General features: G+C 34.6%; 4 protein-coding genes across 5 annotated transcripts; 2 read left to right on the plus strand and 2 right to left on the minus strand.

Moving 5' to 3' along the window:
- The first annotated feature begins 22,611 nt into the window (after nucleotides 1–22,611).
- On the plus strand, nucleotides 22,612–26,439 carry LOC107888890 (rRNA-processing protein EFG1). 2 transcript variants are annotated; one of them, XM_016813149.2, is made up of 8 exons: nucleotides 22,612–22,942; nucleotides 23,054–23,183; nucleotides 23,286–23,413; nucleotides 23,695–23,833; nucleotides 24,179–24,290; nucleotides 24,863–24,917; nucleotides 25,025–25,309; nucleotides 26,188–26,439. In XM_016813149.2, exons 1-8 carry the CDS (start codon nucleotides 22,793–22,795, stop codon nucleotides 26,191–26,193), a joined length of 1,005 nt encoding a protein of 334 aa, XP_016668638.1. In that variant the 5' UTR covers nucleotides 22,612–22,792; the 3' UTR covers nucleotides 26,194–26,439. The 2 variants fall into 2 exon arrangements, with proteins under 2 accessions (XP_016668638.1, XP_016668637.1); XM_016813148.2 differs by having other exon boundaries at nucleotides 25,025–26,439.
- A 679-nt stretch (nucleotides 26,440–27,118) lies between these two features.
- On the plus strand, nucleotides 27,119–29,332 carry LOC107888889 (pentatricopeptide repeat-containing protein At4g02750). Its single transcript, XM_016813147.2, has one exon. It carries the CDS (start codon nucleotides 27,327–27,329, stop codon nucleotides 29,274–29,276), a length of 1,950 nt encoding a protein of 649 aa, XP_016668636.1. The 5' UTR covers nucleotides 27,119–27,326; the 3' UTR covers nucleotides 29,277–29,332.
- A 2,443-nt stretch (nucleotides 29,333–31,775) lies between these two features.
- LOC107888888 (stAR-related lipid transfer protein 7, mitochondrial) lies at nucleotides 31,776–36,752 on the minus strand. Its single transcript, XM_016813145.2, has 6 exons — nucleotides 36,112–36,752; nucleotides 34,466–34,631; nucleotides 33,563–33,739; nucleotides 33,357–33,440; nucleotides 32,426–32,507; nucleotides 31,776–32,332 (listed from the first exon to the last, which is right to left on the minus strand). The coding sequence occupies exons 1-6, from the start codon at nucleotides 36,510–36,512 to the stop codon at nucleotides 31,899–31,901; spliced, it is 1,344 nt and encodes a 447-aa protein (XP_016668634.1). The 5' UTR covers nucleotides 36,513–36,752; the 3' UTR covers nucleotides 31,776–31,898.
- A 2,066-nt stretch (nucleotides 36,753–38,818) lies between these two features.
- LOC107888887 (ureidoglycolate hydrolase) lies at nucleotides 38,819–45,262 on the minus strand. The gene is made up of 12 exons (XM_016813144.2): nucleotides 44,916–45,262; nucleotides 44,733–44,818; nucleotides 44,074–44,148; nucleotides 43,237–43,365; nucleotides 42,947–43,033; nucleotides 42,425–42,627; nucleotides 42,241–42,343; nucleotides 41,789–41,880; nucleotides 41,599–41,661; nucleotides 40,764–41,004; nucleotides 39,751–39,791; nucleotides 38,819–39,153 (listed from the first exon to the last, which is right to left on the minus strand). The coding sequence occupies exons 1-12, from the start codon at nucleotides 45,126–45,128 to the stop codon at nucleotides 39,056–39,058; spliced, it is 1,431 nt and encodes a 476-aa protein (XP_016668633.1). The 5' UTR covers nucleotides 45,129–45,262; the 3' UTR covers nucleotides 38,819–39,055.
- Between the last annotated feature and the right edge of the window lie 26,827 nt (nucleotides 45,263–72,089).

Consider the following 72,089-nt stretch of genomic DNA (forward strand, 5'->3'; position numbering starts at 1 on the left):
GGATTACTGCTCCTGCACCGTAGACAAGAGAGAAAGTTATTTCTCCTGTCACAGTGTAGGGTGTAGTTCGTAAAACCCATAAAATTTTAGGCAATTCTTCCCACCAAGTGCTCTTAGCTTCACCAAATTTTTTATTAAAGGTTGTTTAGAATTTTTTTTATTTATGGCTTCTACTTGCCCATTGATCTGTGGCATTTTTGCTGATCTTTGAGCTGCATCTATTCGGAGGTTAGCACTAAATGTTTTCAATTTTCCCCGAAACTACGTGTAGTTCGTGATGATCGTGTGAGGTATCCCAAACCTACAAATAATCAATTTCCAAATGAAAGACTCTATCTGCTTTTTTGTAATGATTGCTAAAGCTTTAGCTTCAATTCATTTGGTGAAGTAGTCTACATCCACTACATCTTCTGGTTGTCCCTGGCGTTTCTATGGTAGAAATCACACGTGTGAGCTAACAGATGGGTGTTTTCTTGGACTATAGGCCAGTTGTACCCTTTTTAAAGATTTTTTGTGCGAGTAATTTTCCTCCTAAGTAATCACCACAAATTCCCTCATAGATCTCTCTCATAACGGACTCCACTTTAGATGGCAATAGACACTGCAATAGTGGATGCGAAAACCTTTTTCCATATAGTACACCCTTCAAAATGGTGTATTTATCATACGCCCCAGGGAAGGTTTGAGGCTTATACACCCTTGAATACTATGGAACTTACATCCTCAGCCAAGTTAAGAGCCTCAACATCTTGCCTAAGACACCCCCAATGAGGAGCACAGGGAGAAGGGTAAATTTGAGGGATCGATGTGCTTTCCACGACGATATGGGGCATAAGACTGAGGATTGTTTCACATTGAAAGATGTCATAGAGGAAGCAGTCCAAAACGGCAAGCTCATAGAATACGTGAATTAGAGTGGTTCGCGACAGGGTCAGAGTTCGCGCGGTGACCCCAAGGGCAAGCAAAAGGTTTGAGGAACCATCCATGTGATCATAGGAATAGACGACGAATGGCCAGATTCCAACACAAAAAGAAGGGCACACATTAGAAGTGTGATGTCAGTTAGTGCTCCCAAGAGGTCGCACCAATAGGAAAAATATGAGTATCGAGTTTGATGGTGTTGGCAACAGTTGTCGGTTTTGAGTCAAAAGAATACTTGTTGATAATGGAAGTGTAGTGGAAGTGTTATCTTGGGAAGCATACCGAAAAATGGGATTAAAAGAACAAGCATTATCCAGAGTTGGTCTGTTGTATGGTTTTACAAACCACCTAGTCGAGGTGAAATGCTCAATCACCTTGCCAGTCACCTTGGGGGATGGTAAGCACACTACCACAGAGTATGTTCAGTTCATTTTGGTGGACCACTCAATGCCATACAACACCATTTTTAGAAGACCAATAATGAGAATGGTGAGAATGGTTGTCGCAATATTCTACATGAAAATTAAGTTCCTGACAAAGACTAGGATTGGATTCCTACGATTTGATTAGCACATTGTGAGGCAGTGCCATGTGTTATCTGTCAAACAAGCGAAAGAACCTGCAGTTGAAGAGCAGAGTTTGAAAAAGGCTGAGTTAGCAAGTCAAGCTCTGGATTTTGATAGTCTTAACGTAAGAAATGAGCACAAGAGCAAAAAACCCGAAGCTGCGAAACATACTGAGACCCTGCAGCTACTTTGCGATAATGAATAGAGAATCGTCAAAATTTCTTCAACATTGAAAGATGAAAAGAAGAACATATTGGTCAGATGTTTAAGGAGAAACGCAGATGTTTTTGCCTGGTTCGTAGTGGGCATGTCGAGCGTAGATCCTCAAGTGATTATACTCAAGCTGAATGTCCTTCAGAGGCATGGGTCAGAAACCCAGATCTTTTCTAGGGCTCGGGTCTGTGGCTACTGATGTCTAATAATCTAGTCCCCCACAGTGGGCCTAAGGGGTTTTATAAAGTGGCACTCCTTAGGTCCATCGTGTCAAACCTAAATGCAGCTTGCTAGGTACACTGTGAGCTGTGATACACAATGGTTGTGTTGCCACGTGCATGTGCAGGTATCGAGTGTGCGTATCTGACCCTATGGCCCACTGGTCATCCAAGTTTTTTCTGTTTAGGGTCGCCGCATGAAATCTTTTTATATAATCTTAAAGGGACTCACCTTTCTTTTCCTTCACCAATATTAGGTCCATAGGCGTATTCATGATTGTCCTATGGGCTTTGAATTTGCCTAAGAACATTTGACCCAACTATGAGAAGTTTCGGACCGTACCTTGTAGAAGAGAGAGGTACCAGTCCTTCGTACTTTTTTTGAGTGTTGTAGAAAAACCTTTACATTTTGCTGCATTCGATGCTCCCACCATGTTCATATAGTCATTGTACTACATCAGGTGAGCTCGCAGGTGCCCTCGTCCCTCAAAACATATCTTTTGAGACCTTGAAGTTGCATGGTAAGCTTACTCTTGCGATCTTAATGGCTAGTGGGTTATTGGAATAGAATAACCAGTCCATGTCTTGTGATTTAAGGTGTAACGCCCGTATGTCTCTTTGCAGCTCATCCATCTTTCTTTGCCATTATTTTGTTGGGGTTTCGTCATGTGTATTTATGTTGTTTTGGGAATCGGAGTTGTTAGCATGCATCTTTCTTCACAACTCCTTATTTTGTTCAACAATATCTCTTCCTAAGTTGTCATCTGTTCCCTTATGAACTTCATTTGTTCCTAGATGGCCAAGAACTATTAGGGGGTGCCTCTTGGTTGAAAAGAAGTGGCATGTAACACCCCTTACTCGTGTCCAACGCTGGGATGGATACAGGGCATTACCAGACTAAAACATAAAATACATACAAAATCAAGCCATAAAATTTCTTTTGAATACAAAACTATATATACACATGCAACACGTCCCTATTACGGGCTACAAGGCCCAAAGCATACATCAAGGGTGGTTTAGGACTAAACTGTAAACTTTAAAAAAAATTACATATAACAGGGTCACCCACTCGTGTGGACACAAGAAAACGCCCGTGTGCTTAGAAAATTTTTCATATAACAGGGTCACACACCCGTGTGGACACAAGGACAAGCCTGTGTGCCCTTGACATGCCCGTGTCTCCAGGCTGTGTAACTCTCTATTTATGACGTCAGCATCAATTTAGGATCACACGGCCAAGTCATACGCCCGTGTGCTAGGCCATGTAGAGACTTTAATTTTTCACATTTAAGGTGCAGACTTTACACGGCCTAGGCACATGCCTATGTCCCGAAGCTTTGTTCTCCACACTGCTGAGACACACGGTCGTGTCTCTGCCCGTTTGTTTACTACCATGCATACTGACTTGTACAACTAGGGTGCAGGGGACACACGGTTGGACGACATGCCCATGGGGCTGACCATGTGTCACACACGACCTAGATACATGCCCGTGTATCTACCCGTGTGGTCAACTTTGAGGATATTTTCTAAGCTCTCTTGTCACCCCTAACAACTCCTACACGCACTCATATGTCAATGGTGATTATCATGGCATAAAAGGGTTACTTAGACATCCATAACTTTAACTCATGCATGATAAATTCATATCAAGTATACCCAATTGAGACTCCATGGCTTGTTAAGTTCATGCAATCCATTTCTTTACCTTTATAAATATAGTGACCATGCCAATTGACATCATTTATCCATCAAGCATAAATTCCACATTTTACAACCATTATTTACAACCAATTTGGCACACACCACAAGGGTAATAACACATCTCATGCATGTATCAATATTTAGGGATTTCAACCCAATAATCAATATGAGCCATATTTCATGGCCAGATACAAAATGGAATAATATACCAAAATGAGTCATCATTTTGGCTGAAAAATATGACACATATAACAAAATACTAAGTCCCCTATACATGCCATAATCAAATGTAATAAACCAATTATACCCCAAAAGATTTGTTGATAGTATGACTCGAGCTCCGACGTTCGCGATCCTCAAGCTAACTTGACGATGTTAAAAGAAAAAAGGATAAGAGAGAGCTAAGCATATAGCTTAGTAAGTTGTGTGCAAATAATAAACAACATAGGTCATGAAACTCATAGAATAAACATGCTATCAATTACCACCACATTATCATATTACACATAATGAACATATTGAGAATTGATAATAAATGTCTTTGAACATTATGCTTATCTTACTCTTTCATACCCATACCAAATGTCCCAACCTAAATCAAGTCCAATACTCATGAGGTTTACGTACATGCCTATACCATACCTTCTTACTCATTCTAGCCCACTTCTTAATCATAATCTTGAATGGCCCTTCGAATTACCCAGAATACTAAAGGAAGCTCGGAATCATAATACATCAAATAGAATGCCAAAGTCATGTCCCCGACATGGTCTTACATGGGCCTACATATCGATGCCATATCCTAAATATGGTCTTATACGAAGTCTCATGTTGGTGTCAATGCCATATCCCAGACATGGTCTTACATGGGACCTCATATCGATGCATGTCCTAGACATGATCTTACACGAAATCTCATATCAGTGTCATATCCCAGATATGGTCTTACATGAAATCACATACCGATGTTGATGCCATATCATAAATATGGTCTTACACTGGCACACATATCAACACTGATGCCATGTACAGAACATGGTCTTACACTGGCTCTCATCTCAAATGTCGATGCCATGTCCCAAACATGGTCTCACAAAGGATCTCATTAATCGTTGTGTCATGATATCCGAATCTTAAGCATTCCTCAGGGTCACTCAAGACTTCCGAGATATAAAGCTATCACCAAACTTTCATTGAATCGTCACAAGCCAATTTTATTAGGGCATACATACATATATCATAGAATATCAATTACTAAACGGATAATAATGGAATTGTTGAATTACTTACACAGAACTTACCTTGGTGCAAAATGTGACAATTTGAGATTTAATCCACAACCTTGCTTTTTCCTCGGTCAAGGTCTATTCCTCGTCCCTCTTGATCTAGAATAGCATATTTAAATTGGCACTATTCAATTCAGTCCAAAAATCACACTATGGTAATATTACAATTTTACCCTTAAAGTTTTACAAAATTATGAAATTACCCCTAAGCTCATAAAATGAAAAGTACCTTATTTTTCTCATTATTCAAGCCTAGTCGAATCATTTTCTCTCTTATATCAATGCATATTTTTCATTTATTCACACATTTACACAATTTACAACTTTTACAATTAGGTCATTTTTATCAATTCCACCAAAAACCACATTGTAAAAGTTGTTTATCACACATCAAACTTCCATATTCTTCTATTAGACATCAAAGCACAAGCATGTCATTCATGGGTATATTTTTGAACATGAACCCTAGCTTAAATTAAGGGTAGAAATAGCTAAATCGAGCTACGAGGATTTCAAAAATATAAAGAACATTAATAACGGGCTAGGATACACTTACTTTTGAGCTTGAAGATGAAAGAAACCCTAGCTATGGCTTCTTGTGATATTCGGCCAAGGAGGATGAAGATGGACATAATTTTTTACTATTTTTCCCTTTTCATTCTTTTAATAACCAATGGACCAAAATGCCCTTCCATTGAAACCTTGATATTTTATCCCTCCTATGTCCATTTTTGTCCATAATGACATATAATGGTATAATTACTAAATAAGGACTTCAAATTTCAAATCCCATCACATTTAAGCCCCATTAATCAACTAGAACACATGCTTTTCACTTATTGCAATTTAGTCCTAATAACTCAATTGGACACCTTATTGGTAAAAATTTTCATTGATATTTTACCACAGTTATTAAATCACACAGTAGACCTTAAAACTTTATCGATAGGAATATTTCTACTTCAGATTTGTGGTTTCAAAACCACTTTTCTGTTTAGCCCCTAATTTGGGATGTTACATGGCAGCACCTGGCTGATATAGAGGTTCAAATCCAAAAGAATGAAAGCTCACAGATAAATCGCATTGTCAAAGTTTTTCGGTTTGTCGGTGAACCATCTGACAAACAATTTTGTTTTGTCGTGCTAGGCACCAAAACCTGACGCTCCGGCCTGTCTTGATGATGAATTGATAGGGGGATTTTTACTCGGGTGAGCCATTTGTTTCCAAAAATGAAGAAATTTAATCAAACTCGAAAAAATATGATGATCGAAAGTCTATCCACACTCACCACACCAATTTTTGAGTAATATTTTTCTCGTTTCTTATTGATATAAATGTTGGGGTATTTATACAAACGATTAGAAGTACTATTACAACTCATAGTAGGGCTCCACTACTTTGTATGGATTCTATTACCTTCGAAGTTGACACTCTATGTCTTTAGTATTCTTTCTCTACGAATTATAAGCTTCATAGATACGTGTTTACGGAGTACGCAATCCTTTTGGCTCTGGTGACTGATATCCCAATCGAGCTCTGTACCTGTTGGACACGTGTATGGGTGGCCTATGGGGCACGTGGTCTTTTTTATGCACTCTTTGGGTGCATGTGAGCTAAGGTCGTGTGTAACACCCTTAACCTATATCTGTCACCAGAACAGGGTTAAGGAGCATTACCGGAGTTACAAAATAAATACAATTAATTCATGTCAATTACTATTCAAATCAGAAACCAGTCATATTTAATCATATTGTCCCTTAAATGGACCTTCAAGGCCCAATTTATACATTCGAAACAAGTCGGGACCAAATCGGGAACTCAAAGAATTTTTCGTGAAATTTTAAAATTTTTCTTAGGTGTAGGGGACACACGCTCGTGTGGCTAGGCCATGTGGCTCACAAGGCCAACTGACATGCTCGTGTCCCAGACTATATGTTCATTCGATGTGAGGCATACGATTGTGTCCTAGCCTGTGTCCATACCTGTGTAACTCTCTGACTTGAGTCACATGGCCAACCACATGCCTGTCTGTTAGGCCGTGTAAACAAATTTAATTTTCAATAATTAAGTGCATGGGTCACACGACCAAGTCACACGCCCATGTGTTAGGCCGGGTGACACACACGGTTGAGGCACAACTCGTGTCTCTGTCCTTGTGAGTAATTCAATGCATTCTATTTCTCAAATTTTAAGATGCAGGGGACACACGGCCAAACTACACGCCCGTGCGCATGGCCGTGTATCACATCGTTTAGACAAAATAATGCAATTTCCAAGCATTATTTCTCACCCAAATTGCCTTCCACCCACAAAAACACTTAGATATGTTCACCAACCAATTCAAACCATTCAAATCAAGCCAAATTCATGTATTAAGTATGACATAATATCACCTATATGCATATTGGACTTAATGTGTTAGCACAATTTAGCCATCAATATAATGATATGCTTTGCATCACTTAACCATTTCAAACACATACCAAGCATGACAAAGCTACATACAAATATATATATTTACTTTAACATATAACTATTATAAGCCATTCCAATGGCTAGTTCCAACCAAAATATTTCTTCTTCAAGCTTAACTTAGCTTATACATGCCATTATACCAAAAGTTAGCTTACTTTATATACCGAGGAGTCCAAGGGATAGTGTGATGTGTCTCTGACCAAGTTCCAACCTTAACGAGCATCCGAATACTATAAAATAGAGGAATTAAAATAGAGTAAGCATATTATACTTAGTAAGTTCACATAATAGAAAACAAAATTACCAATCATTTACATTTAAGATAAGCATACAAAATTTATCCAAAGAAATTTGGCAATTTGCTTAAACACAAATAATCTCTAGAAACTTGTTAGTCATTTATTACATGTAAACTTTCATATACATATTGTTTTCATATCATATTTCCATATAACATGTGCATTTCCATGACAAATCATCTTAAGCTCAGTTTAACCATGTCAGAACTTTGCCCTTTGAATTTATTTGAAATATCGATGGATACACATATAGTACACTCGAAGTGTACAAAACTGTAATTCGTCAACTCATATTCAGGGGCACCTATTAGGGCACATAATCAGGAAGCACTCTCTCGAGCCATATAACAAGAAGCTCATGTGAGTCATGTAACAAGAAGCTTATCCGGACTATAACAGGAAACTCATAAGAGTTTAAAACAGGAACCTCATTGAGCTTAATAGGTAACTTCGAGGAATTATTATCAAGGAGCTCCGGATGGCCATATATCAGGAAGTTTAAAAGAGCCATATCAGGAAGCTCACAAAGAGCCTATGTCAGGACAATCATAAAGAGTTGCGGTATGTCCACAATACATGCAGAATCAATACCGATCATATAACAGAACGCTTACAAAAAGCAGTGGTATATCTGCAACACATGCAGGATCAATACTGATAAGGATGCTTGTATGAACCATGTAATAGGAAGCTCAAGAGGGCTTATAACAGGATGCTGTTTCGAGCTATGGTGTGTCTGCAACATATGCAATATCACAACCAATACGGGAAATCCTGTATCCATCAAATTTCATGTATTCAAACGAGACTTATTACTTATCGGGTATTATCAGACATATAATCAATCTCATACTTGATACATTTATACAATTCATATATATAACATTCAATTTAAACATATTAATATACATAATTTAGTTACACGAACTTACCTCGTCACTTGCTCATATATGATTTTCTACTAATCCAACATTTTTTCTTTTCCTTAATCTAACTCCTTATTTGATCTTTCTAGATCTATATAAATGAATTTAACATCAATTTAACACATTTCACACTCAATTTAATCTAATTTACATCTTATGCAAAAATACCATTTACTTTTGATTAATTCTAATTTCATCCATAGGCTCGAAAAATAAAATTCATGCAATTTAATCCTTATTCCAAGCCTAGCCAAAATTTTCATATAACATTTACAACCCATGTAATTCATAAAATTCAAAAATTTTCCATGAATTTTACATCTTTACAATTTAGTCCCTAAATCACAATTTCATCAAAATTCACTTTACAAAAGTTGTTTATCTATCAACAACCTTTCATTTTCTATTATAAATTTCAAAATTTCAGTATACTCATCCATGAAAAACTTTTATTACTTTGATAATTTTAAAAATTAATCCCCAAAATAGGTAGATCCTATACTACGATCTCAAAAATATAAAAATTACCAAAACTGGACAAGAATTCATACCTAATTGAACCAAAACAACTTGCTTGAGCTCACTTTCTCTTAGCTAGGGTTTCCATGTATTTTTAAATTGGGGATAAAGATGAAATAGATGATATTAGTTTATTATCATCTTTAATTATTTCCATTTCCAATTTAGTCATTTTCTTTTTCTAATTTTTCATGGATGATTCATCATAAATATCTACTAACTCCATTTAATGGTATAATTACCATATAAGGACCTCAAGTTTAAAATTCCATAGTTATTTACTAACTATAGCTACTAGGACTCAACTTTTGCATTTTATTCAATTTGTTCCTTTCTATAATTAAATATGAAATCGGTAAAATTTTCTTATCGAAATTTTCATATGTCTTTCCTATCATAATGCAGACCATGCAATAATATTAAAATAAATTTTCTTTCTAAGTCAGATTTGTGGTCCCAAAACCACTATTCTGATTTCACTGAAAACAGGTTGTTACAACTCTCCCCCTTTAAAAAATTTTCGTCCTAAAAAATCTTACCAATAAAGAGATTCGGATATTGATTTCTCATTGATTCCTCAAGTTCCCAGGTAGCTTCCTCTATCTCATGTCATTGCCAAAGAACTTTTACTGAAGCTACCTTTTTATTTCTCAATACTTTTGTCTCACGTGCTAGTATTTTGATCAGTTCTTCAGTATAAGTCATGTTAGGCTGAATCTCAACTTCTTTTGGGGATATAACATGTGAAGGATCTGATCAATACCGTCGCAACATAGACACGTGAAAAACATTATGAATTTTGTCAAGTTCTGGTGGTAACGCTAATCAGTATGCAACAGGTTTGATTCTTTCAGTGATCTCATAGGCTCCAATGAACCATAGACTCAATTTTCCTTTACGAGCAAACCGAAGAACTTTCTTCCAATGTGAGACTTTCAAAAATACCTTATCACCAACTTGAAATTCTATCTCTTTTCGTTTAAGATCAACATAAGATTTTTGATGATCAGAGGGTACTTTCAAACTATCTCTCATCACTTTCACTTTTTCTTCAGTCTCACGGATTAGATCAACTCCAAGTATCTTTTTCTCACTGACCTCTGTCCAATACAGTGGAGTTCTACATTTACGACCATACAGAGCCTCGTACGGTGCGATTTTAATGCTTGACTGATAGCTATTATTGTATGCAAATTCAACTAAAGGCAGATACTTTTCCCAGTTATCTTCAAAGTCTAGTACACAGCACTGAAGTATATCTTCTAAAATCTGTATCACAGGTTGGGATTGTCCATCAATCTGAGGATGGAATGCGATACTTAAATTGAACTGTGTACCCAGAGCTTCTTGCAACTTATTCCAAAATCAGGATGTAAACCAGGGATCCTTATCTGAAATAATGGAAACTGACACTCCATGCAGTCTGACAATCTTAGAAACATATAATTCAGCTAATCTTTCCAAGGAGAAATGCATACGTACCGAAATAAACTGTGCAGACTTCGTTAAATGATCAAAAATTACCCAAATGACATATTTCTTTTTCAGGGATAGGGGTAATCCTGATTCAAAGTCTATGGTAACTCTTTCTCATTTCCATTCCGGTATTGTTACTGGCTGTAACAATCCTGAAAGCACCTGATGTTCAGCTTTAATTTGCTGAAAAATCAAATATTTAGACACAAATTCAGAAATATCACGTTTTACTCCTGGCCACCAATGCATCTTTTTCAAATCATTGTACATTTTGTTACTCCCCAGATGAACAGACATAGTACCATTATGAGCTTCATTCAAAATCTTTTGTACAAGGTATGCATTCCTCGGTACACATATTTTGCCTCTGAATAACAGGTAATCATCAGACCCAATCTGAAATTCTGAATCAGAAATTGACTCACATTGTACCCGTTTAGCTTGTAACTCATCATCATTTTTTTGAGCTTCACAAATTTGCTGCAGAAACGTCGGTTTGACTTTTAACTCAACTAGGATTGAACCATCTTTAGATAATGACAATCGGGTATTCATTACTCGCAAAGCAAACAAAGATTTTCTACTCAGAGCATTTGTAACCACATTGGCTTTTCCCAGATGATAATCAATAATCAGATCATAATATTTTAATAACTCAAGCCATCTACACTGTCTCAGATTCAAGTCTTTTTGTGATATCAGATACTTCAAACTTTTATGATCGGTGAATATGTGACACTTTTCACCAAATAGATAGTGTTGCCAAATTTTCAATGCAAACACAATGGGTGCTAATTCTAGATCATGTATCGGTAATTCTTTTCATGTGGTTTTAGCTGTCTAGAAGTATAGGCTATTACTTTACCTTCTTGCATCCAGACAAAGCCTAAACCATTCAATGACGCATCACTATAAATTACAAATTCTTTACCTGATTCAGGTTGAACTAATACAAGTGCTTTGTCAACAAGGCTTTTAATCTATCAAAACTTTACTGGCATTTATCAGACCACTCAAAATTCACATCATTTTGTAACAAACGTGTCATGGGAGAAGCTATCATCAAGAACCCTTTTATAAACCTCCGATAATATCCAGCTAATCTCAGAAAACTTCTAACTTTAGGCACATATTTTGGTGGTTTCCAGTTAACAGTTGCTGAAATTTTATTCGAGTCTACCCTGATGCCTTCAACAGATACTATATGCCCAAGAAAATTAACTTCTCAAAGCCAAAATTCACATTTACTAAATTTGGCATACAATTATTTATCACGCAGCGTTTGCAGAAGAATTCTTAAATGATCAACATGTTCATTTTTATCTTGGGAGTATATTAGAATATCATCAACAAATACGGTAATCCATGAATACCGCAGGTGCATTAGTCAAACCAAACGGCATTACAAGAAACTCATAGTGCCCGTACCTAGTTCTGAAGGCTATCTTTATCACATCTGAACCTTTCACCCGTAGCTGATAGTAACCGAAATGAAGATCAATCTTTGAAAACACAGTAGCATCTTTCAACTGATTGAACAAGTCATCAATACGAGGCAATGGATACTTATTCTTAACAGTGACTTTGTTGAGCAGCTGGTAATCAATGCATAATCTCAACGACACATCTTTCTTTTTAACAAACAAAACTGGCGCACCATAAGATGAAGAACTAGGTCGAGCAAAACCACTGTCAGTCAATTCTTGCAACTGTGCTTTCAACTCCTTTAATTCAGTAGGAGTCATTCTGTAACGTGCTATAGGTATAGGTTTTGTTCTAGGAACAAGATCTATGGAAAATTCTACCTCTCTGACCGGTGGTAATCCGGGTAATTCCTCTTGAAACACGTTAGGAGATTAACAAACAGCCGGTACTGACTTAATCTTTGGTTCAGATACTTTAGTATCCAACTCAGATACTTTAGTATCCAACACATATGCAAGATAAGCATTGTATTGACCCAAAATTCACGGGCACTAGAAAAGTGAGTTATAGGGCCTCTATATTAGTAAATCGAGTCATAAATAATTATTGGAAGTAATTATGAGTTTATTCGAGTGCTTAATTAGGATTTAACTAAGTAAAATTAGCTTAATTTAGTGTAAATAGTAAAAAGGACTAAATTAAATAAAGGGTAAAAGTTTAATTATAGATTAAAAGAAAATAAAAAAGGACTAAAAGGGCAATTATATAAATTGAGGCAGTTTATCGTGAAGAAAATATAAGATTTTTATGTTTAATATATTATTATATTATTATATAATAAAAATATTTTATGTTTTAATCATTATATTATATTATATTATATATATAAACTAAAGAAACAAAAGAAAGGAAATAGAAACTGAATAGGGGATGAAACAGAAAGAAAAGAAAAAAAAGAAAAGAAAAGAATAAATTTAGGGTTTTCAAGGTTCAATTTCAAATTGGTAAGTCAAATTAAGTCATTTTTTTGAAATTTTTGAGTTTTTATGAAACTAGAACAAAATACTATTAAGTATGTGCTGAAATTTTGGAAGATGTTAGATTTTTAGACATTAAATTTTATTGAGTAAAAGTGTGAATTGGGGATTGAATTAATAGAATTTCTAACTAGAAGTGGGAGATAAATTAAATCGTAGAATAAGTTACAAAATTTTGTATAATAGGGACTAAATGTAAAGAAATTCAAAATTATGATTTTTATGCTGAAACTTTATTGTTAAGTTTAAGTTTAGTTAAAATTTAAGTAGAAATAAGGTATAAATTGAGGTAGAAAAATGGATGAATTAGTTAGGACCAAATTGAAATTAAAGTAGAAATTGAATAGAAATTCAAGTATTTAATGTGAATTAATGTTGTATTAATCAGTGCAAATTATTATTATTTTCGTAACTAATAAAGAACCCGAGGCATTGGCATCGAAAGGAAAGGAGAAAGCTATCGAGGACTAAACGAGAGATTTACGGTTTGTATTACTATAATTTAAATTTAGTTATTATTTATTTTTGAATTTAAATTTATGTGTATGATAAGTGAAATATAAAGTAAGTATTATTATTAAGTTGAAAGAAATTCAATTGAATGATAAATGTATGTGTGGAATTGAATTGAATATTGACTTGAAAATGGAAAAGTGAATTTTGAATTGAAATGTGAATTTGAGGACCCTATTAACTAGTCGGGCTGAGTCAGATATAGTTAGCATGCCATAGGATTGGAAGTGTTCAGGGATACTTCGACCTCGAGTCGATGAGACACTGGATGTCACTTTATTGCTTCGAACTATCCGATAAGGCACTGGATGAAATTCTGGTGTGTTGGTTGGATCCGTGTATCCACCAATGTCCAAATCTTGTTAATAGGGATAAACGATGTGAAAAAGAAAAATTGAATAGAAATGAAAAATTGATGTATATAAGTGATATGTGATGAAATTGAGAAATAAGAATGAAATGGATAAGTCAAAGGTTTCAAAGGTTATTAGTACCTAATTGTTTATGATATTTGGTTGTTATGTGGTTAAATTGAATTGTTATTGATATGGAATGAAAGTAGTGTATAAATTACAGTAATATGTGTTCATGTATTATATGATTGATTATGTGAAAATTTATTTGGTTATTTATAATTTGAATTATAGTAATACCAATGAGTATAAAATACTCAGCATACGGTTGTTTCCGTGCGCAGATCAATAGGTGTTCAGAGTCTTAGTTCAGCATCCAGGCGATCCCGACTCTAGTACAAAACTCGGCGATGTATTCTTCTTTTGGTAAAAGTGGCATGTACATAGGTGTTATTTTAATCACTTTAAAATGTTATATAATTTTTGTTGTAAAGAATGGTATTTGGCATTTTGGTGTTTAAACTAATGAAATGGTATGAAAATTTACATGATATGCATAATATAAATTTAGAATGGACGAATGATATTCTAATTTAATTTTTAATGGTAACATAAATGTTCATTGTAACGCCCCAAATTTCTTTAATTTTGGCTTTTGTAATTGTTGAGCATGGAAATAACTGAACAACTGGGTCTGTGTTATTTTTGGCTTTAAACGTGTTGGTTTAAGTAGTTATGTGCTCTGGGGTGTGCTTGGGAGGTCTTAAATTCAAGTTTTAACTTGGGCTAAATTTTGGGTTTTTATTTGAATAAAGCTTGACTTTAGGTCAGTGGGCTTATAAGGAATTGTTGGTAAAAACCTAACAGAATGGGTATGCTGATCTAGTGGTTAAGTGGCAAGGGATTACGCTTAGGGTTTGGAGTTCGATTCCTTGCAGTGGCGATGGGATTATTTTTGCTGCAAGTTTTGGCTAAGAGTTGGGCTTTATCAGAAATCTGAATTGGGGTTTAGGGATAATTAGGGCTTATTCCCTTCTTTTTAACAAAAGTTCTTGCTCTCTGCTGTTTTCTTTTCCCCAAAACCCCTTATTGTCAAAATGTCTTTTTCCTTATTCCCTTCATTTTTCTTCTTTTTCGATAAGCTTAGGCGTATCACTAGCGGTTCTGTCGATTTGGTAAGTATCGCTTTATCAAGTTTTGTGATTTTCTTTGGAGATCATTTAAGAGGGTTTTTGTTTGCTGTTTAGGGGATATTTAAGGCTCTGTAGATCAGTAATCGAGTTTTAAACACAAGGAAGCACCGTTCTTCATTGAAGGTAAGTAGATCTCTCTTTTGGGATTTGACAGCTCTTAAGGAGGTCTATTTAAGTGAATGATTTGGGCTCGGTATTATCAATCTTAGGCTTTGAAGTGCTCGTGGTTGGATTAGCAGTGAAAATGAATCAGGTGTGTACTCTGATCGCGTAGAAAACGAGTTTCGGCGAAAGCCAAAAAATGGCCTGTCGACGCCACACGGGCGTGTGGTTTGCCCGTGTGGTAGTCTGCATCGCGAGACACGAGCGTGTCACACGGGCGCTACAGACACGGAGGTGTGAGGCTGGCAAGGCCGTGTGCAAGGCACAGGCTCGACCAATTGGGCCATGTAGACCGTACAGGCGTGTGGACCACACGAGTGAACCACACAGGCGTGTGAGACTTTGGGCCAGGCTGTGTGATCCATACAGGCAGGGCACACAGGCGTGTGAGCCCAATTTGTTTGAAATGTTCTGTAAGGTTGCACGGGTCACCTAAGTCAACTGTGACCTGACTGTAGGGGCGGTAAGCGTTACTTAAACCCTATACTCTGATTGATTATTGAATTGTATGCAAAAGCATGTTATTATAAGCACGTGTATCTGTCTGATTCCGTATATCTGTTCTGCCGTGATTTTGATAAGATCTGATATCTGTATATAAGCATGTCATGATATGTATGTTGCATTGCATTGGGTTGGGATTGTTGTGAAGAGAAGGAAGTCTGAGAGGCGATTAGCCTGCTATCTGGAAGGAACGCTGCATATATCTATTATGTACTGTTTTACGGTACGTTGTGGTGTGTAAGGTTGGATGGGTTGATTATATCCCCATACTTGGTGTGTAGGGTTAGGTGTGTCGATTCTATCCCTACATGTTGTGTTGGGTTGGTCGGAGATGGTGTGCAGGGTTGGTGGGCATGTTTTCTGATATCTGATTTGTTATGCTTGCGATACCTGTATAGCTAAGGTCGAACTGTCTGTATTCTGTTATCTGTTTGTGTGCATGCTGTTTGTGGGGATGTACACACTGAGTTTGCGAAAACTCACCCCTTTGTTTATTTGTCTGTCAGGAAATCCTCAGCAGTAGGTGGATCGGTGCGACGAAGGGCTCGATGGTGACCACTATTGGACATTTATGGATTTTTTAGTAACATTCTGTTTTGTCTACTTTATTCTAAATATTTATTTTTGGGATTAAAACATCTTTGAACTTGAACTATTTTTAAGTTATTCTGGGATTTTAAAATATTAAGCTATTGATTAATGAATTTATGATATTTAGCTTCTGTGATAATGAAATGTGTTCACCTAATAATCGGATCAGAGATTTCACGACTTAAGTAATGATAATGAACTGAATGATTTTTAACTTGCTAAGATTTTCTAAAAACACTCTCATGTGACGCCGCTAGATTCGACATAACGTCTAAGCCAGGTTTGGGGTGTTACATTCATAGAGTAAATTATCAAATTTTTGTTATAAGTATGATTTTAATACAGTTAAACATGAAATTGCATTAGTTGAAATATTGGTTTTGGATTGGTCCTGGTTTGAAATTATAGGGAAGGTTAGATATTTATAAAAGGGTTATGTTGAGTTTTTTTTATAGAAAAGAGTTAATTAGCAAAAGTTTTTTTATGAATTTATGATTATATTATAATATGTTCGATAATTATTTGAATATTAATCGTAAAATTGTCTGATTGTCCGGTAATGCCTCGTAACCCTATTCTGGCAACAGTTTAGGGTTAGGGGGTGTTACAAGCATCATACCCTTTCCTGATATAATTTTGTATTGACACAACTGATATCACATTAGACATCCCATCCAATTTATCAGATTCAATACAGAGCAATTCACCATTCTGACATTTTAATACAATAAATTTCTGCTTACAATTTACCACTTCATCATGCTGAGTTACCAGTCCATACCTAGAATCACATCAAATTCATTAAATGACAGTAATATCAAATTATCCGAAAAAAAATCCTGTATAATTGCGGACATTTCTTGCAAATTTTATCCACCATCACATACTGGCCCATGAGGTTTGATAATTTGACCACGAATTCAGTGGATTCAACAGATAAATTTTTAATAAATGTTAAATTCATGCAAATGTATGAATGTGTTGAACCAAGATCAATTAAAGCAGTAATATCAGTATGAAGAAGAGAAAATGTACCAGTAATAACATCAAGTGCAGAGGTATCCTCACGTGCACGAATAGCATATGTTCTTACTGGTGCTCGTGCTTCAGATTTAGCAGTTGAATCTTTTGTTGTACCTCGGCTACCACTGATATTGTCGGGGTTACGAGGTGGTCTACCTCTCGAGGCAGGGTTGCTCGGCCTTAAAGTCTGAACAGTATCTTTTTCAATCCTTTCCGGGCAATCTTTGAGATAGTGGTCAAGAGAACCACATCTAAAACAGGCTTCGCTTCTCATGCAGCACTCACCAAAATGAAATTTATTATAATGCTTGCATTTAGGTTTAGGATTTTCGACACTTCCAGAACTTGCTATTATGGGTCGGAGATCTCTGATTAGAGCGTTGAGCACTTCAGTCTCTTCCAAAGTACCCCACAGATGTGGTAGAACGATCATGATATTTCTTTGATTTCTTTGAAACTGACGGTTGTGACTTTCCCAGAAATCTTTTACTTGAAGTCCAGGCTTCCATCTCTGCCTGTCTCTTTTTTCTACTTAATTATTCAGATTTATGTGCTCGATCGACTAGTACCACAAATTCTTTTAATTCTAGGATTGCAACTAATAACTTGATGTCTTCATTTAATCCCTCTTCAAACCTTTTACACATGGCAACTTCAGTCGGGATACACGTTCTAGCATATTTTCTCAATCTAACAAATTCTCGTTCATATTTAGATACTGTCATATTCCCCTGTTTAAGCTCTAAAAATTCTTTCATTTTCTAATCCAAAAATATCTGACTAATATATTTCTTTTTGAATTCAGTTTGGAAAAATTCCCAAGTAACCTATTCTTTTGGCACAACAGAAATTAAAGTATTCCACCACTGATAAGCTGATTCTTTTAACTAGGATACAACACACTTCAGACATTCAACTGGTGTACATGACAATTCATCTAAAACTCAGATAGTGTTTTCTAGCCAGAATTTAGCCTTTTTAGGATCATCTTCGGCTGTTGCTATAAATTCTTCTACCCCATATTTACATATTTTATCTACAGGAGGCTTACTAGTTCTAACAAGTTCTGTACCTTGTGGGATATCAGGAACCGGTTGAGAGACAAGAGGGGGTGGAGGTTGTTGCACAGCCAACTTTGTTCTTAAATATTCAGTGAACCATTCGTTCATCATTTGAAAGAAGGATTCTTTAACCTCCTCACCTCAACCCTCAGGTACGGGCTTCTACTACTGGAAGCAACTCTTTGAACTAAAGCTTTGAGCATTGCTCTCAGCTTCCTCGGATTCAGCTCGGTTAGACGACATTACTATATGAAAAACATGTTTAAAATGGTTAGGAGCACTACCAAAAATTATATAATGGAATGTATAGCTAAACTTGTACTTGCTATGTTAGTCCGAGAATCGGCTAAACCGTAACATTGATCCCAATAAACATAACACCCCTAACCCATATCTATCTTCGGAATAGGGTTAAGAAGCATTATCGGAGTTACAGAACAAATACAATTAATTCATGTCAATTATTATTCATATCAGAAACCAACCATATTTAATCCTATTGTCCTTTACATGGATCCTCGAGGCCCAAGTTATACATTTGAAACAAGTCGAGACTAAATTGGGAACTCAGAGAATTTTTCACGAAATTTCAAAAATTTTCTTATGTATAGGGGACATACGCCCGTGTGGCTAGGCCGTGTGGCTCAAACGGCCAAGTGACATGCCTGTGTCACAGATCATGTGTGCATTCGATGTGAGGTACACGGCCATGTCCTAGCCCGTGTCCACACCCATGTAACTCTCTGACTTGGGTCACACGGCTAACCACACGCTCGTGTGTTAGGCCGTGTGAACAAATTTAATTTTCAATAATTAAGTGCAGGGGTCACATGGCAAAGTCACACGCCCATGTGCTAGGCTGTGTGACACACACGGCTGAGAGACACACCCGTGTCTCTCCCCATGTGAGCAATTCGATGCATTCTGTTTCTAAAATTTTAAGATGCAGAGGACACATGGCCAAACTACACGCCCGTGCGCATGGCCGTGTATCACACACGACTAACACACACGCCTGTGTCTCTACCCGTGTAGACAAAATAAGGTCATTTCCAAGCCTTATTTCTCACCTAAATTGCCTTCCACCTACAAAAACACTTAGATACATTCATCAACCAATTCAAACCATTCAAATCAAGCAAAATTCATCTATTAAGTATAACATAATATCGCCTATATGCATATTGGACTTAATGTGTTAACTTAATTTAACCATCAATATAACGATATGTTTTGCATCACTTAACCATTTCAAACACATACCAAGCATGATAAAGCTACACACAAATATATATTTTAATTCAACATATAACTATTACAAGCCATTCCAATGACTAGTTCCAACCAAAATATTTCTTTTTTATCCTTAACTTAGCTTATACATGCCATTATACCAAAATTTAGCTTACTTTATATACCGAGAAGTCCAAGGGATAGTGTGATGTATCTCCGACCAAGTTCCTACCTTTACGAGCTTTCGAGTACTATAAAATAGAGGAAGTAAAACAGAGTAAGCATATTATGCTTAGTAAGTTCGTATAATAGAAAATTAACTTACCAATCATTTACAATTAAGATAAGTATACAAAATTCATCCAAATAAATTTGGCAATTTGCCGAAACACATATAATCTCAAGAAACTTGTTAGTCATGTATTACATGTAAACATCAAGAATTAAGGATGAGCTCATCATATAATAACTTTCATATACATATGTTTTTCATATCATATTTCCATATAACATGTGCATTTCCATGACAAATCATCTTAAGCTCAATTTAACCATGTTAGAACTTTCCCCGTTGAATTTATTTGAAATATCGATGGATGCACATGTAGTACACTCGAAATGTGCAAAAATGTAATCCATCAACTCATATTCAAGGGTACCCATTAGTGCACATAATCAGGAAGCACTCTCTCGAGCCATATAGCAGGAAACTCATGTAAGCAATGTAACATGAAGCTTATCCGGGCTATAATAGAAAACTCATAAGAGTTTAAAACAGGAACCTCATTGAGCTTAACAGGTAACTCCAAAGAGTTATTATTAGGGAGCTCCGGATGACCATATATCAGGAAGTTCAAGCGAGTCATATCAGGAAGCTCACAAAGAACCTATGTCAGGACGCTCATAAAGAGCTGTGGTATGTCCACAATACATGCAGGATCAATACCAATCTTATAACAGGACGTTTACAAAGAGCTGTGGTATATCTGCAACACATGCAGGATCAATACCGATCGGAATGCTCGTATGAATGTAACAGGAAGCTTGAGAGGGCTTATAAGAGGATGCTCTTTCGAGCTATGGTGTATCTGCAACATATGCAAGATTACAACCAATACGGGAAATCCTATATCTATCGAATTTCATTTATTCAAACGGGACTTATTACTTATCGAGTAGTATCAAACATATAATCAATCTCATACTTCAGACATTTATGCAATTCATATATATAACATTCAATTCAAACATATTAATATACATAATTTAGTTACACGAACTTACCTCGTCACTTGCTCATATATAATTTTCTACTAATTCGATACTTTTTTTTCCTCAATCTAACTTCTTATTTGATCTTTCCAGATCTATATGAACGAATTTAATATCAATTTAACACATTTCACACTCAATTTACTCTAATTTACATCTTAGGCAAAAATACTATTTTGCCCCTATACTTTTGATTAATTCCAATTTCATCTCTAGGCTCGGAAAATGAAATTCATGCAATTTAATCCTTATTCCAAGCCTAGCCAAAATTTTCATATAACATTTACAGCCCATGTAATTCTTAAAATTAAAAAATTTTCCATGAATTTTACTTCTTTACAATTTAGTCCCTAAATCACAATTTCATCAAAATTTACTTTATAAAAGTTGTTTATCTATCAAAAACCTTTTATTTTCTACCATAAATTTCAAAATTTCAGCATACTCATCCATGGAAAACTTTTAATACTTTGATAACTTTACAAATTAATCCCCAAAATAGGTAGATTAGGTTACTACGATCTTGGAAATATAAAAATTACTAAAAACGGGACAAGAATTCATACCTAATTGAACCAAAACAAGTTGCTTGAGCTCACTTTCTCTTAGCTAGGGTTTCCATGTATTTTTAATTTGGGGATGAAGATAAAATAGATGATATTAGTTTATTATCATCTTTAATTATTTCTATTTCCAATTTAGTCATTTTCTTTTTCTAATTTTCCAATGGATGATTCATCATAAATATCTACTAACTCCATTTAATGGTCTAATTATCATATAAGGACATCAAGTTTTAAATTCCATAGCTATTTACTACTTATAGCTACTAGAACTTAACTTTCGTATTTTATGCAATTTAATCCTTTCTATAATTAAATATGAAATCGGTGAAATTTTCTTATTGAAATTTTCATACGTTTTTCCTATCATAATGCAGACCATGCAATAATAATAAAATAAATTTTCTTTTTGACCTGGATTTGTGGACCCGAAATCACTGTTCCGATTTCAACGAAAGCAACCTGTTACACCGTGGCCTTCCCTGGATTCCTACGAGCTCGATTTGCAACCCGTGCTCATGAACTCCTTTTGTGAGGCGTGTCTGTGAGCTCTCCTTGCGAGCTATATTTGTAAACCCGCCTTGCTATCCTCTTATGATTCTCCTTACACTTAGTGTTTGAGTGGGATTTATTGGGGTTATAGGTCGAAAATCCAGATCCTTTCTACGGCTCAGGTCGGTGGCTACTGATGTATAACAAAACATTATAACAGTATTATAAATTAAAGACAATACGTTTGTTTAAAATTATATTTTATTATAAAGAATTACTATATGATTAATAATTACGTAAATTTTGATGAGTCGTTAATAATATGACGACAATATGATATGGTAAGTTAATATTATTATGTTAGATGAAATTTTAAGTTAAATTATACAACTAATCTCTATAAATTTTTTTTCTCCTTTCTCTTCTTTTTATTTAATTGTCTTCATCGTCTTCTCTCTTTTTTATTTTTCTACTTTATTTTCATTATTACGCAAAATCAAAGGGCAATGAGATAATATTCCAAGAATCATTCTTTGGCAATTCACATACGTACTAATACCATTCCACACTATTTCTACAACAAAATCCAGTATACTCAGAAATAAAAGAAAAATAAATAAATTCACTCTACAATTTGAACTTAATATTAGTAATATGCTACGCCATATTATTGTTACACCAGTTTACCCTATGGTTAAAAACAAACAACGGGAAACCTCAAGGTCGTCAGTCGTCATCTCTTTAGCGAAAGTAACAAAAAAAAAATGGCACATGGTGGCTACGGTAAGCGGCGCGTGGGGGAGGGCAAGCGCGTAGGGAGGCGATCAAAAGGACCTGGCCTAGACAAGAAACTAAAGCCTAAAGCCGTTTCTCTTAAGAACCAGATACGCTCCATTGAACGCATGCTACGAAAGGTATTCTTTATTCTTCATTCTTCATCTCAAATTTTTTTAATAAAAATTTTAATTTTCATTTAAGGGTTTTTAAGCTGTGCGATGAATTTCTCTGCTTTGCGTCTATTTAAGGATCTTCCTCCTGAAGTTAGAGAAGCTCAAGAGACGAAATTAGAAGGGCTTAAGAAACAAGAAGAAATACATACTCGACTTGCTGTGGAACGAAAGCTATTCTTGCGTGATCGGAAGATTAAGTTTTTTGGTACAATCAAATAGTTACCATTATCTGTTCTTAGTTGTTGTCATGATTTGTTCACATTTGGAATGAATATCCATTCATAATTTACTTGAATTGTTATTGAAGAAAGAAGAAAGATTGAAAGGCGAATAAGGCGGTTGGAGAAGCAGCAACGGATTTCGCCAGGTCAGGCACAAGACATGGAGATTGCTGAACAGCTGTCTAAATTAAAAGAGGATCTTGAATATGTTAGGGTAAAGCTTGTAGCGTATTTAGTTCTCTTTGAATTTGCATTCTTGTTGATGAAAATTAGATGAGAGGAGTGTACTATGTTTCTTGAACTCTTTGTTTTTTGCTTGAGTATCAGTGTCCAGCATCTATGTTTGATACAAATTCAAACATGGGTATCGGATTATGATCATCTTGTGTTGGGGTAAATAGGGTGTTTGTTATTTAACTTACTATTGCAACTTGAATTCAGCATATGTGCTAAATTATGAGAGGCTAAAATTTAGTATTTTATTTTGAAATACAGTTTTTCCCCAAGACTGAGAAATATGTATCCTTATTTACGGGAGGTGATGGTTCGGACCTAATTGATAAGAGAAATAGATTGCGGAAGCAGATAAAAGCCAACTTAGTTGCTGCTGCTGCAAGCGGAAAAGATTTGGAAGGTACAGTCTTTCTTCACCATAGCAATATAATATTATATGAAGTGATTTATTTTACTTGATTGCATGGTATGATGTAGTTAGCTTTTTTAGAATAAAGGCATTCTCGTTCTTGATTGAGCTGGAACTCACATATGGCGAAGAAAACTCTTCTAATTGAATTCTGCATAGTAACAGGACTTTGTTGAATCTTTTTGAGCGTGTTTGTAGCTCAAAACTATGTATTAAGTCATGGATGTATCATGTGTTTTTGTATCGGGTGTTGTTTTACCTGCTTATGTTGTTCTTATTGACTTCTATTGTCATACTCAAAAGAATGATGTCTTCCATTTGGACTTCCCTTAACAGAGACAGGGAGTGAGGATGATGGGCTGTTGGATTTGAGTGATGATGATTTCTTTTTGACTGGAAGCTCGAGTGAGGAAGCTGATGCAGATGATGAATGGACAGAAAGTACAAGGTACGTATTGCATCTACGAGTTGAACTGCTTCATTGAACTTTGCTTCTTATCTTGATGGGAAGGGAAGCACGGACTTGGACACGACCTTGACAAAGTGTTTATGCTTCATAGATGGAAAGTCTTAGTTGATGGTATTTTTGCTCCTTTGTATTATTAGTACTGATATGACTTATATAACTGCCATTAGAACTTCGTTTTACATGAACGTTTACTCATGGTCACTGTGGACCTTTACTCTGGTTAGTAGAAGCAATAGGTTCTGTTTGTATTTAACTTCAGTCTTTCACTGCAAGTTTTTTGTAGCTATGTTACTTAAGACTCGGGTGTGTCTGATATGGTTATGTATATATTGTGTATTTTCCAAGTGTTTTTTTGTGTATTTGGAGGGTCCTTGGAGGGTTAAATGGACTCGTATCCGAAAGTGTGTTAGACATGAGTACTTCAAAAAATTTTGCAAATTAAAGGGTTGGAGTAACTTAGCTTTGTAGTTGGTTAGAGTTGGGAATCTTTATTCTACCTCTTTTGTTGCAAGGAAAAGTGCAGTTAAACATATTTTGCTATTTCTGTGCAGGGAGCGTGCTTCTGGCATAGCGGCGTCCGGCATGTCTAGCGATGAAAGGAATCAGGTTCAGAATCGAATAGAATTGTTGTGATTTTAAGAAAATAATTTATTTTTAACTGTTTTAACATATTTGCGTTCCGTTTTTCTCTTGCATGCTGCAACTTATAACAGAAACAGGTATCTGCGAGAGATTTAATGCCGCCTCCGAGGCCATCAAGTAATTCTTTTTCAAACTTTGTACGTGCAAAATCAAGGTTTGGATCTTCATCTAGCCGAAATTCATCAATACGAAGAACTGAAATGTCCACATCTAGCCACACTTCAAAAAGCAGTAGTTCTTCCTTTAAGGCGGGGGAATCCTCAAATTCAAAGACTGGAAACAATAGTAACTTAAGTTCCAATTCTGATGCTCGCAAACCACGCAGAAAGAGGAGACCAAAAAAGAGAAAACAACAGGTTTGTTTATTGTTTGTGACTTGCGTTGGTTTTTCTTTTTCCTTGCCATGATTCTTCAACTACCGATATCCAAAAGCCACAGTTTCATAGTAATGCAGATGGTCTTAATGGTTAAAGCTGGTTCAGTTGCAGTTTTCCTTATCATTGTTACTTTTACTATTCCATGTCTGGTTGAACTATGCTGATGTGTATTTGGGATAATATCTTCTAAGGACCTTTCGAGTACATGAAAATCTTGGAAAAAATTGAACATACCTGTGCCAGACATATATAGCAACGTATAATACTCTTGCCCTAGCCCGACGAATATAGCTGACAGAGAATTTGCTGATGTAGTCTGTATATATGTTTTCCATTGAGCTCTTCTGAGCTGAAATAATTTTTTACCCTATCTGAGCCCTTGAGATAAAATGAACAAATTTCAATTCTCTCCCTCAATTAGTTATATTAATTGTTGAGAAAATTGGAGAGAAACCATATCTTTACTGGAGAAACTATCTGTATTACTTTGAGTTGGGGTGTGTGTGTTGGATATGAGTATGTGTCTAAAAGGGTATTTTCGTATTTTCCAAATTTTCTGATGTATTGGATGGAGGGCCTTTGGAGGTCATATCCCTTGTGTGTCTTGAAGAAAAATAGAGTGGGAGCAACATAGTCTTTTTAACATTTTTTTTTGTTAGTGAGAGAGATTTGAATCAATAATCTCATTGTACCATAAGCCAAATATATATTTTTACTATTAAAAATTAGCTTATTTATATATTTAATGTCTTTGAATTTGAATCAGCCTATCAGTGGAAATTGGAACATCGTATTGGCTATATTCTATGATAGATTTCTTGATTTTTCTTTTGGGAAATTATGGTTTGTTATTGCAGGCATGAAGTGAACTCCGCTTTTGGTATAATATAGGGTCAATGGTTAACCCATCGGTGATGGAGACAGATTTATAAGGAGGGGCCAGCTGCTGCCTCCAATTGAAATTTAAGAACTGTTTTTGTACTATTTTGTAATTTTCCCCCAATTCTAAGAATTTTTTTCCTGTGGTAATTAATTCATTGTCTTATTTTAATTTTTTTTTATAGATTTATATGTATACATTGGAAATGGCCAAAAGAGCCTTGATTTAATTTGAGCTTTTGCACTCGAATAATATATAAAGAAAATTAAAATAAAATGGCATATAAAACAATATATTTAATGAGTCAAATTTTATACAACATGCGCCTTAAAAGTAAAAGAAAAATAAAATAAAAGTATATGAAATTATATAATAATTTAACATGTTTATGCTATGTGAAATACTCAAATTCGATATGAAAACACGAATAATAAGATCGTATTTAAATTTAGCATAATTGATTAGAATAAAAATATTATAAGGTTATCTCCACATTTATATTTTGCTTTTTATTTTAATTATGGTAATTTTATAAAAGAGAATGAATGATATATATTGGTGAAAATGGATGATATATTTTTCATCGAACTAAAATTTTAATATTTTATTTTATAGAATATATTTTTTTATATAAAATAAAGTTCCTTCCTAGATTATTAAATAAGAATTTAAGACAAATATTTTATTGAACAAGGTGACATATTCCTTTAAAATGTATCAAGAAAATATATATAAAATCTTTATTGATACTATTAATTTTGAATGACAACTTTTTTATAATTTGTTGATGATGAAAATTGGAGTAAATTGATTTTGCCACCCTAACTTGAAAATTGAAATTAGAAGTTTACCTGAGTTAGATTGAATTTAGTTTTAAAATTCGAAAATCATTCTCATTTAATTAGTTACTTGATTATTTATATTTAAATTTGAGTTGAATTTATCTGAGTTTCCTTTTAAATTTGTTTAATATTTAATTAAACTTCTAAATTAAGTCATACACTCGCTCTATGGCTTATGTTCAATTCAACATGATGACTAAACCCGAATAATTTAGCCTTACTTTATAAATCACATGAACGTCTGAGTCATGCCTGATAGTCTTGGAGCCATGAAATGAATCCCTCTCTGTCACGCCTCCTCAACAAAGCTCAATCTCTCAAAGCCTTAAAATTTGTTCACGCCCGTCTCTTGGTCCATGGCTCTTTTGCCTTATCCCACCTTGTTCTAAACAAGCTCCTCAGGCTCTATGCCCGATTTGGTTCTATCCAATATGCTCACAAGTTGTTCGATCAAATTCCTCAACCAAATGCGTTTCTTTGGACTGCTTTGATTCATGGGTATGTTGAGAATCGGAACTACCTGGAAGCTTTGTCTTTGTTTTCAAAGATGCGGGAAGACTCTGTTTTGCCTTTGAAGTTTACCTTGGCATCGGTTCTCAAGAGTTTAGCCAGGTTGGTGAGGGTTAAAGATGGGGAAGCGGTTTATGGGTTGGGGTTAAAATGTGGGTTCTGTTTCGATTTGATAATGCAAAATGCGGTGATTGATTTGTTCATGAGATGTGGGGAAGTTGATTTGGCAACAAGGGTATTCGATGAAATGGAGGAAAAAGATTTGGTTTCTTGGAATTCGATGATTTCGGGGTATGGAAATAATGGTAGAGTGAATCTTGCCCGGAAGTTATTCGACGAAATGCTTGAAAGAAATGTGATTTCTTGGACGAGCATGATTCAAGGATATTTCAAAGCTGGGGAGAGAGAAGAGGCTAAATTGCTTTTTGATAGAATGACTACCAAAGATTTAGCTTCATGGAATGTCATGGTTTCTGGATATATGGATGTTGGTGATGTTCATTCTGCCCAGTCTGTTTTTGAAGCAATGCCGGTTCGAGATGCCGGGACTTGGAATTTGATGATTTCCGGGTTTTGTAAAGCGGGGAAGATGGAAGTTGCGAAAGAATTTTTCGACAAAATGCCCAGTAAAAACTTTGCATCATGGACCATTATGGTAGACGGATATGTCAAGGCAGGAGATGTTAGTAATGGTAGATGGTTGTTTGATCAAATGCCTGAGAAGAATCTGATCTCGTGGTCCACCATGATAGGAGGATATGCTCGGAACGCGCAACCTTGCAATGCTTTGGAATTGTATAAACAATACAAAAACCAAGGTATTGAACCAGATGAAACATTTGTGCTCGGAATCATTTCAGCTTGCTCGCAGTTAGGAATTCTAGATGCAGCTGAATCGATTATTAATGACTTCTCTGGACCACCACTTTTTTCGAGTTTACGAATTGTCACTAGTTTAATCGACATGTATGCAAAATGCGGAAATATTGCCAAGGCTTCACAAGTTTTTAAGATGGCTTATCATAAAGATTTGCTTTGTTGTAGTGTGATGATCACCGCCTTTGCAAATCATGGCATGGCTCAAGACGCCATTTCTTTGTTAGAGGAGATGCAAAGGACAAACATAAAACCAGACGGAGTCGCATTTCTTGGAGTTTTGACAGCTTGTAACCATGGTGGACTTGTTATTGAGGGCAGGAAATACTTCAAACAAATGCAGGAAGAACACGGAATTCAGCCCTCCGAAAAACACTATGCATGTATGATTGATCTACTTGGTCGAGCCGGGTGCCTTGAAGAGGCATATAACCTTATAAGAAACATGCCGATTTCACCTAGCGCAGTCGTTTGGGGAGCTTTGCTTGCTGGTTGCCGGGTCCATTGCAACGTCAAGTTAGCTGAAATTGCTGCGGATGAGTTGTTTAAGATTGAGCCGAATAATTCGGGCAACTATATTCTCTTATCCAACATTTATGCTGATTCCAAAAGGTGGGATGGCGTTTCTAGGATTAGAGAAATTATTAGGAAGAAAGAAGTCAGGAAAAATAGAGCTTCTAGTTGGATTGAATTGGGATCTGTTGTTCATGAATTTGTCACTGCAGATGCTTTGCATTTTGATTCTGAAAGAATATACTTCACCTTATGTTTGATCAGTGAGGAAATGAAACTTTTGGGATCTGTAAGAGATTTAGAGAAAGAAGGATTAATAGTGTAAACCAGATATTTTTGCTCATAACTTATTGGAGATCAACATGAATCATTGTCGCTTAAGCTCAAGTTGAACTTGGTTGAAACTAGGACTATTTGTAGCAACAATTTATCTCATTGTTACAGGTGCAGGTGTTTTCTAAAACAATAAATGATTGGTTATGAAATGGGTATCCAAATCAAGATAGTCCGTATTGTACTGATAACATATCATTTTCCACTGTTATTGGTCCGTTTTGGATTTATCTCTATTTTTGTAAAACATTTGATATATGTATATAAAAAGTATTACGAATATCAAAATAATGAAATTAAATAAGTGTCGAATATAAAATACTCATAAAAATTAAAACAAATATTGGTAACATGGGTTCAAATTTCATCCTAAAATTTTCAGATACAAAATATAAAATAAAATACTCATTAGCTATATAAAATATTCTTTTATAAGCTTCATAAACACAATCCATCTTTAAACAAGCAAAAAAAATTATTCCATAAATTAAACAATAAGATTATTTCATTCTATTCATATAGCAATTCATAATTCAATAAATTCAAAATAAAAAATAAAAATACATAAATAAATTTAAATTTAAAATATATTTATATTTATATTTTTTTGGTATATATAAATACTTAAAATTTAGGTTAAAAATCATTTAAAATTTTTGTTAATACTAGTCGATACATTACATTTTTACAAGTTCGAATGAAATTTATGGTATGCTTTAATACGATCGATACTAACCAAAATTTACGCTGAAATAAAATTTAAAATTTATTATTTCGATTTACAAAAGAAAAACGTTCCTACTAATATCAGCAATACCAAACGATATCCATCATCCAAATGCTTTATTCATGTAGCTCACATGTCTATTGAGTTTTTCTTCTGAATATGTATGTTTTTAATTAATATTGAAATTCTCAATTCAAATTTACACTTACAGCTTGACAGAAATAATGAGTTTGGATTTGAGCATGAATTTTGATTTTTTTTTAGATAAATAAGCTTAAACAAATATACTAGAATAATTTAATTTTTATTTTAAATTAAATTTAAGTTTTAAAAAGTAAAACTTAATTCAATTTGATCAAATTTCAAGCTTTAAAATTTAAATAAGTTTGAGATTTTTATAACTTTGAGGTATAGGAGAGGTAAACATATGCATTAAATAGGTATTTTGGAAAGATAAAATAATAGAATATTTTAAAAATATAAAACAATAATTCTAAAGAGTGGTGGAGGGAGAACGAAGTTAGCATTAATTATTTTTAGATAACCAAAAACTTGTTTAGCCACACATCCTATTTGTGATTTCTTCATTTTCTTTTACAAAGTTGCACTTGAAGCAACACACTATTGTATCTAATTTTGAATTATGACTACTTAATAGCAAAAACACAGCAACATTAAAATGCTTTTACTTAAATTTGAGGATACGTTTATATTTTTTTTCAATTTGATTTATGCTTTTTAAGTTAAATTTAACCTTTCATAATTTTTTATTTAAATATTATGCACCGCCTTTATCCACAATTATCAACACTAATAACTCTTACTCTGAACTCCATAATTTTCACATCCTCTATCATCGTGCTATCGAACCAGGATTTGGTTGTAAAGCTACCAATATGGCCTTCCACATATTGGGTATTCAAAATCTCATCCTCATCTATATATTCCTGTCATGTTTGCCCTCAAGTACAACTTCAAACACGACAAACTCGTTCTAGGCAACGACCTTAAGACATCAATTCTTCTTCTTTTCAACCTCAAACTGTAATTTTAACCCAGCCTAAACATGGTGGTTGTTAACGTTGAAAAAAGAGAAGTTGGATCTATGCAAGTCTTCTTCATGGTTTTTTTCTCCTTAAACTTTTTTATTTATAAAATTATTATTTTGATAAATAATTTCATGTTAACAAGTAAGAAAAATAAATATTCATCTATTTATAGATATTTTATAATTTTGTATGTATTCTTTTATGAAATCTAATGCATTTTATCGGAAAATGAAGCTTTAAATATTCTTCATATTTTTAAAATTTTAATTTTTAAGAATCGAGACTTAAGTTAATGGTTAAATTTGTTGAATTTTTTTAGATTTAAGATTAAATTAATAAAATCTATAAACATTAAAAGACTAAAATTATTATTATACCAATAAAACAATATCACCATTAGTGATTTGGTGTAAGCATCAACGTTGGATGACTATTTTTATGGTTTACCCTACAATATATTAATTTTTTAATATGATATTAATACTTTAATTACAATTATAAATTTTATTTACATATGACTTAAAAAACTCAACAATAAATAAAAATACATTAATTAAAAAACTAAAGTAGTAAATTTATTTCTCGTTTTAAGAATAGAATATTCGTATTGTAGTTGAATTATTATTATATAAAAGTGAAAACATTGCATCATATTTGAGTAACATTTTGGTGTAATACTGCCCAATCATGCTTAGAAGTTAAAAGAGAATGAAGGTGGAGTAACATGCCCGTGGGCTAAGGCATTTCATTATATGATTATGGTACATAACAAATAATTCATTTCAATAGCGTGTCGTGGGTTCTTTAAAATCTAGAATTTCCTCACCAGAAAAAAACCTCACCCTCGGGCCATTCTCCTCCCTGCTCCCACTAACAATGCCTTTCCAATTATACCCGAATGGAGTCCAAAAGCCAGCGCTACGGTTCCACCTATGGCTATCCACTTCCAATCAAGCCCATTATCATGCTCCCTCCTCATAACCATAGTTCGATCCTTTTCATCTTCCACGGTAGCAGGACGAAGAGAACCTGTGCTCTCATCAGGAGAAATTTTTGTAGTAATTCTTGCCATCTGTGCACATCTTGACAAGGAACTGTCGGTTTTCCTCGCATTCTGGTATGCCCTCATGCCTGAATGCAATTTCTTTACAGTTCCCCACATCCCATGACGAACGCCCAATTTTGCTACATCTTTCGGGATCCCCATGTCTTCATAATGTACAAGAGCTACTCCACAAGCAGTCATCTGTCCATCTCCTTTCCTGGACTCCACTGCATCACGAATTGAATAATAAAAATGAGACTGTTGATAACAGTGTCCAAAGTTTTGCTGCAATAATCGAGAGGTTGACTGAAAGGACTTACCTGCCCTGATAACCCAACTTGAAAAGTAAAGCTCCACACGTCTTGGCTTGTCACGCTTTTGCAAATCAGGATATGGCACTCCCTGAAACAATTTATAGCTTGTTTTAGCACCCTCATGCAGAAACCCACACTGGATTACATATAATAATCTATTTCTTTCCTCTACACGAACCATAATACACACACATGATATTAAAACAGGCTCAACAGACATGGGTCATTCAAGCATCTTCAGAAGCTATGCTACTCAGACTCGGGTATGAGTATCTTAAAGTATGTGTTTGGCATAAGTAGGTTCATATTTTTCCAAAAATTTTCATGTATTTAGAAGGTCATGAGAGGAATATACCCTATATCTATTAGACATGGGTGTAAAACACAGATACTTGTCGAAGAAAACAATTGAAACAACACAAGTTGAGAGTACAGCAGCCGAATCGTTAGATGCAGAGTCAATTCTATGCAAAAATAAGTTACTTGATGATCAAGATCAAGTGCAGCGCCTAATAAATACTAGTTGAAGTCATTTATTTAAGTATACTTAATTGTCATATAGAATTATTAGCCATGCTTACCACCGCCACAGACAATCACCTTAACACACCACTCATCACTATCCCTCATCCACACCCTAGCCCACCTTAATGCTCCTTCATAAATTAATATCACCAGACCCCTTCATAGCAACTCCAAAGGAATAGATTTACTGAAAATTAACAGATCAAACTAAACAATACAATGTTAAGCCCTATGTTGCTGAGAATCTGTCTGAGTGGTGGATGTGTTACACTGTCCAACATGGGTATGGTCAGATTTTTGAACTTTTTCTGTATTTGAAGGAACTTTGGAGGTCATATCCCCATCCCTGTGTGTTGGACACCGGTACTGCAACAAAAATGAAGAGTTTGAGCAACATAGTTATAGCATGTACCTTTGTCACACAATGGTAAGCATTTCCAGCCTCCCATATTCTTCGAGCAATTATGTACTCACGATCACTGCAGAAAAAGGGGAACTGCCAGAGAGATGAAACAAGCCGAGATATGTGAGTCCATACAAAGTCTTAAATGCTTTAAAGCTTATTACTCCAAAAAAAAATCAGTAAAAAATATTATACAAACCATTCATTTCACCTACCTTTTTTATCCAGTGAACAATCATTGTCCCTGTACGAGGGCACTCCTCCAAAACTTTAACATATGAAAGCATAGTGTCCCACTTTGGTCGAAACTCATCATCCCAGAAGAAATCTCTGACCAACTCTGGAGTTGCATCCTCAAAGACAGTTCTACTACGATAAATTGCAGGGGCATTCTGTATACAAAATCACGGTAAGTAATACATGTGGCCTATATGACCATCAGGCATGCAATGCATGATCAAACATGGAATTCCATCTAAGAAAAAACAAAACAGAAAGACATAGTAAAGTATCATGTGAAGCCATTTGACATTTTCCATCCTCTGACCTAATAACCTCTGAAAATTTGATAAATAAAAATGCTTAGGTTCAGCAATAAATCAAATGCCACATGAATAAAGAAATGTGATGCCGACAAGATCTACAAGCAATGCAGAAAGCCGGAAACCATTCAAGATCACAGAAAAGAAAACCGCAGGGACATCCCAAATTCCCTCCAGTTCTCAATGAGAGAGAATGAAAAAGCATTACTAAATTTCTTCCCAAAACTAAAACATTTTATGTGGCAAGTTTTTCCTTTAGACAAATCTACAAGTTCCATGGTAACTCAGTAAGATATCAAAGCAACTGTGAAAATATGATGTTCATAAGATATCCAAAACCAGGCAGAATGCTCAAAGCCATTCAAGATCATAGGAAAGTAAACTGTGGGAATTCCCAATTTCACCCAAGTTCTCATTCTATCTTATAGGAGAGAGAGGAGAACCAAAAAATCAGAAAATTTATTCCTAAAACTATAATGTTATGTGGCAAGTTTTATTTATTAGAGTAAGACAGATCCTACAAGTTTCATGGCAACTCTTATGATATTAGAAGTGCATCAATAATCAGAAACCTACCTCAGGCTCATGACGCCATGCTTGGTATGACATATTCGGGGTAGTCCTTTCCATCATATTTTGCCATTCCATCTCCCCTTCCTTGCCTTCGAGTAAATGTAAGAGGTGAGCCAAATCATTCTCAGTGACAATATCCTGTTGCCTTTCTTCAGCTTTAGTGGTGGGGCTGTAAAGAAATAGGTATCAGTCATGAGCAAGCTCATGCAAGAAACAGCATTAACCATACCAATAGTAACACAACAAGACTAATTACAGCAGGACATAATATGCTTCCAACAGTGACATTGAAATTACTGCAAAATAAAAATTATTTTTCAATAAATTCTTGAACAAGTAAAAAGAGCCAGAGCATTACAACCAAAACATGCATGCACTAGCAATAGCACATAAGAGGGAAATTTTCTTTAGTTATATAGCCAAAGCATGTAAGGATATTTTCTTTTCAGCAAACAAGCTCTACAACTGACATCTCATAACTTTAAAGCTTGATTAGATAAATCTTTTGGCATTAAAAGTTTATCTAGATCAAAATATTATCTTTTGGCATTAAACACATATAACTAAGATATCTACATTCAACACTGTTGTAGCAAAGTCATGAAACATGTTTCCAACATCCAAATTCTTTTGACCTTAACTATGACTACTAAATAAATTTGTTATATAATTTTCAGGTTTGCCACATCAATACCACGATTAGTTTCATCTTGTATAGGTCGAACCATATATAAGCATTTTTCCCAACTATTTCCTTACAAGCTCAGTTTGCTCACTTCCCTATATCCTAAGGATGATGTTTAAATAACCCTGGAGCTTGATCAGATGGTACACACAGCTCCCCTAGAAGGTGGATTTTCCACAAGGCAGGGATTCTAGACCCCATTCCCCCTTACCAGGTGCGGGACATTAACCTGCCAGAGAACCTTAAAAAAAAAAGGTGATTCTAAAATATTTAACATAAGATAGATCACCAATTTCTAACCCTCTTAAGTCTTAGCAGTCCTTAATTATGATGAATTTCATGTAACCGTCTTTCAGCCATGCTAAACATTACACTGCATACTTAATATTGATGCTTATTAGACAGAATTCTCAGAAAATTTGTACCAAAAATTACCATTAAACCATACTAGATTCAATAGATTAGCTAGGTTTTGAAATTACTAACTTAAATTACACATCACCAGTCCTACTATTAGAGTATAAGAGAAAAATAAATTCCTTTAACTAGTATATAACATTAGCTGAAGGAAAATATCACCGGATGCACAGCCAGTCAATTTCTTCAACAATCCTGATTCCTAACCATAAGATCTATACAAATTCTTCACTTACGTAACTCGCTATCGATGCTAATTACTAAACTTCAATATTAATGACCAAAATGCGTTGACATGACTATATATTAAAGCTTCCGGTTTAACCTATAAACAATTTTCTCATAACCCCATTTTCATAATTAGGTCAATTTTTTAAAGTTCAATTAGAAAGCCTAATTCATATTTTACCTTAATAGAAATCATATAAAATAAAATAAACGAACCAAGTAGCATTCTTTTTCTTAAGAAAAAAATATTGCAAAAAAGTTAAGTTTTAATTACACAAATACAAAACCTAAAAAGTAAGTATATATATATAACACTAACCTAACTGTACCAGCCGCTCCTTCAGGCGAAATCCTCACAGTAGGCGACGGAGATTGTAAAGGAACGGCCGAATTGGAAGTTTCAGCAGTCGATTTCCTGGCTCTCCCTTTAATAAAGTTGGAGAAAACCGTACGGCAAACAGAGAAAGCGGAAAGAGCAGTAAAGGCGAGCCAGAGTCGGCGAGCTCCGAACCCAGGAGGAGCAGTCCAGACGAACCGGAACTTAGATCGGAGACCTAGAAAAACCAAGCTGGTCCACCTAGGACGCCAAGCCCAACCGATGAAGAGCCCGATCATCACGGCTAACCATATGGGCACCGCACATAACAAAATGTCGACGAATGTTTCAGTTATCGTAGGTTTCTTCAAGAATTCCATTAGATCGAAGAAAGATTCATCCATAGTATCGCCAGAAAATTCAAACAAATTTAGGATTTTTTAAAGTTGAATCGGCAAGGTAGTGGAGGTCGATCCCCCAGCCTTAACCGAAGATCCAGCGGGCAACATTTTGTGGTTTCTTGGGGAAGAAAGAAGAAATACAAACAAGTTTTTTATTTTTCAAATTCAAGTCCAATATAAAAATCTAACCAATTTAATCCAACTCGAATATTCGATTTTTGTTACTTTTTACTACAATCGTGAAATCTGAGTTACAGCTAAGTACGGACAGCGATAAATAGCGACGGATTTTGTGTATCCTATTTTTTGTTTAATTAGGATTTTACGAGGTTGGATAACTTCCTTTTTCGATTTAACTATTTTTCAAGCCCGTCAATTAGTTAATTATAGACATATTTTAGTTAATGGACATACAGTAAATATATTAACTTAATATTATTTCAGTGAGAGATGAATAAAAATCTCTATTTTATCTATTAGCATAAAATAATATATTTTATTTAAATTTATTGAGTATAATTAAAATATATTAATTTATTATAATAGAAATTTTTTTAAATAATATTTAAAATAGTTTTTACATATTCAACCTATAATTGATGTAAAATAATAACTAATTCTAATATTAATTAATGATTTGCTTAGAAATTTATTTAAATAATAATTCTATTTTACATCAATAAAATTAACATAACCTTTTTTTAAAAATAAAATTAACACAAATTTTATTTAAGTGAATTTTTTAACTAATAATAGTAAATTTTAATTATCACAATCTTTTTTCTCTATAGTTTATGCTTAGAAATGTATTCTAATAATTTATCACAACTTTTTCATTTCAACTTTTTTAACTAATAATTCTAAATTAAATATTATCATTACATTTAGTAATTAGATGGGAAATAAATAATATTCTCATCAATTCAATTTTTTTTTCTAAAATCATGCTTTTATATATAGTATGTTCTATTGACACATGCATTGCATGTAGTTTTACACGTTTAATATTCAATCAATTTTTTAAATAATATATTTTAATTTCAATAATTAACGTATAATGATATTTATTATTTAAATAATTAAATATAATTCAAATATATTAATTTATTAATTCAAATATTATAATAGAAAATTTTCAAATCATAATTAAAGAATTTTTAATATATTCAACATACAATATAATTTTACTTTATATAATCAATGCAAAGTAACATTATTCAAAACAATTAACATAATTAACTCTAATATTAATTAATAATACTTAAAATTCTATTCAAATAACAACTCAATTTTACAACAAAAAAAAATTTGAACCTACTCCATAATCTTGTATGCCAACTTCTTCAAATGGGGCGTGGATAGAAAACTTTTAAATTTGGATCAAGGCTAATTCGAAGAATTATATCTATAGTGCTATATATAGAAAGGTCTTTAGGGCATTTCAATAGAATGTTGTCTTAATTTATATGAAACAGTGATTAAAACTTTTATCACATGTCCACTTAACATGAGTTTAAATATTGTCCCTCTTACCCCTCACCCTCAATATTGCATAAAAAAAATGAATGTGGCCATTTATTATTTCCTAAAATTATATAGCAATAGTCAAACATAAATTGGTGCCTAAACTTTTATGATGCCATTTGGTAATTTTAAATACTTTGTTTTGATTAAAATGTTAATATTAATTTTAAAAATGTCAATTTGTTAAATTCAGGTCCATGTAAGGATTCTGGAACTTGAAACATATTATAACCTTTACATTTTTACTCTATAAATTAGTTAAAAGATAAAAAAAAAACTAACCAAATGCCAACCATACTAGTATTACAGAAAATATTTTTTATTTAAATTTAAGGCATATTGATAAATTTAGCCTTGAACATTTATATATTTTGTCAATTTGATTTTAATTATTTTTTTGAGCTAAATTTGATTATTAACTTTTTTTTAGAAAAAAAAGGTCAAATCGTATTTGTTTGAAAAATATATTGTTTGAAAAATATATTGACTAAAACATTGTTTGATATGACATGATTTGTCTTAGGTTAACAAATAGTTTTAAAATTATAAAAATAAGAAAAATTCAAATATATATATATATAGAAAGTTCATTAAAAAGGTTAATATAAACTACAAATGAATTGACATGCAAGTTATTATATTTAAAAATTTAATATTTGCGTCAGGATTTCAATTAAAAAACAACAATTCAACACTTTTTGAAAAAATGATGATCAAATTGGATAATTTTTGAAAGGTTGGGAGCTAAATTTAGCTAAAAAAAAAGACCAAATTGACAAGAAATATAAATGTTAAGGACTAAACATATCATTATCTCAACTTTAACCTCAAGCATCTTACAGTATCTTCCACTGCTCCAAGAAAAAAGAAGAAAGCCAAATTGTAGGAGTTCCATTGTCTTTGAGATTGGATTCTCAAACATGATACAAAGTTTTCATAAATGCCAAAGTTGTTATTACTGAAAATATTGACAAAGAGTGGCAATAACCAACCTAATAAAAACTACAATATACAACAACACATCAACGCAAAGACAACTTGGCCAAGGTTAGCGCTAATACCTTCACCCCATTTTCTATATCCTGAGGTGACGCATATTCTTCTGGCTTATGACTATATCCTGCAAATACCAATACAATTTAATCTGCTTTAAGTTTGTTCTCATGTTCATTAGCTCGAATGCAGTTCAACAATCTATGCACACCATGTTACTATACTTATATGCTATGTACTAATCTGAAATCTGATGCGGTATATGTTGTTGATAAATGAAATGCTTTTGCTGCTTTAGTTCTACTTAGCATTTTGTGCGACTATCTTGCTCTAACTTTTCATTTATTGAAATACAAGATCGGAACATAGATAAGTGGATATGAAAAAGACATGTTAATTGGACTGAATTATGAGTTTCGAATATGGATTTGTGTTTGAGACATGTATATTCATTTAAAGTTTTCTAATGTATTTGGAGGATCCTTGAAAGTTTTTATCACCAATATGAGTTAAACATAGATACTTTGAGTAAAATGAATAGTCGAAGCAACATAGCTAAAACCCCTCCAAATACATTAAAGAACACTTGATCATATCCGACACTCGCATCCAAGTCCAAATAACATAGATATGTGATACTCTAATCACAATAATTTAGTTGATTTAAAAGGATTGGTAGAAAAAATTACATTGGTTCTTAGGTGTAAGAGAACGCAGATCTTACCTTTGTAACATGGAATAAATATCATGCCCATTGGAGATATCCTGGATGAATTTGAAATCTGAATATCAGCATCTAATTATAGTATTTAATCATGATGACAATGCTGATGATTGTGAAATTGAGACTACATTGGCATGTTTAATTGCGTATTTACAGTAAAATTGTGCATATTATGACTAATTCCCTCGACAATTCCTTTCCCTTACAGTGAAAGTTAATATTTGGGAAAAGGATCCGAAATCTGAATTGGGAGCTTTTCTTCTCTATCCAGACATCCATGCATGTTCCTAGTTTATCAGGATGGGTTGGATGGAGAAAATTAGGGGTGTAAATGAGATATCTATGCTTGCAAGCTACTTGAGCTCGACCAGAAAAATAAAAAATAAAAAACTTGAATTTGGCTCGATCATTAGTGAGTCAAGCTTAAGCTATTAAGCAAGCCAAATTCTAGTATCCTAATTTTTACTTGAATAGCTGGCAACCCTAATCGCCCAATTTTCTTTTAATTAGTATCAAAGAATATCAATTCAAGCTTGAGCACAAATAATTGAGCTTGAAGCCAAGCATGGAAACTGAGATCATTCGTTTACTAGGTAAACAGCCATAATAGAGCTGAACCTAACTGAGCTTCAAGAGTGAAACTTGATTGAGCTCTAACCGAGCTTCAAGCTTTGAATATTTAGTCGAGTTTGAGCTCGACTCGGCTCGGCTCGATTATACCCATAATGAGAATCCCAGCACTTTTCCAAGAGAACGTCCCCCAGAGCCATCTAAAGATAGAATAGTCTAGCAAAATTCAGTAAGCCTAGCTTTGAAACAATTCAACATTTCAGGATTGAGTGTCCACGCTCCATTTATTCTCCTAAAATTTACAATCTAAAAGACATCAAAACTGCATAGTTTATACGCTCATATAATTCTTCAAAATATTTGGTACCGGAACTTCAGCTCTATGCTAAACATATAGTTTTGGAGCTTGCAAAAGATTTAGTTTCTAAATACCATTCCCTTACCTTGCCATAAACAGCGAGTCATGGTAAGCTCTGCTGATCATATACTTATACGTTAGGTTCAGCTCATCCGAGGCGTCTACCACTGCTTTGATTAATGATCCGTTAGAATGAGCAAGTGGGTCCTGATTTATGATCTTGAATTCTGATAAGGTGACCTTGCGCTTTTTGGCAATTGATTTTGCAGCTTTATGGATTTTATTAATAACAGCATTCCTAAAGCTTTCCTCGATATCTCGTACATCTACCAAAAAAAAAAAAGTAATAAGAAACGAAAACATATCTGATTATCAGATAGTAATCCAGATATACAGCCCAGATTATCCAAGAGTGAGGTCAGGCAAATTTAAGAATGGTTCTATCTTCTGTTACTAGGATTTGTGTGAGAGTGTTAGATACGAGTATGTGTCTGATACAAGTATATTCAAAATTTTAGAAGCTTTTCCATGTATTTGGAGGGTCATATATCACATCTAGATCCAAATGTGCATCAAAGACCAGTATCAGACGTAGGTACTTCAAGAAAAATAAAGTTGGAGCAAAACAGGTTCTATCTTTGTTGAAGTAGGCTTTTTTTGACTTGGATTAAGCATGTGAGACAACTAAAGATTCTCATAGTAAACTTATGTTCTCTTGGAAGAATACTTGCTAACATGATACCATGTTGCTCCAATTCTTCATTTTTCCTGAAATAACCATCTTCAACACCAATGTCCAACGCATATATGAATATGAGAACTGGGATAGACCCTCCAAAGACCTTCCAAATATAAAAAAAAGATCTGAACATACCCGTGTTAGGCACAACCAAGTCCGATTAATATAGCATGATACTTACCAATTTCAAGGTGAGCTTTACTAGGGATGCTATTGATTGCTCCCGGGTAAAGCTCCAAAATCCCTAGAAAACAAAAATAATAAATTTATATTAGTTGGAAAGAAATCTATTCAGATGAAATTAAGGGAGCTTTGTTTAGTGCAGAAGAACTCTTTTAACGAAAACATGAAAATCTTTCCTTCAGATTTACCTACTGTACCAACAGTATCAAGTGATCCGGATTCCGTTACATGTTTCTCAATAGCTAACATTAACTCGGCAGCTGCCAGTCCAGCATCGTTTCTGCACTCAATAGTATACACACAGGTTATGGATCTTTTTACTTAATAAGCATTCTAGAAAAAAGTATAAGGAGGATGATCTAACAGAACCTGAATCTAATTTAACCAAACTACTCCGACCTTTGGATATAAATATATATATATATATATATGAAATATGCTTTTTACAATCAGCATCAATGAAACACGAGTGTTATAAGAATGTCACTCTTATGTTGGACTAGGATGTTCAACTTTTTTTCCCAAGTTTTTTCATGTATTTGGAAGGTTGTTGAAGGGTCATATTCCTGTACTCACTCCATATACGTGTAGGCACTAGTATTTCAAAGAAAAAAAAATAGTCACTATCGGTAATATTAACCTGTCTGGCATCAAGACGCCACCTGCATGACCACCATTGCCTTCAAAATCTACTTTTATGCTTGCAGGGGCAGCAATGTTAGTAACTACGCCAATAGATATACCTGAAATAAAGAATCATACGGATAAGCTGATCCCAACACATTGTAAGAAAGAGAAAACTGTAACATTCAAAAGCAAGATACCTTCTTCTTCGAGAATCGGCGCTTGTTCTATATGCAACTCAACAAAAGCCGAGTAACTGTCATTCTTCAGAAACACACTGGATAAATCATCTTCATCTCTAGCATAACCAGCAGATCTTGCAGCTTCTAAGAACGATATGTTTTGACCATCAACTGTCGTCTTTAAAGCTTCAGCAAGTGCTTCACCGCCAGCCAATAAGCGGCTGCATGTTGATGAAACATATCAGAGACTTCAAACCTAAGTCAAGAAGTTACCCCTAGCTATGATACATGTGATGAAGTTCTACTTTACTCGGATGCGAATGTGAGTGTCCGATACAAGTATGCTTAAATTTTTTAAGCTTTTTTAATGTATTTGGAGTGTCCTTGGAGGCTCATTCCTATACTCATAATGAAAGTTTCAATACAGGGGTCTGACATGGGTACTTCCAGAAAAATAAAAATTCAGATAAACATAGTTTGAAGTGTAATAAACAAGTTAAATCTGCAAAAAAGAAAAGTCTGTTACTCAGTCATGCTAACCTTCCCAAACAGCCGATCCCAAAGCGCGTTGGCTCTTCTGAAGTGAATAAAATTATCTCCAATGACCGTTTTGGTTTGAACCCGGACCTGCAATAATCCGTTTATCATGGACAAAAGTTTTAGCCACAATGCATTAACCTAGGCAAACAAAGATCTTAATCGAAAAGATATACGGTTATCAGAATGAAGATTATTTTGTTTTGCTAGAAAATGAATCAAATACTTTAAAAAGCAACATTAGATTAGGGTTTAAGGATTTAATAGGTTTAACATTGTGACAAATCACAAACCGCTTTAGCGCATTAATGGCTTCTATTGCACCTAAAACACCGACGACACCGTCATACTTCCCGGAGTACGGAATAGCATCAATGTGAGAACCTGTTGCCACTGCAGTAAGCTCTGGTTCATAGCCATCCCTGCATTGTAAAAAGCATTCCAAGAACCAAAACAAAAGCAATGAACACATCATCCAAGAAATGAAGGTCTCAATATTAATGTAAGCTTGAAGACCAAATGCAAATCAGAAATAGTGAGAACAAGATGAAGAGCGGATATTAGAACAGTGACATTGCATTGGCGTGAAGAAACCAAGAGTAAACTAAAATCAATTGCGAAGCTCTCAGATACACATGAAAACAACCAGTTATTTTTAAAATTCATATCCACTCCATCAATAATTAACATGAGGTTGGTGCAAAGGCATCAACGAACTGTAACTGGATTAATCAAGATAAAGCACATTTGACATTCTAACCATAATAGTTAATCAGCAGAGAGAATTCAAACAAACAAATAAATGCCAGATATAACAACATATGTAACTTAAAAGCTATGTTACTCAGACTTGGGTGTAAGTATCAGTTTTTTCATGTACTTGGTGTGAGTATCAGTTACTCAAACTCATTAAGTCCCTAAATGCATAGGACACAAGAATAGGATACAAATACTTCAAGAAAAATGAAGTCCAACATAGCTTCTTACAATAATACTGATGCAATCCCGTTTTGGAAATAATCAAACATCAATCACTCATTCGAGGTGGCATTAAAATTCTCAGTTGAAATCAATAGTAACAAGAAGAATCTTAGTAAGATGGGACAATCAACAATCAAAAAAGAACCTACCACCGACCAAAAATGTTTCCGACAACATCCTCTGTAACAGAAAGCCCAGTGAGTCCCATTAAATTTTTGACGTACCTGTAGTTAAATGTTGCAAAGAAAACATTATTGAACCTGAACGGATGCACAGTTCTAAAATGCGGTCATTATGTAATGTAAATGCGGTAGAACACCGGAACGTATAATCTTTGCATCGCATTGTGTATCGTCCATGACAATACCATATTCACTGAAACACTACAAAATTTACATCCACAACAACCATGGTGAATGAGACCGCAACCGCGTCTAGGATGAAACTCACTACCGCGTAGAAATATAGTTGTACATAGAACTCAACTCAACTCAATTCAACTACACTAAACTAAACAACTAGGTTTCCATTTTTCATTTCCTGAAATTTACAATTGATCCTAAAATCATTTAGAAGCAGTATTAACAAAATAAATAAATAAAAGTTGAGTCCTTTAATTAGACGAAAAACTAAATCCGCAATATTAGACCCGACACGATTAAGCAATAAGACATAAAAAAAATAACCCGAATACAACTCTAATGTTTCAAAATCTACACAATACAAATTAATTTACCGAAAATTATATAAAAGTACTTAACCATGTTTGCGAAACGGCGAAATATACAAACAAGAATACACGAATTACCTGCGAGCCAATACATCATTCTCAGTGTAGAGAATCCTAGTCACTGATGGGGCAGGTGTATCCGAGAAAGTTGATAGCTCATCAATCTAAAGCACAAAAAAATTTCCCATTTTACAACATTAAACCCCCAAACACAAAACCCATATTTCAAAAGACTTAAAGGGGGGGGGGAATTAAAACTACCTGTTTTTGCAGAGCTTGAATATCAACTGAAAGTGAGCTTGAATTTGATGGTGTAAAAGTGTATGATGATTTATCAACTGGGTACCCAGAGAAATCATGCATGGTTTTAAATGTTGGATCATCATTTTGTTGAGTTGAGATTAAAGGAAAGGAATAAAGGAAGAGGAGTAAGAAGAGCGGGAGAGAGTGAGAGACAGAGAATTTCCAAGACATTTTTTTTCCTGGTTTTCGTTGGAATATCTTTAATGATTAGTAATATGATAAGCTTATGGTATATTTGGGGAGTTTTTTATTGGAAAGAGAGCAGTTCAGTGGGAGAAGTGCAAGATGCAAATCCCACGTTGGTGTTTTTTGTTGTTTTGTGCTCAGCAGACTAATGTTATACGTAAAACACAAACTGACAATTACAGACTAAGGGTGAGTTTGGATGGGCGGTGCGTTTAGCTGCGGTTAGTGTAAAAACAGCGGTGGCGGTGAGATTAGATACTGTAGTGATACTGTAGCGTGAGACAAAAAGTAAGTTAAACGCACCGCACCGCAGTCGATCGCCCATCCAAACGAAGCCTAAAATAAAAATATTAGTTAATGTATATTGTCCTCAACTTGTACATTTGTATCAAATTAGTACTTTTTTTTAGGTTAACTGATATTTGAATTTACATTTGAGTGAAGTGAGAATTTTTTGTTGGAGACGGAATTAAATTATTTTTACATAATAAAAATATAATTTTATTATTTAATAATCTATATATTTATAATTTTTAAATGATTAAATTAAAATTTTTATTATTTTTAGCAGATAAATTATAATTTTATCATTATTAATTTAAAATTTTATAAATTACAAAAATACTTAAATAATTTTTTTTTCATTTTAGTAGGGCTAGCCCGTGACTTCGTCACTGTCTACCACACTTTAATACTTTTGTAATAATGTCCATAAAATTTGATGACATGAAACTAACAACTAATAGAAAGTTGACATATGATAACTTTATATCATAACACATGACAAGTTCTAATAAATAATATTAATTTTTAAAAATATATAAATTTATAAAAATTATCTTACATGAATAATGAACCTGGATAAATGATTATCTAGATTCAGAGTGATGAATCTAGACAACAAATTGACCCAATTCATCTTTCAAACTTTTTCGAAAAAAATCAACTAAGTCATTGAGACCTTTTTGCACCAAATTGAACCCCTTAACTTACAAAGCTAGTCAAAGAGGCCCTTTAACAAACATTGACCATTATAGTGCTAACGTGGTGCTCTATGTCAATAATAGTTGTTGACGAAAAAAATAAAAGTAAATAATTCAATTTTTTTAAATAAAAAATAAAAAGAAATATTTAAATTTTCACTAGAATAAACCTAGACAAATGACCGTCCAAGATCATTTGTTTCAAAGTTTTTTCTAAAAAAAATTAGAAGTAATATTTTTAAAAATTTATAAGTTTGTAAAAAAATTATTAAAAATTATAAAAATATTAAATAAATTTTAATTTTTTAAAAAAATAATAAGAATCATTTACAAGTTAAGTTCAAAATTAATTCAAGACAAACATATGCCCAAATTCATTCAAAATTATTTTTCTAAATAAAGTTTAAACATATTAAAAGTTAATTTTCTTTAAAAATTTGATATGTGTATCAATGTTTTAATTCGGTTGGTAGCTTTTAGGATGTATATGAAATAAATAAATAATTTATAAAATAAATAAATAAAAATAATTTTAATTTTTTAATCGTATGTGTAAAGCTTTTTTTAATGCATGAATATATATAATTAAAATAGTGTATCAATTATTTTATTAGATGTGTAGCCTAAAAGGTGTATCAATTATTTTTAGTTTAAAATTTTGAAATAATTGGATATATTCATACATTAAAAAAACTTTATACATAAGATTGATTAAATTAAAATTATTTTTATTTATTTTATAAAATAATTTTTATTTTGTATATATCTAAGAGTTACCGATAGAATTAAAACATTGATACACATATCACAATTTTAAAGAAAATTAATTTTTTATTTTTTTAAACTTTATATAATTTAGAAAAATCTTTTGAATGAATCTAGACATATGGTTGTCCAGATTCTTAACTTTTTAATGATTTTTATTATTTTATTAAAATTTATTTAATATATTATAAATTTAATCATGTTTTACAAATTTATAAAAAAAATTAAAAAAATAGCTTGTTTAAAATTTATTTTATTTTTTAAAAATGAGCTTTGAAACGAATGAACCTCGACAACTATATGTCCAAGTTTATTCTAGTAAAAATTTAAATATTCATTTTATTTTTTTAATTTTTTAAATTTTTTTTTATTTTTGCTGACATAGAGCACCACATTAGTAATTGTCACTGACATGGTCAAAGGGCCTATTTGACCAGTTTTATAAGTTTAAAGGCTCAATTTGGTGCAAAAATGTCGTAGGGGCTTAATTGATTTTTTCGAAAAAGTCCCAGGGCCTTTTAAACTATTAAGCCTTTATTTTTTTTTATAAAACATAAGCTTTTTATATTATTATTTTAAAGGTGTTATAAAATAAAGAGAGATAGAGAGAATAAAGAAAAAAGAAAATATGAAAGCAATAAATAATGTACTTTATTGATCAAAGGGATTATTACAATGCTTCATCAGAGTCTCTATTTATAGGCATAAGAAATTAAGAAGTATAAAAGAAGTGGAGATCTAATTCTAATAACTATTAGTGTTTAAAGTACATTAAAGCTTTATCTTAATTATGATGGACATCCACTTAATAAGATATTTGTAACACCCCTTACCCGTGTCCAATACCGGGACAGGATACGAGGCATTATCGAGCTTGAACATACACTACTATGTAAAACCGGGCCATAAAATTTCGTTCAAATTTAAAATTTATTCAAGAGCATGCATATCGTCCCTTATATGGGCCTACGAGGCCCAAAACATACATCGAGGGCGGTTCGAGGCTAAACTGTGAACTTTAGAAAATTTTTCTTAAAACAAGGTCACACACCCATGTGGACACAAGGACACGCCCGTGTGCCCTTAACACGCCTGTGTCCCTAGGTTGTGTAACTTTCTATTTATGACGTCAGCATAAATTTAATATCATATGGCCAAGTCACATGCCCGTGTGCTAGGCCGTGTGGCGAATTTAACTTTCGCATATAAGGTGCAGACTTCACACGAACTGGGCACGCGCCCATGTCCTAAGGCCGTGTCCTCTACACGACTGAGACACATAGCTGTTCTCTGCCCGTGTATTTACTACCATGCATACTGACTTGTAAAACTAGGGTGCAGGGGACACAAGACCGAACTACACGCCCATGGGGCTGACCGTGTGTCACACACAGCCTAGACACATGTCCGTGTGTCTACCCGTGTGGACAACTTTGAGGCTATATTCCAAGCCCTCTTGTCACCCTTAACAACCCCAACATACACTCACATGCCAATGATGGTTGACATGGCATAAAAGGGTTACTTAGACATCCATAGCTTTAACTCATGCATGATAAATTCATATCAAGTTTACCTAATTGGGACTCCTTAACTTGTTAAGTCCATTCGATTCATTTCTTTACCTTTATTAATATAGTGACCATACCAATTGGCATAATTTATCCATAAAGCATAAATTCCACATTTTATCAACCATTTGACACACACCACAAAAGTAATAACACATCTCATGCATGTAACAATATTTAGGGATTTCAACCCAATAATCAATATGAGCCATATTTCATGGCCATATACAAAATGGAATAATATACCAAAAGCAGCCATCACTTTGGCTAAAAAGTATGACACATATAACAAAATACTAAGTCCCCTATACATGCCATACTTAAATGTAGTAAACTAATTATACCCTAAAAGATTTTTTGATAGTGTGACTCAAGCTCCGATGTCTACGATCCCCGAGCTGGCTTGACGATGCTAAAAGAAGAGGGAAATGAGAGAAGGGTAAGCACAGGGTTTAGTAAGTTGCATGTAAATAATAAACAAAATAAGTCAAGATATTCATGAATTAAACATATTATCAATTATCACCACAATATCATACTACACACATGAACGTAGTCAAAATTGACATTAAATGTCGTTAAACATCAAGCTTATCTTACTCCTTTCTACTCATGCTAAATTTCCCGTCATGAATCGAGTTCAATACTTATGAGGTTTACGTACATACATGTACCGTACATGCTTACTCATATCACTCCACTTCTTAACCCAACATCTTGAATGGCCCGTTGAACTGTCGGAATACTAAAAGACACTCGAGATTGTCATACACCAAATAAGGTACCAATGCCATGTCTGTAACACCCCAAACCCGGCATGGCATGGCATCGACAATAATATGTGGATTCATGTAAGACTATGTCAGGGACATGGCATTGGTACCTTATTTGGTGTATGACAATCTCGAGTGTCTTTTAGTATTCCGACAGTTCAACGGGCCATTCAGGGACATGGCATGGCATCCCCTCAATCCCAATTCATCTTGTGAAATTATTCATAATGTCCCTTAAATGAACCCTCGAGGCCCAATATGAACATTAAAATCAAGTCGAGACTTAATCGGAAACTCTAAGAATTTTTCGCGACATTATAAAAATTTTCTCTAAGTTACAGGGTTCACACGCTTGTGTGGTCCAAGGGACACACCCGTGTGACCCTAGGACACGCCCGTTGTAACACCCCTTACTCGTATCTGACATCGGAACAGAGTAAGAGTGTAATGACCCAAAATTTACGGGCACCGAAAAAGTAAGTTATAGGGCCTTTGTCTTAGTGAAATAAGTTCAAAAATAATTATTAAAAATATTTGTGAGCCTAGTGGTGTGTCTAATTAGGTTTTAATTAGGTGAATTTAGCTTAATTTAGAGTAATTAGTAAAAAATACTAAATTGAATAAGGGGTAAAAGTTTAATTCAAGATGTTTGGGTTGGTCGGAGATGGTGTGCAGGGTTGATGGGCATGTTTTCTGATATTTGATTTGTTATGCATGCGATACTTGCATGGCTAAGGCCGAACTGTCTGTATTCTGTTATCTGTTTATGTGCATACTGTTTGTGGGATAGAATACAGATAACATAATACAGACAGTTCGGCCTTAGCCATGCAGGTATCGCATGTATAACAAATCAGATATCAGAAAACATATCTACCAACCCTGCACACCATCTCCGACCAACCCAACACACCATGTGGGGATAGAATCAACCCACTCAACCCTACATACCAAGTATGGGGATATAATCAACCCATCCAACCCTACACACCACAAGGTATCGTAAACGGTACATAATAGATATATGCAGCGTAGTTGCCAGATAACAGGCTAATCGCCTCTCAGACTTCCTTCTCTTCACAACAATCCCAGTCCAATACAATGCAACATAGATATCATGACATGCTTATATGCAGATATCAAATCTTATCAAAATCATGGCAGAACAGATATACGGAATCAGATAGATACACATGCTTATAATAACATGCTTTGCATGCAATTCAATAATCAATCAGAGTATGGGGTTTAAGTAACGCTTACCGCCCCTACAGTTAGGTCACAGTCGACTTAGGCGACCCGTGCAACCTTACAGAACATTTCAAACAAATTAGGCTCACACGTCCATATGCCCTGCCCGTGTGGGCCCCCACGACCGTGTGGCCCACACGGCCTAACTTGGCTTTGCCCGTGTAGATCACACGGCCTAGCCCAAAGTCCCACACGCCTGTGTAGTTCACCCTTGTGACCCACACGCCTGTAAAGTCTACACGGCCCAAATGGTTGAGCCCATGCCTCACATACAGCCTCACCAACCTTACACGCCCGTGTCGGTTGCGCCCGTGTGGCGCGCGCATGGCCTGGCTCGCTAGTGACATGCCCATTTCTCGCGACGCAGGCTATCATACGGGCAGACCACAAGTCTGTGTGGTGTCGACAAGCCACTCTTCGACTTTCGTCGAAACTCGTTTACTATACGATCGGAGTACACACCTGATTCGTTTTCGCTGCTAATCCAACCACAAGCACTCCAAAGCCTAAGATTGACAATATCGAGCCCAAATCAGTCACTTAAATCGACCTCCTTAAGAACTACCAAATCTCGAAAGAGAGATCTACTTACCTTCAATGAAGAACAATGTTTCCTTGTTGTTTAGAACTCGATTACTAATTTACAGAGCCTTGAATATCCCCTAAACAGCAAACAAAAACCCTCTTAAATGATCTCCAAAAAAAAATCACACAACTTGATAAAGCGATACTTACCAAATCGACAGAACCGCTAGTGATATGCCTAAGCTTATCGAAAAAGAAGAAAACGAAAGGAAGAAGGAAAAAGAGAAGGAAATTTTCGGCAGCAAGGGGTTTTAGGAAAAAGAGGCAGAGAGCAAGAACTTTTGTTAAAAAGAAGGGAATAAGCCCTAATTATCCCTAAACCCTAATTTAGATTTCTGATAAAGCCCAACTCTTAGCCAAACTTGTAGCAAAATAATCCCATTGCCATTGTAGGGAATCGAACTCCAAACTCTAAGTGTAACCCCTTGCCACTTAACCACTAGACCAGCAGGCCCATTCTGTTAGGTTTTTACCAAAAATTCCTTATAAGCCCACTGACCTAAAGTCAGGCTTTATTCAAATAAAAACCCAAAATTTAGCCTAAGTTAAAGCTTGAACTTAGGACCTCCCAAACACACCCCAGAGCATATAACCACTTAAACCAACACGTTTAAGGCAAAAAAATAACACAGACCCAGTTGTTCAGTTATTTCTATGCTCAACAATTACAAAAGCCAAAATTAAAGAAATTTTGGGCCTTACAATGTCCTAGATATGGTCTTACACTGGCATACATATCATCACTGATGCCATGTCCCAGACATGGTTTTACACTGGCACATATATCATCACCGATGCATGTCCCAGACACGGTTTTACACTGGCACACAAATCATCGCCGATGCCATTCCCAGACATGGTCTTACACAGAATCTCAATTAGCATGGTGTCACGAAATCCCAGTCCTAAGTATTCCTTTGGGTCACCCGGGCTTCCGAGACACAAGGCTATCACTAAACTTCTATTGGATCAGCACAAGTCAATTTCATTAAAGCATACATACATGTATCATATAATGTCAAATATTGGATACGTAATATTGGAGTTTTTGAATTACTTACACACAACTTACCTCAGTGTAAAATATGGCAAATTTGCGATTTAGTCACAACCTTGCCTTTTCCTCAGTCAAGGTCTATCCCTCGTCCCTCTTGATCTATAATAGTACATTTAGCTTATTAATACACGCATTATTCATTTCAGTCCAAAAATCACGATACGGAAAAATTATAATTTTGTCCCTAAAATTTTTCTCATTATTCTCATTATTCAAGCCTAACAGAATCATTTTCCCTCTTATACCAACCCAAAATTTTCATTTATTCACACATTTACAATTAGGTCCTTTTTATTAATTTCACCAAAGATCATTTAGTAAAAGTTATTTATCACACCTCAAACCTCCATATTCTTCCATTAAACATCAAAGCACAAGCATTTCATTCATGGGGTATGTTTTTGAACATGAACCCTAGCTCAAATTAAGGGTAGAAATAGCTAAATCGAGCTACAAGGATCTCAAAAATATAAAGAACATTAAAAACGGGGTTAGAATGCACTTACTTTGAGCTTGAAAGATAAAAGAAACCCTAGCTATGGCTTCTTGTGAAATTCAGCCAAGGAGTATTAAGATGGACACAATTTTTTACTATTTTTCCCTTTTAATTCTTTTATTAACCAATGGACCAAAATGCCCTTCCATTATAACTTTGATATTTTATCCCTCATATGTTTATTTTTGTCCATAATGACATATAATGGTCTAATTGCCAAATAAGGACTTCAAATTTCAAATATCATCACAATTAAGCCCTTAAATAAACTAGAACACATGTTTTTCACTTATTGCAATTTAGTCCTAATAACTCAATTGGACACCTTATCAGTAAAATTTCTCATCGATTTTTTCACACAGGCATGCATATATATCATGGACCTCGTAACATCTATAAAACAATTATTTCTATCTCAGATTTGTAGTTTCAAAACCACTGTTCTGACTAGGCCCTAATTCGGGATGTTACAATATTCATAACGCTCCTCATTGGATGTCTATTGGTAGATAATATGCATCATTAAAACCTTATTAGGAAAAATCTTGTGGGATAAAAACCTAGTAAAGGAAAAAGAGTACACAATCTATAATACGCATAATATGCTACCTCATTAAAAACTTTACTAGGAAAACCTAACGGGACAAAACCTCGATTAAGGGAAAAAGAGTGCAACGCGTATTTACTCCCCCTCATGAAAACATCACATATTTTCTTATATTCTATGTATTCAATCTTGAATACTAGTTTTTCAAATGATTATTTGAATGTATTTGCTAAGCATTTATATTACCATTCTTTTAAAAGTCATGAGTAAGGGGAATTTGAGGAAATATATTTTGATCTCTTCAGGAGATTCAACAATAATTATAACAAACTTTAATCATGATTCTTTTATAAAAACACAAATAAGTATTTTGGATCATTTTATAATCCTCATTCAACTACTATTCACTAAGTCAAATTTACCACATATGTTCAAATTATTTAAATTCATATAAATGAACAATTTCTCGAGAATTTCAATATGCTTCTGGCATCCTAAATCCTTCAAGGATTTTAATATAAACTTTACTATATAGTGATTCATAAAAGGTTGTAACAATAACCATTAGACGCAAGTTAAATCTTTTATAGATTGTCAATTTAATTATATATCTAATGGTTATTGCATCCACCATAAAACAATGTTATATATTTTCATAATCAATGCCAAGACTTAGCGAAAAACTTCATATTTTTATTCTGCTTTTGCAAAACTACTTTAATTGTACCCTCACTGGCTTTATACATTTAGATATTTAGACTATTGGTCTAAAAACTCCACGAATTTAATTGTACTTAAGTTGCGTCTTTCTATTTTGATCAATTGATTCCATATCTATATTTCTCAATAGATTAATTTAAGATTTTCCTTTTATTTCATTATTTTAATAATAATATTCCATGCAAAATCATTGTCGACCACTTTTCTTATTCGATTCTACATTTTCTCGAATTGACATAACTTATTGAGATATCTTATTTTTATTATTTTAAAATTTAGTTTTCAGGTACTTGAATCTCTTCTAAAGTTTTACTTATTAGTTATGTCTTGAGTCTTTTCTAGAGCACTCGCATCCACTATATGACCATCTAAAAGAATTTTCATCTTTGGAACCTATCAATCTATTATTTATTCAACTGATTTTCCTACTGAGACTTTAATTCAAATTAAAATATTAGATGGTATATAACACTTGGTTATTCTTATTAAGTTTATAAATACATCTAACAGTTAAGTTGTAATAAGTTATCCATATTGAACTTCTAGTTCAAATTATTCTCCCCTAACTCATTACAAGTTATTATTTCTCTCCCCCTAATGTCGAGAAAACTATCGAATCAAAATTATAATCACAAATCATGTCATAATTGAATCTCAAATACATTCAAAACATTAATAATATAAAGAAACTTGTAATTAATATATATTCCTAACTTTCTTTGAGGATTCACTTATCTTTGTGCGTCGTTGTAACACCCCTAACCCGTATCCGTCACCAGAACAGAGTTACAGAGCATTACTGAAACTTTCAAAACATCTACAGATAATTTATATCAATCACCATTCATCTTGTGAAATTATTCGTAACGTCCCTTAAATGGACCCTCGAGGCCCAATATGAACATTAAAATCAAGTCGAGTGTGGTCCAAGGGATACACCTGTGTGACCCTAGGACACGCCCGTTGTAACACCCCTTACTCGTATCTGACGTCGGAACAGAGTACGAGTGTAATGGCCCAAAATTTATGGGCATCGAAAAAGTGAGTTATAGGGCCTTCGTCTTAGTGAAATAAGTTCAAAAATAATTATTAAAAATATTTGTGAGCCTAGTGGTGTATCTAATTAGGTTTTAATTAGGTGAATTTAGCTTAATTTAGAGTAATTAGTAAAAAGGACTAAATTGAATAAGGAGTAAAAATTTAATTCTAAAGTAATAGAAAATAAAAAGGATTAAAATGATAATTAAATCATTTACAAAAGTTGAGGCGGCATATATGTATTAAAATCTAAGATTTTATTTAGGTTGTATTTAAAAATTATATATAACTATTATAATTATTAATTAACATTATGGTTTTATATTAGATTATTATTATTAGTATTATTATTAAATAAATTAAATAGTAAATAATTGTATGGTAATAAAAATATACATGTGTAAAAATTATATTGGTACACTTGTAATTTAAATACTCAAATTAAATTTAAGTATAAAGATATTTTATAATAATTAATTGTATTAATTATATTATGAGATATTTATATACATGTGTAAAAATAATTGTATGGTAATGCCTCGTAACCCTGTTTCGGTGACGGTTTAGGGTTAGGGGGTGTTACAATTATTGGTATCAGAGCTATCAGGTTTAGCTGATTCTCGGCCTAAATCGGGCTCGAAAGTGAATTTAGAAGTAAATGCCACCATCGAGTCGAAATTGAGACGGGATCTTGGATGCTGGCCTATTTATTTGTTTTGTTTTATAGATTAAAGTTGTCGGATGAAAGAATAAATGATACTAATGAAGAAATGCATACCGGAGAAGAAGAATCTTATAGGTTAAATGAAACTGAATCGGTAACACCTAGTATTAACCCGATGAGAAACCAAGCTCCTAGAGCATAAAGAAGAAATGATAGAGATGATTCTGATATATTAAGAAAAATTGCCGATGCACTACAAAGAGTAGCAGAAACTATTCCTGCTACTACTCAACTCAAAGACGGGCCCCGATAAAGGAATTGAGAAAGTATGGTGCCACTGAATTTATGGGTCTAAAAGGAGTCGATCCATTAACTGCTGAAAATTGGATGAAATCGACTAAGAGAATTTTATAGCAATTGGATTGTATCCCCCGAGAGAGTCTGATTTGTGTTGTATCGTTACTACGAGGGGAGGCTTATTTAATGTGGGAATCAGTGGTTCGACATTTACCAGAGAATCAGATAACTTGGGATCTATTTCAGAAAGAGTTCTTTAAAAGAAATACATCGGAGAAATATATATCGAAGACAAGAAGCAAGAGTTTTTAATGCTGCAACAGGGTAATATGTCAGTTATAGATTACGAGAAGGAGTTTTTGAGATTTAGCAGATATGCCTCCGAGTTTATTCCAATTGAAGCTGATAGTTGTAAAAGATTTTTACGGGGCTTACAAGACGAGATTAAGGTACAACTGGTATCACATTGTATTAATGAAATGATAAACTAGATTGAGCGAGCTAAAATAGTAGAACAAGTACTGGGCCTTAATAAAAAGACTGAAAGTGTTCAACTAGCTGGGAAGCGTACGAGAATTACCAGTTCGAATCCTCAGGCGAAAAGACCAAAAGAATATCAGAGTGGTTGGAGATTCAGTTTTAGATCGGACAAAGGTGGAAAAGCAAGGGTAAACAGATGATAATATCTACTGGTAGTGTGAGAGGTCCATCCCGAAGTGTAAAAATTCCAGACTATGAGCATTGCGGAAAGAAACACAGAGGAGAGTGTTGGAAATTGACTAGGGGCAGCTTTAAGTGTGGTTCTCTTGATCATTTCATCAGAGATTGTCTGAAAACAGGTAGTGATGCACCCGTGGCATCACAGAAATCAGTATCTATTGCTAGAGGTAGTTTGGTTTCCAAAGGAGATGCTGGTAGAAGGAGCAATGATATTGTTACCCAACAGTCTGAAGCCAGAGTACCAGCCAGAGCTTATGTGGTCATAACACGAGAAGAAGGTGATGTTCACTATGTGGTAACGGGTATATTTCTATTATATTCTGAGCCTGTTCATGCTTTAATTAATCCTGGATCTTCGCATTCCTATATTAATTCAAAATTAGTTGAATAGGGAAAATTAAAATCTGAAATATCTAGAGTGTCTATTGAGGTGTTGAGCCCGTTGGGGCAAACAATGTTAGTAAACCAGGTTTGTCCAAGATGCCCATTGATTATACAGAATAAAACTTTTCCAGTTGACTTGTTGATTATGCCATTTGGGGATTTTGATATAATACTAGGAATAGATTGATTATCTGAACATGGAGTGATTTTAGACTGCTATAAAAAGAGATTCAGCATTCAGACAGAGAGTGAATGTTGAGTTGAAATAAATGGTATTCGTACTAGTGGGCCAGCACGAATTGTTTTAGCAATAAAGGCTAGTAAATTACTTCAGCAGGGTTGTTCAGCATATTTGGCATATGTTATTAATTCAGTTTTAGTTGGAAGCCAGTGCAGTAAAATTTGGACAGTTTATGAGTTTCCTGATGTATTTCTTGAAGAATTATTGGGTTTACCACCAGATAGGGAAGTCGACTTCTCTATTGAGGTTTATTCAGGCACATCACCAATCTCTATGCCTCCGTATCGGATGTCACCTACAGAGTTAAAAGAGTTGAAGATACAGTTGTAAGATTTGTTAGACCATAGTTTCACTCGACCGAGCATATCGCCATGGGGAACTCTGGTATTATTTGTTAAAAAAAAGATGGCTTGATGAGACTTTGTATTGATTATCGGCAACTAAATAAGGTAACAATCAAAAATAAATATCCATTACCTCGCATTGATGATTTCTTTCATTAGTTGAGATGAGCTTCTGTATTTTCGAAGATTGATTTAAAGTCAGACTACTATCAGTTGAAGGTAAAAGAAAGTGATGTACCGAAGACAGCTTTCCGTACAAGGTATGGTCACTATGAGTTCCTAGTAATGCCATTCGGGTTGACAAATGCTCCAGCTGCTTTTATGGATCTTATGAATCGTATTTTTTAGCCGTATTTGGATCAGTTTGTGATGGTTTTTATTGATGATATACTGGTTTATTCGAAGTTAGATTCAAAGCTTGATCAGCATCTCAGGATTGTACTACAGATATTATGGGAAAAACAATTGTATGGAAAGCTCAGCAAATATAATTTTGGTTGTCAGAGGTTGTATTCCTAGGTCATGTAGTATCTGTAGATGGAATCCGAGTTGATCTAAAGAAGATTGAAACGATTGTACAGTGGAAACCACCAAGAAACGTATCAGAGGTACGTAGTTTTCTTGGTTTAGCTGGGTATTATAGAAGATTTGTAAATGGATTTTCAAAAATAGCTTTGCCGATGACCAAGCTGCTACAAAAGAATGTACCATTTGTGTGGGATGATCAATGCCAATAAAGAATGTACCAATGCAAATGTTAATAGAGGCATCAGTTCTAACATTACCAGAGTTGGAGAAAGATTTTGTAGTGTATAGTGATGCTTCGTTGAGTGGTTTGGGTTGTGTACTGATGCAGGACGAAAAGGTAATAGCCTATGCATCTCGTCAATTGAAGCCATACAAACGTAACTATCCGACTCATGATTTGGAGCTAGCAGCCGTGATTTTCGCTCTAAAGATTTGGAGACATTATTTGTACGGTGAGAAATGCTACATCTATACCGATCATAAAATTTTGAAATATCTTCTTTCCTAAAAAGAATTAAACTTGAGGCAAAGACGATGGATAGAACTCCGAAAAGATTATGACTGTGTTATAGATTACCATTAGGGAAAAGCTAATGTTGTGGCTGATGCACTAAGTAGAAAAGCTGCAATTGAATTAAGAGCAATGTTTGCACGGCTTAGTATCAGTGATGATGGGAGTCTTTTGGTCGAGTTGAGAGTGAAGCCAATAATGTTTGGTCAAATCAGATCAGCTTAGTTGGAAGATGACAAATTGTTGAAGAAAAGAAAGATGGTACAGAGTGGTACAATAGAAAATTTTAGTATTGATGATTGTGGATGTTTGAGGTTTCGAAATCGAATTTGTATTCCAGCTACTTCTGAGCTTAAAAAGTTGATTTTATGGGAAACTCATGTTAGTTCACTTGCTATGCACCCCGGAGGCACGAAGATGTATCATGATTTAAGAGAATTATATCAGTGGCTAGGGATGAAAAGAGACATAGTTGAATTTGTCGGTAAATGTTTGACTTGTCAGCGACTAAAGGCAGAACATCAGGTTCCTACTGGATTGCTTCAGCCTATTAGTATTCCTGAGTGGAAATGAGATCGTATCACAATGGATTTTGTTACGAGATTGCCATTGTCAGCGAGAAAAAAGAATGCTATTTGGGTAATTGTTGATCGACTTACAAAATCAGCTCACTTTATAGAAGTCAGAACAGATTGGTCATTGCAGAAGCTAGCAGAAGTGTATATCCGAGAAATTGTTAGATTACACGGTATTTCGGTGTCAATAATTTCGGATCGAGATCCTCGGTTCACATCGAGATTTTGGAGATAGCTACATGAATCATTGGGTACTCGACTTAACTTTAGTACGGCCTTTCATTCGCAAACAGATGGATAGTCCGAACGGGTAATAGAAATATTAGAAGATATGCTTCGGGCTTGTATCATTGATTTTGAATCAGGTTGGGAACGTTATTTGCCACTAGCAGAATTTGTTTATAACAACAGTTTCCAATCTAGTATTTAGATGGTTCCGTATGAAGCATTATATGGTCAAAGGTGTCGATCACCAGTATGTTGGATAGAATTGAAGGAAAGAAAAATGATTGGGCTAGAATTGATTCAAGAAACAGAAGAAACAGTTAAGAAGATTAAAGACAGATTGAAAGCAGCCTTTGATAGGCAGAAACCATATGCAGACTTGAAACGGCGAGACATTGAATATTCTGTTGGTGATAAAGTATTCCTCAAAATATGACCTTGGAAGAAAGTTCTAAGATTTGGCCGAAAGGGTAAATTAAGTCTACGTTTTATTGGGCCATATGAGATTGTGGAAAGAATTGGGTCTGTTGCCTATCGATTAGCTTTACCTCCAGAATTACAGAAAATTCATGATGTTTTTCATGTTTCGATGCTTCGAAGATATAGATCAGATCCTTCTTATGTTATTCCTACTGAAAATATTGAAATTCGGTCTAATTTGTCTTATTAAGAAGAGCCAGTTCAGATTTTAGCACAAGAAGTAAAAGAATTAAGAAATAAAAGAGTTCCTTTAGTGAAAGTTTTATGGAGGAATCATAATGTTGAAGAAGCGACTTGGGAACCAAAGGAAACTATGAGAGCAGAATATCCTCATCTCTTCTCAGGTAAATTTCGAGGACGAAATTTATTAAGGGGGAAGAAATGTAATAACCCAAAATTCACGGGCACCGAAAAAGTGAGTTATAGGGCCTTTGTCTTAGTGAAATAAGTTCAAAAATAATTCTTAAAAATATTTGTGAGCTTAGTGGTGTGTCTAATTAGGTTTTAATTAGGTGAATTTAGCTTAATTTAGAGTAATTAGTAAAAAGAACTAAATTGAATAAGGAGTAAAAGTTTAATTCTAAAGTAATAGAAAATAAAAAGGATTAAAATGGTAATTAAATCATTTACAAAAGTTGAGGCGGCATATATATATTAAAATCTAAGATTTTATTTAGGTTGTATTTAAATATTCTATATAATTATTATAATTATTAATTAACATTATGGTTTTATATTAGATTATTATTATTAGTATTATTATTAAATAAATTAAATAGTAAATAATTGTATGGTAATAAAAATATACATGTGTAAAAATTATATTGGTACATTTGTAATTTAAATACTCAAATTACTTATAATTTAAGTATAAAGATATTTTATAATAATTAATTGTATTAATTATATTATGAGATTTTTATATAATAATAAATTAAAGTTATGACAAATGTATGAGGATGATAGGGTACAAATGTAATATATGTGATTGATATTAAAATAGATATTTATTAATAATTATTATTATGTTAAAGATATTTATTAGATAAATAATTTAAAACAAGATTTTTGGTATGAAAAATAAATTAGATAATGACATTTGTAATAATATAAATATGTACACTTGTTATATAATTATTAATTTACTTAATATTAAAGTAAAATATATTTTAATATATGATATTAATATTATATTATGTTAATAAAATAATAAAGCATAAAAGAAACAAAGAAACAAAAAAAGAAATAGAGAGCATTTCAAAGGTAGTAGGAAAAGAAAGAAAGAAATGAAAAAGGAAAAACTAAAGGTTTAGGGTTTAAAGCTTTGATATGTAAGTCAATCAAGCCCTTTTCTTTTAATTTTGATGTTTTAGAAGTCTTAAAACAAGATTTTGATAGAATTAAGTTGATAGTTTGGAAGTTCATAAGTTTTTAAGTATAGTTTATGTTGAACAAAAAGAAGAATTAGGGATTTAATTGAATGAATTTTAAGTTAGAATTGATTAAATGATTAAATTGTAAACTAGGCTATAAGTTTTATGTTGTATGGATTAAATTGAAGAAATTTTGAAATTAGGAAAATATGCTAAAAAATTAATAGTTAAATGTAAGTATGGAGGAAATTTGAATAGAAATAAAGTATGAATTGAATTAGAAAAGTAAGTAAAATTATTTATGATTAAATTGGGAATAAGGTAGGAATTGATTAGAAATTCAATTATTTATTTTAATTAGTATTGTAGTTCATAGTATAATTATTTTAATTTTCGTAGCTAACAAAGAACCAGAGATATCGGCTCAAAAGGGAAAGGAGAAGATTACCGAGGAGTAAATCAAGAATTTCAAGTTTGTATTACTATAATTCAAGTTATTTATTTTAAATTTATTTATTTTATAGTAAGTAAATATTGAGGAAAGTAATTTTATTGAATTGAATGAGAAATACGTGTTAGTATTACTATAATTCGAATTTAATTATTATTAATTGTTGAATTTTAAGTTAATATGCATGGTAAGTATTAGTATTGAATTGTATGAAATTAAATTGAATTGTGATTATATGTGAATAATTGAAATGCATATTGAATTGAGAAAGTGTATTGAACTATGAATATATGAATTGAAAATTTGATTGAAAAGTAGAAAATGATTGAATTGAATATGTGAGAAATTGTGACTGAATTGAGACTTATATGTGATCTGGAAACCCTATTAACTAGTCGGGTTGAGCCATAGGATTGGAAGTGTTCAGGGATGCTTCGATTCGAGTCGATGAGACACTAGGTGTCACTATTTTACTTTGGATAGATTCGATGAGGTATTGGGTACGACTTTACTTCGGCTCGGCCGATGAGACACGGGGTGTCAACTTTGCTTCGAACTACCCGATGAGGCACTGGGTGCCAAATTGGTGTGTTTGGTTGGATCCATGTATCCGCCAAAATCCAAGTCTGTTAATAGGGGTAATTAAAAGAATAGTTAAGTTGAATAAAATGAATTGATTGAGCCACTGAAAGAAATGTAAAAATGGAACATGAATTGAAAATGTGATTTGAATGTGAGTATGAGATTGGAAAACATGAACTAATGGTTCATGAATTAGATAATGGCTCAACATGAAATGTTTATGATTTCAATTGACGAATAGCTGAATTAAATTGTATGAATAAATTGAGAATGACAAATTTATGTTTGAATTAGTTTAGTAAATATTAAAGTTAGATGATTTAATTTACATTATTATTATGTTTATAATTTGAATTATGGTAATACCACTGAGTATAAAATACTCAGCGTACGGTTGTTTTCGTGCACAGGTTAATAGGTATTTAGAGTCTCGGTTCAGCATCCAGGCAATCCTGACTCTAGCACAAACTCGATGATGTATTCTTCTTTTAGTAAAAGTGGCATGTACATAGGTGTTAATTTAGTCACTTTAAAATGTTATATAATTTTTGTTGTAAAGAATGATATTTGGTATTTTGGTGTTTAAACTAATGAAATAGTATGGAAATTTACATGATATGCACGGTATAATTGGTGCTAATTTTAGAATGGATGAATGAAATTCTAATTAAATTTTTAATGGTAAAATAAACGTTCATAAAGTAAATTATCAAATTATTGTTATAGGTATGATTTTAATAAGATTAAAGATGAAATTGCATTGGTTGAAATATTGATTTTGGATTGGTTCCGGTTTGAAATTGCAGGAAAGTTTAGATATTTATAAAAAGGGTTATATTGATTTTTTTTAAAAAGAGACAATTAATAAAAGTTTATATGAATTTATAATCATATTATAATATGTTCGATAATTATTTGAATATTATTCGTAAATTGTCTGATTGTCCGGTAATGCCTCATAACCCTATTTCGGTGGCGGTTTAGGGTTAGGGGGTGTTACAACGAGGCCCTACCTATCTCAGCACATGCAAACATACATTTCCTAGTTATGAAATTTCGCTCTAATTTAAAACTTTTCACAATACCTTAATGTCCCTACTATGGGCCTACGGGGCTCCGAACACACTTTGGAATTGATTCGGGACTAATCTATGCATTCTAGAAAAAATTGTAAAATTTCAAGCAGACAAAGGCACACGCCCGTGTGGAAGGGCGACACGCCCGTGTGTCTTCTTAATATGGCCATGTTGAATGCCCGTGTGGCTCACATGGCCTGAACATATCAGGACATGCCTGAATCCCTAGCCCGTACGAATTTATTTCTCGATTCAAACCTATAGGGGTTTTCACATGGCTTGGTACACGCCCGTGTCTATGACCTGTGTCCTTCACACGGCCATGACACGCCCGTGTCTCACCCCGTGTACAAAAACCTTGACATTCTGTTTCTGACGTCAGCAACCCTTTAAGGGCAAACGACCATGGTACACGCCCGTGTACTAGCCTGTGTCTTCCACACAGTTGAGACACACGGTCGTGTCTCCGCTCGTGTGATTGCTATTGGGCATTCTGTTTTGCCAACTTTAGGTGCAGGGGACACACGGCCTTACTACACGCCTATGGGGCAAGTCGTGTGTCACACACGGTGTAGACACACGTCTGTGTGTCTACCAGTGTGGACAAAAATAAGGCTATCTGCCAAGCCTTTTGCCACCCTTACTTGCACCAACCTACACAACATCAATCACTACCAATCCAAGTACAAAAACATATAACCAAAACAACAACAACCATGAGAATTTTCATCAAATGCATTTAAAAGTAATCAATACTAGCCAACATTAATGGCCTATACAAAATGAACATCACATCTATATGAGCCAACACTTGTGGCTAAACTAACATGACACTAAACAAAAGATCAAGTCCCTATACATGCCACACTCAAAACATTTAAACTAGCTATACCAAAAGCTTTAGGTGATAGTGTGATCGATGCCTCCGACGTCCCTTGATTCCCGATGCTAGCTTGGCGACACTATATGAAAATGGAAAAGAGGGACAGAGTAAGCATAAAACTTAGTAAGTTGCATATAAATAAGTAACAACATCAACCATACATATTTAAACACATAACATATTATAATTAACACAACATTCTTGAGTGAACAAAGGTAAATATCACTGCATACTTATATATTACAAGCATAAGCTAAAGATCACAAATTCATCCAAAAATCATTTTCATAGCTAGAACTTACTCATGTCATTCTTACCATTAAGGCATCCTAACTAGATTCATATCTCAAGATTTTCGAATAAGAACCTGTACCACTCACAACATGATTATATCATTCCATATCTTTATCATAAGCTTTAAAATAACCCGTGAAACCATTTGGAATACTAGTGGATATCCGATAAGCCTCACACAGGAGGGTAACTTACCGATGCCATGTCCCAGACATGGTCTTACACTGGCTCCCATGTCGAGGCCGATGCCATGTCCCAGATATGGTCTTACACTAGCTCTCATCTCAATACCGATGCCATGTCCCAGACATGATCTTACACTAGCGCTCATATCAACACTGATTCCATGTCCCAGACATGGTCTTACACTGGCTCTCATAACATTGCCGATGCCATGTTCCAAACATGGTCTTACACTAGCTCTCATTTGTGGCTGACGCCATGTTCCAAATATGGTCTTACACTAGCGCACATATCAATGCCGATGCCATGTCCCAGAGATGTTCTTACACCGGCTCTTATAACATTGTCGATGCCATGTTCCAAGCGTGGTCTTACATTGGCTCTCATATTGTAGCCGACGCCATGTTCCAAACATGGTCTTACACTAACAGACATATCACCCAAATGTCATGGCTTGGACATCCAATCTATTCCTAGGTTCAACAGGGAATTTACCACATTTAAATTTCATCATGCATTATTCATAAGCATACTCAACCATGTTACGCAAATTCAATCATTCAACACAAAATAATGATAAAGTTGTCTTCTTATGTACAACTTACCTCGGTATACAAAAAGTGGACGACTAGTTGGATTTAGTCTACTAGCTTGGCCTTCCCTCGGTCTAGGTTCGAATTTTGTATTTCTTGATCTAAAATGATAAAAATTTCACTAATTTAATCATCATATTAATCAATGCATTTCATAATTCATATTTTGGCAAAATGATCATTTTGCCCCTATACTTTCACAAAATTATGATTTTACCCCTAGGCTCGTAAATCAATTTTCATCAAATTTCCACATTAACCAAGCCTAGCTGAAACTACATTAAGCGTATAGTATCTCAAAATTTCAATTATTTCACACATTTGCAACCTATTTTATAAACTTTATAAAATGGTCCTCTTAGGTATTTTCATGAAAACCACTGCATAAAAGTTGTTTATTTAACAACCATAGCTCATTTTATTCTATAAAATTTTAGCAAACAACATGAACACTCTCATGGCAAAACCCTAGACTTTAAACTATTTTGCAAAATAGTCTCTCCATTATTTTGCTTATGCTACAAGGGTCTCAAAAATACAAAAATAATCAAGAAAGACCATCAAAATAACTTGCAAGAGTAAAGAGTGCTGAAATTTTGAAGCTCTAAAACCCCTAAAATGGCTGGTGAAGAGAAGAAATGAAAAAGATGATAGCTAGTCTTTAGGTTTATTATTATTTTATTAATTTAGTCACCTAACATTTGACCATCCCTTGAATTAAGGCTCCATGTCCAACCGCTAATATTTTATTGGTCTATTTACTCAATAATGACCTCTACTTTAATGTTCCATAGCTATTTGACACATTTAGCTAGTTGAACAAAACTTATGCACTTTATGTGATTTAGTTATTTTTCGCAATTAAGCATGCAATCGCTAAAATTATTTTACCAAAATTTTAATGCACTTATATAATCATGCTATAACACATAAAATAATATTAAAAATAATTTTTTCAGCCTTGGAATAGTGGTTCTAAAACTGTTGTTTCGATTAAGCCTAAAATCGGGCTGTTACAATTCTCCCCTCTTTAGGGATTTTTATCCCCGAAAATCTTATCGTTAAAAAGGTTTGGGTATTGGTCTCTCATGGTCTCCTCAAGCTTCCACGTGGCCTCTTCTATCCCATGTTTATGCCATAATACCTTTACAAGTGCTATACTCTTATTCCTCAATTGTTTAACCTCCCGAGCTAAAATCTTAAGGTTCTTCACCATAAGTCATATCTGACCGAATCTCAATCTCTGTTGGCGAAAGAACATGCGAAGGGTTAGAACAGTAACGGCGCAACATCGACACATGAAAAATATTGTGGATCTTCTCTAACTCGGATGGCAAGGCTAGTCGATAAGCTACTGGTCCAATTCTCTCAGTCACCTCATAAGGTCCAATAAAACGTGGACTTAATTTTCCTTTCTTACTGAATCTGAGGACTTTCTTCCACGGGGACACTTTCAAAAACACATTATCACCCACTTGAAACTCAATTTCTTTTCATTTCAAATCCGAGTAGGATTTCTGTCTATCCAAAGCGGCCTTCAAACAATCACGAATTACCTTAACTTTTTCTTTGGTCTCTTTGACTAACTCAACCCCGTGGATCTAATTTTCTCTGAGTTCGGTCTAATACAAAGGCGTTCGGTACTTACGCCCGTATAAAGCCTCATAAGGTGCCATTTTCAAACTCGACTGATAGCTATTGCTGTAGGCAAACTCTACCAGTAGTAAATATTTTTCCCAATTGCCTTGGAATTCAAGAACACAACACCGCAACATGTCTTCACGAATCTGAATTACTCTTTCCGACTGGCCGTTAGTTTAGGGATGGAAAGCATTGCTAAAATTCAACTTTGTCCCAAAACTTCTTGTAACTTTTTCCAAAACTGCGAAGAAAACCTAGGATCTTTATCTAAAATAATTGACAAGGGTACTTCATGAAGTCTCACAATCAACTCGGCTAGCTTATCAAGCGAGTAGTCAGTACATATAGGAACAAAGTGAGCTGATTTCATTAATCGATCAACTATGACCCAAACAACATCTTTCTTTCTTGGTGACAATGGCAATCTCGTCACAAAATCCATGGTAATTTGATCCCATTTCCACTAGGGAACCATCACAGGCTGAAGTAAACCCGAAGGTACTTGGTGCTCGACTTGCACTTGCTAACAAATTAAACATTTTGACAAAAACTCTGAGATGTCTCTTTTCATACCCGGCCACCAATACAATCTCTTAAAGTCATTATACATCTTGGTACTACCCGGATGGATTGACATACAACTACTGTGTGCCTCATGAAGAATTTTCCCAATAAGCTCATCATCTCTAGGTACACGACCCTATCTCGGAACATCAAACAACCAACGGTACTAATCTGAAAATCTGATTCGTTAACTGTCTCACACTGATTCATCTTGGCTTGCAAATCTTTATCACTTTTCTGAGCTTTACAAATCTCTTGAAGAAACATAGGTCTAGCTCTTAACTCTGCTAGAATCAAACCATCCTCGATTACAGACAACTGAGTATTCATAGCTCTCAAGGCAAAAAATGACTTTCTACTCAAAGCATCGGAACGTTCGCCTTCCCTGGGTGATAGTCGATAACCATCTCGTAATCTTTTATGAGCTCTAACCATCTCCGTTGGCGAAGGTTCAATTTCTTTTGAGTCATCAAATACTTTAGACTTTTATGGTTAGTGAATACTCTGAATCTCTCACCATACAAGTGGTCTCTCCAAATCTTCAGTGCGAACACTATGGTTGCTAATTCTAAGTCACGAGTCGGATAAATTTTCTCATGCGACTTTAGTTATCTCGAGGCATATGCTATCGCCTTGCCTTCTTGCATGAGCACGCATCCTAATCCATTCAAGGATGTATTACTATACATTATGAATTCTTTTTTCGGTTCTAGTTGCACTAAAATTGGGGCTTCAGTCAGCAACGCCTAAAGTTTCTTGAAACTCTGTTGGCATTTTTCCATCCAATCGAACTTGACATCTTTCTGTAGCAACTTTGTCACCGAAATAGCAATCATTGAAAATCCTTTAACGAATCGTTTGTAGTAACCCGCTAAGCCTAGAAAGCTTCTAATCTCCGATACATTCCTTGGCGATTTCCACTCAACAATAGCTGAGATCTTACTCGGGTCAACTCTAATTCCATCACCCAATAGAATGTGTCCTAAGAATTTGACCTTTCGGAGCCAAAACTTACTTTTACTAAACTTACCAAACAACTGTTTATCTCTTAAAGTCTGCAAAACGGTTTTCAAATGCTCTGTATGATCACTCTCATCACGAGAATAAATTAATATATCATCGATAAAAACCACAATGAATTTATCCAAGTATGGCCAGAAAATACGGTTCATTAAATCCATAAACACTGTAGGAGCATTCGTTAAGCCAAAGGGCATGACAAGGAACTTATAATGCCTATACCTTGTTCGAAACGCGGTTTTCGGCACATCCTGTTCCTTAACTATCAACTGGTAATAACCGGACCTCAGGTCTTTCTTAGAAAACATCGTGGCTCCCTTTAATTGATCAAAAAAATTGTCGATCCTTACAAGGGATAATTGTTCTTCACCGTCACCTTGTCGAGCTGTCTGTAGTCTATACATAACCTCATTGACCCATCTTTTTTTTTCACAAAAAGTACCGGAGCACCCCACGGAGAAAATCTCGGTCTTGTAAAACCCTTATCTGTTAACTCTTGTAGCTTAGCCTTCAACTCTTTTAACTCCAACGATGCCATCCTATATGGGGCAATCGATATAGGCACAGTACCAGGGACTAACTCGATACCAAACTCGACTTCCTTAGATGGAGGGAGTCCAGGTAACTCTTCTGGAAATACATCCAAAAAGTCACATACCACTGACACTAACAAATCTTTACCTCCGACACTTGGGTATTCAACACAAATGTGAGATAAGACTCATACCCTTTTCTCATGTATTTCACAGCAGTCATAGAAGAAATCAGTACAGGTAAGCTATCTGATTCACTTGATTCAACCTGAATAATATCCCCATTTTCACATTTCAGCTCAATAAACTTACTACCACAGTTTACTAATACGTTATGAATAGTCAACCAATCCATGCCAAGAATTAGGTCAAATTTATCAAACGATAGTAGCATGAGGTTAGCCGGAAAACAATGACCTGTAATCATCAAAGGACAGTTTCTACACACTTTGTTAACCAAAACATGCTTGCCTAACGAGTTTGACACTTTTATCACAAATTCGGTAGACTCAACAGGTATATTCATGCTAGACACCAATTTTACACAAGCATACGAATGGGTAGACCCTGGATCAATCAAAGCTACAACAGAAATATCGTGAAGAGAAAAAGTACCTGTAATTATATCCGGTGATGACGCCTCTTCGCGAACGCGAATGGCATAAGTCCTTGCAGGCGCTCTGCCCTCGGACCTCACAACGAAATCTCTAGACGCACCTCTGCTGCTAGCACCGCTTCCCGGGTTCTTCTGTGGTCTGCCTCTCGAAGGAGCATTACTCGCTCTCACATCTTGCTTTTCGTCTTTCTCTCCTATTTTAGGACAGTTTCGGATGAAATGGTCTAGCGACCCACATTTGAAATAGCCTCTTTCATTCCCCCGACACTCACCAAAATGGCATCTACCGTACTGTGAACATTCTGGTCTGTTCGGTCGAGCACTACCAACACTCGCGATATAAGTGGTTTGAGCTTTAGATGCCGTGTACTACTTATTCTTATTTCTACTCGAGAATCCCACTGAAGCATTTGATCGGGTAGTGAACTCTCTCAATCTCTTAGATAAGGACTAATGTGATTTCCCTATCTGTCTTTTCCTTGAGTCACGAGACTCAATATCAACTTTTATCTTTTTTTTGGTCAATTCTTCTGCCTTGCAAGCTCTTTCAACCAGTATCACAAACTCCCTTAACTCTAAGGTGCCAACTAATAATCAGATGTCTTCGTTCAATCCATCCTCAAATCTCTTGTACATGATAGCTTCAGTAGATACACACTCCCTAGTGTATTTGTTAAGCCTTATGAACTCACGCTCATATTCTGTTATTGTCATTCGGCCTTACTTCGATTCTAGAAATTCCTTCCTCTTCTGATCTATAAACCTCTGACTAACATACTTCATCCGAAATTCCTTTTGGAAGAACTTCCATGTAATGTTTTCTCTTGGTACAACCGACACAAGGGTGTTCCACCACTGGTAGGCCGAGTCTTGCAGGAGTGGCACAACACATTTCATGCACTCCTCAGGTGTGCAAGACAACTCATTGAATACCCTAATGGTATTTTTTAGCCAGAACTCCACCCTTTCAGGGTCATCATCTATAGTCACTCTAAATTCCTCGGCCCCTTTCTCCCTAATTCAGTCAACCGAAGGTTTCTCCCTTCTTAACGTCTCTACTTGTTGGGGTGCTATGGGGTTAAGTTGAGGGATTGGAGAGGGTGGGTGAGGTGGAGTGTTCAAATTTGCACGAATAAACTCTGAATACCAGGCATCCAGCATAGGGAGATAGGCTTCTCTAGCTCCTCCGCTCTGACTCAGTGTTACGGGCCCACTCTCTACTGGCTCGGTCCCCTCAGCGGGAGCCAGTGCATTACTCTCCACATCATCTACCACTGCTCCGTTGGGATTCATTTACTATATAAAAACACAATTTAAAGGTCAGGAGTCGTCACACTATCACAATATATTTATGGCATGTATAGCTAGACTCATACTCATGCTAGGTTAGTCCGAGAATCAACTAAACTATAGCTCTGATACCACTAAATGTAACACTCCTTACTCGTATTCGACGCTGGAACAGAGTACAAGACGCTACCTATCTCAACACATGCAAACATACATTTCCTAGTTATGAAATTTCGTTCCAATTTAAAACGTTTCACGGTACCTTAAAGTCCCTACTATGGGCCTATGAGGCCCCGAACACACTTTGGAATTGATTCGGGACTAGTCTGTGCACTCTAAAAAACTTTGTAAAATTTTAAGTAGACAGGGGCACACACCCCTGTGAACGGGTGACACACCCGTGTGTCTTCTTAACATGGCCATGTTGAAGGCCCGTATGGCTCATACGGCCAGAACATATCGGGACACGCCCGTGTCCATAGCCTGTGCTAATTTATTTCTCGATTAGAACCTACATGGGTTTTCACACAGCTTGGCACACGCTTGTGATGGCACGCCCGTGTCTTAGCCCGTGTACAAAACCCCTAACATTCTATTTCTGACGTCAGCAACCCTTTAAGGGCATACGGCCATGGCACACGCCCGTGTACTAGGTTGTTTCCTCCACAGGGTTAAGACACACGGCTGTCTCTTTGCCCGTATGATTGCTATTGGGCATTTTGTTTTGCTAGCTTTAGGTGCAGGAGACACACGACCTTACCACATGCCTATGGGGCAAGCCGTGTGTCATACATAATTTAGACACACGTCCGTGTGTCTACCCGTGTGGACAAAAATAAGGCTATTTGCCAAGCCTTTTGCCACCCTTACTTGCACCAACCTACACAACATCAATCATAACCAATCCAAGCACAAACACATATAACCAAAATAGCAACAACCATGAGAATTTTCATCAAATGCATTTAAAAATAATCAATATTAGCCAACATTAATGGCCTATAAAAAATGAACATCACATCTATATGAGCCAACACATATGGCTAAACTAGAATGACACTAAACAAAAGATCAAATCCCTATACATGCCAC

The sequence above is a fragment of the Gossypium hirsutum genome, chromosome A09 (genome assembly GCF_007990345.1).
Source record: "Gossypium hirsutum isolate 1008001.06 chromosome A09, Gossypium_hirsutum_v2.1, whole genome shotgun sequence".
Taxonomy (NCBI): domain Eukaryota; kingdom Viridiplantae; phylum Streptophyta; class Magnoliopsida; order Malvales; family Malvaceae; genus Gossypium; species Gossypium hirsutum.

What these genes read in the sequence shown, in the direction of transcription:
- LOC107888890 (XM_016813148.2), top strand. Translation starts at nt 22,793, where the DNA reads ATGGCACATGGTGGCTACGGTAAGCGGCGCGTGGGGGAGGGCAAGCGC. An exon ending in TCGGAAGATTAAGTTTTTTG is followed by an intron (nt 23,184 to 23,285) that starts GTACAATCAAAT and finishes TTGTTATTGAAG; the next exon opens with AAAGAAGAAAGATTGAAAGG. An exon ending in AGGATCTTGAATATGTTAGG is followed by an intron (nt 23,414 to 23,694) that starts GTAAAGCTTGTA and finishes TTTGAAATACAG; the next exon opens with TTTTTCCCCAAGACTGAGAA.
- LOC107888889 (XM_016813147.2), top strand. Translation starts at nt 27,327, where the DNA reads ATGAATCCCTCTCTGTCACGCCTCCTCAACAAAGCTCAATCTCTCAAA.
- LOC107888888 (XM_016813145.2), bottom strand. Translation starts at nt 36,512, where the DNA reads ATGGATGAATCTTTCTTCGATCTAATGGAATTCTTGAAGAAACCTACG. An exon ending in CTTACCATTGTGTGACAAAG is followed by an intron (nt 32,508 to 33,356) that starts GTACATGCTATA and finishes AAATTGTTTCAG; the next exon opens with GGAGTGCCATATCCTGATTT. An exon ending in AAGTTGGGTTATCAGGGCAG is followed by an intron (nt 32,333 to 32,425) that starts GTAAGTCCTTTC and finishes TTCGTGATGCAG; the next exon opens with TGGAGTCCAGGAAAGGAGAT.
- LOC107888887 (XM_016813144.2), bottom strand. Translation starts at nt 45,128, where the DNA reads ATGTCTTGGAAATTCTCTGTCTCTCACTCTCTCCCGCTCTTCTTACTC. An exon ending in TGATACTGTTGGTACAGTAG is followed by an intron (nt 41,662 to 41,788) that starts GTAAATCTGAAG and finishes TTTGTTTTCTAG; the next exon opens with GGATTTTGGAGCTTTACCCG. An exon ending in ATTTATTCCATGTTACAAAG is followed by an intron (nt 39,154 to 39,750) that starts GTAAGATCTGCG and finishes TGGTATTTGCAG; the next exon opens with GATATAGTCATAAGCCAGAA.